Below are 61,705 nucleotides of genomic sequence, written 5' to 3'. Positions count from 1 at the left end.
AGGAGCATCAGGCACTGGGAATGGGAAGGATGTGGCTGCAGGGACACGGAAGTCACAGGGTTCCCACCCAGCCCCATCCAGCCAAGCTCTGCTTGGAGCTCCCTGCTCCAGCCCTTCTCTGCCACAGATGGGACACGTGGGACATGCAGGTGGCACCTCTGGGAATGCATCCAGCCCTGGAGGACCGTGCCTGCTGCATTACCTTGTAGAATCCCAAAATGGTTTGGGTTGGAAGGGGCCTTAAAGCTCATCCAGTCCTCCTGCCACGGGCAGGGACACCTTCCACTACCCCAGGGTGCTCCTAGCCTGGCCTTGGGCACTGCCAGGGATCCAGGGGCAGCCACAGCTTCTCTGGGCACCCTGTGCAGGGCCTCCCCACCCTCCCAGAAGGATTTTTTTCCCCACTATCCCTCCATTTTAGTCTCAGTCTGCCTGCACAGGATCAGGCAGAGAAGGAAAAAGAGAAACTTAAAATACCTGAAATAACAGATACAGCCCAAATCCAGACACAAACAGAAGGAATTTCCTTTGCCTGGGAAGGACAGCAGATCCTGCATGGCCAGGGCATAACAGGACCTGTCCTCTCTCTGAAGTACATTTTGGGAGGTCTGGTGCAATGCCATGAAAGGGAGTGGCCCCTGCTTTCCATCCATGGAATATCCAGGGTTGGGAGGGACCCACCAGGATCATGGATCCAACCCCTGTCCCTGCCCAGACACCCCACCAATCCCTCCCTGGGCATCCCTGGCAGCGCTGTCCAAACGCTCCTGGAGCTCTGGCAGCCTCGGGGCTGTGCCCATTCCCTGGGGAGCCTGGGCAGTGCCCAGCACCCTCTGGGGGCAGAGCCTTTCCCTGAGATCCAACCTCACCCTGCCCTGGCACAGCTCCAGTCGTCCCTCAGTGAAACTGGGTGAATCCAAGCAATAACTGCTTTTGTTTGAAATGCTGATTATGGACATAAATTCCTCCCTCCCTGACAGGCCAGAAGAGCCCAATCCAGGTGAGCGGGATACAAACCACAAGGACTTCTATGGATTTCATGGAAAAGGCGTATTTGAACAGAGCCCTTTTTGTTTCAGGGGACTGAGTGGCTCTAGAAGGAAAGGGATGGGAAGTGGGACAGGAGCTGCCCAGAGTCTCCTCATTCCTGGGCTGGCAGCCTGGCCACAGGGATTGCTTCCTGGCCAGCAGCTTTCCCTGGGATCAGCTTGGTGGCAAGAGGTGCTTCATTTCTCCTGTGCTTTCAGGTTTTCTCTGATTTCTGGAACAGCATCTGCTGCTGCTGGAGCCCAAGTGTCAGCTGAGCTCGGGAGGAGCTGGGGATCCACGTCTGGGAAGGAGAAGCTGTTTGGATAAGCAGCAGTCGCTCTGAGCTGGAGGTTCCAAGCTGCTCTGGCTTTAACCTCAGCAGCAAGAGAGGAAGTTTTCCTGTCCAATTCAAATAATCTCAGCTGCACTTCCAGTGCACGTTCGGGCTGGGAACTGCAGTGAGCCTGAGGTGGGGCCTGGGCCAGCATCAGGGGCTGGGGCACAGGAGGGGACAGTAATGACCACAAGTGATGCTGATGGAGTGAGAATGAGCAGCCAGAACACAGAGCTGGGCTTTCATGGAATCCCAGAGGGGTTTGGGCTGGATGGGACCTTAAAGTTCATCCCATTCCACCCCTGCCACAGGCAGGGACACCTCCCACTATCCCAGGTCACTCCAAGCTCCATCCAACCTGGCCTGGAACACTTCCAGGGATCCAGGGGCAGCCACAGCTTCTCTGGGCACCCTGTGCCAGCAGCTTTGTCTCATCATGTCCTGCTAAAGGCAGACAAACAGCCCTTAAGCATTTGCACAATGCTATTTTATTTTATTTTATTTTATTTTATTTTATTTTATTTTATTTTATTTTATTTTATTTTAATCTGGAGAGGTGGCAGTGGGAAGGTAAAGAGCCCGAGATGCTCCTCCCACAATACCCAAGTCACTCCCCTGACCATCTGTGGTGGGGTCCTTCAGGAACTGCTCCAGTGTGGGGCCCTTTATCCATGGGGTCAGTCCTGCAGGAGCTGCTCCAGTGTGGGTCCCTTTATCCATGGGGTCAGTCCTGCAGGAACTGCTCCAGTGTGGGTCCCTTTATCCATGGGGTCAGTCCTGCAGGAACTGCTCCAGTGTGGGTCCCTTTATCCATGGGGTCAGTCCTGCAGGAGCTGCTCCAGTGTGGGTCCCTTTATCCATGGGGTCAGTCCTGCAGGAACTGCTCCAGTGTGGGTCCCTTTATCCATGGGGTCAGTCCTGCAGGAACTGCTCCAGTGTGGGTCCCTTTATCCATGGGGTCAGTCCTGCAGGAACTGCTCCAGTGTGGGTCCCTTTATCCATGGGGTCAGTCCTGCAGGAACTGCTCCAGTGTGGGTCCCTTTATCCATGGGGTCAGTCCTGCAGGAGCTGCTCCAGTGTGGGTCCCTTTATCCATGGGGTCAGTCCTGCAGGAACTGCTCCAGTGTGGGTCCCTTTATCCATGGGGTCAGTCCTGCAGGAACTGCTCCAGTGTGGGTCCCTTTATCCATGGGGTCAGTCCTGCAGGAACTGCTCCAGTGTGGGTCCCTTTATCCATGGGGTCAGTCCTGCAGGAGCTGCTCCAGTGTGGGTCCCTTTATCCATGGGGTCAGTCCTGCAGGAACTGCTCCAGTGTGGGTCCCTTTATCCATGGGGTCAGTCCTGCAGGAACTGCTCCAGTGTGGGTCCCTTTATCCATGGGGTCAGTCCTGCAGGAACTGCTCCAGTGTGGGGCCCTTTATCCATGAGGTCAGTCCTGCAGGAACTGCTCCAGTGTGGGGCCCTTTATCCATGGGGTCAGTCCTGCAGGAACTGCTCCAGTGTGGGCTCCTCTCTCCATGGGGCCACACATCCTGCCAGGACCCTGCTCCAGCACAAGCTTCCCACGGGGCCAGAACTTCCTTTGGGCATCTCCCAGCTCTGGTGTGGGATCTTCTCTGACAGTTTCCCTTGGAGGAGAGGTCTTCAAGGAGAGGCAGCGTTATTTAAGTTGGAAAAGATGCAGAGCCCTTCCTGGGATGTGCAACTCGATGTACAGGAAGGTTTATTTGTTCTGGTCCCACTGAGAGCTTTATTCCTGCTTCTTGTTGCTCCTGGCAGGGCAGGAGCTGAGTAGAAGTCCCAACAGTCCCAAACACAAATGTCCTGACAGGGGAGCAAAGGGGGATCAGTTCTGGAGGGCGCTCCAAGAGACCTGGGTTTAAAGTGAGCACAGAACCCCAGAATGGTTTGGGTTGGAGGAGACCTTAAAGATAATCTTGTTCCAAACCTCTGCCATGGGCAGGGAGGGATATTTTCCACTAGCTCAGGTTGCTCCAAACCCCATCCAACCACGATCCTGAGCAGCCAGGAGAGTCAGTGGAGAATTTCCATCAGTGATGGGCTTTTGGTGTGAAAACTGTGCCTGTCCCCACACATGGGTGGAGTGGGATGGGGAGAGGAGAGCAAGAGATGGTCTCGGCATTCCTGACGGGATCCTGGAGCCAGGAGGAATTCCAGGCCACCCACCACAGCTTTGTGCTGCTCGGGTAGCCTGGGAGGAAGGGAAGGTGTTCTCCTCCAGTTTCAGCGCTCCCGAGCTCCCGGCATTCCAGGGAAGTGTCAAGAAAGGGCTGGTTTTATGTTTAACCCCACTGGGCTGCGAACTGGGAGCCCCCATTAATGGGATCCTTGTCCTTGGAGCGGGGTGGGAGCCCCGGGTCCCTCACACCCAAAGACTGTTCTATTGTGCTGCCTCCAAAGCTGCCGGTGCAGCCGCCGGGAGCCGCGTGGGAACGCGCCGAGAGCGCGGGAGTTTGTTCCAGTGTCACTTTCTCAGGTGTCAGGGCTGCGTTTGCTCTCCGTGTGTGACTGCCGAGAGCTCCGGGAGCACGGGACCACCCCAAGGCATCCAGCTGCTTCCAGAGGTGCCAAACGTGGGGGAGCTTCCACTGCCGCCCTCGGCATCTGCTGCCACCCGGGCTGGGCTTTGTGGGATGGCTCCTCGTGGGAGGAAGGTGTGCTTGGAGCCCCTCCAGAAGGGATGAGCCCTTCCCAAATTCATGGAGTGATGGCCATGCAGGGCCTGCAGCAGAGGAGCTGGTGGGCAGGAGGTTCTGTTGCACTTTTGGGGAAGGGTTGGGCTATCCAGGGCAGATTTCGGTGCCCAGTTAAGCCTGAAATGTGCCAAGGAGGGAGCGGGGTTTGTGTGAAGTGTCTGATGCCCACTGGGGTTCACTCCCAGCTCCTTCCCAGCACCTGGCCAGAAAATTTGTCCTTATTTTGTGCCCTTTGTTAAATCAAATAGGAAAGTGTGGGCCTGGCACACCTTTACCCGCCCTAGGTGACCTCCACACCTTCACATGCTCCCAGTGCTGCCAGCAGGGATTAATCAGCGTGCACACGTGTTTATATGTGGTCAGCTCCCACTCCTTTTGATTGGATATCAGGAAAAATATCCAGCCTGGGCTGAACCGTGCCTCAGCACTGCGAGAATCGCAGAATCCCAGACTCGTTTGGGTTGGAAGGGACTTTAAACTCATCCAGTCCCACCCTTCCACTGTTCCTGGGACACCTTCCACTATCCCAGGTTGCTCCAAACCCCGTCCAGCCTGGCTTGGACACTGCCAAGTTACGGATTTCCAAGCCAGAGCTCAGAGTGAAGACTTGTGCCACCAGGAATTAATCCATGGAGGCAATTAGTGGGACAGCTCTCCAGGGCAGGTGGAGGAAAATGCTGTTAGAGGCAGCCAGAGCCCTGTTTTGGGGTCAGGACTGTTCTGTTTGCCCTGTCTGGGGCTCCAAGGGGCTTGGGACAGCATGCTCCAGTGCCAGGAATGAGGACAGGCTCAAACAGGACAAGGGACGTGTTTGTCAATGCCAGGGAGAGCACAAACAGCTCAGGGAGGCTGAGGCATTATTTCTGGAGCAATGGAAAGCTTTTAAAAACAATTTCCTGGTTACTTTGACTGCTTGATCTTCTAGCCTGCTGTTATTTCTTTGCATTGGTGCCCTGAGGATCAGGGAGTGAAAAATCCAAGGAAAAGCTGGGATATATTTTCCAACCTGTGCCAGCTTCTCCCCCAGACCCCAGCAGCCCTTTGAACCTGTCCTGGTGGCTGAGAAAGGCTCCTCCTGACCCCAGGGCACTCTGAGCCCACCTGTAATTAGGGACGGACTTGCCAGCATGAGAAAAAACTCCATTTTTTATGGAAAAGCTCCATAAAGAGAGGCTGGGCAGGGCCTGGCCATGGGCTCTGGTGCCAGAGGAACCACAGGCTCTGTGCCACCCATGGCCCGAGAGCAAGGCAAGGAGAAGCACCTCATTTTCAAGTCTTTGGGGTGGATCAGGGTTCTCATGGCTGGGCTCCAATCCTTTTCCTGGAGTGTTTGTGGCAGCTCCCAAGCAGAATTTTTTTCCTTTGAGCTCCACAACAAGAAGTGTGGTGAGAATTTTCTTTTTTTGGGATAGGGAAAGTTTCTTGCCTGGGGCCAAGCGCAGTAATGTGGAACGGATTTGGATCAAACTTACTTTTTCTTTTGGAATTTTATTTGCAGGGAAAAAAAAAAGCCAACAAACCTCAGGCAAGAGCTGAAGCGTGGAAAATTTCAGCCCAAAAGGTGGGCGCTTCGTGAAAGTATGAGCGTGTGAAAACAGGTGGTTAAACCGAAATGGTTTTACAGATTGGAGTACGGAGGGTGCTACCAAGAACCTGTTATAAATCCTGGAGTGAACTCTTCCTGAAAGGCAGAGGTAGGAGAAAAGGCCATCAGCGAGTAACCTGAGCCACTCCCGAACCCACAGGCGGCTGCAGAACCACGGGAGAAGCCAAGGAAAACGGGGAGAGGTTTTCGGAGAGGTCAGCAAGGGAGCCAAGCCCAGGCACAGGCTTCAAACTGAGGCTCCCAAACGACACCCCCGTGATGGGATCTGGCTGGGACAGAATTTCACTGGCAGCACCTGAGCCAAGACCTGCTCGAGTCAGTGGGAAGCTCCTCAGAGGGTTGGATCGGGGCCTGAAAAGTGCAGCCAGCAGGAAAAATGTGTAAGGACAGGGCTGCAGCACGTTGCAGGGTGGAGGGAGGGAATGACTGGTGAGAGGACAAGGAGGAATGGCTTTAAACTGGAAGAGATGAGGTTTGGATTGGATATTGGGAAGGAATCATTCCCTAGGAGGGTGGGCAGGCCCTGGCACAGGGTGCCCAGAGCAGCTGTGGCTGCCCCTGGATCCCTGGCAGTGTCCAAGGCCAGGCTGGACACTGGGGCTTGGAGCAGCCTGGGACAGTGGGAGGCAAGGGGATGGGATTGGATGATCTTTATGATCCCTTCCCACCCAAACCATCCCAGGATTCCATGATCTGTGAGTGGAAGCCCAGTTTCCCAGTGAGATGAACGTGCCCACACGTGTGTGTTTGTGCTCTGAAGGATGCTTGACTCCATTTTCTGTGCTGGCAGGCTTTTGTCTTCACACAGGTTGTTCTCCTGTTTCCCTTCACACACAAATTGCTTTCCTGGGCACTCGTGACACAAAACCAATCTTGTTTTTCCCCTTTTGTCTTATCCCTCTGCACAGAAATGCAGTGCCCTCCACAAGGTGCCCCAGCTCATGCCACAGAGCCCTGCCAAGAAAACCTGCAGTGGGCAGCATCCAGCGGCCCTGCTGGAGCTCAGCAGGGAATGAGATGCTGCTCCCAATCCCCCTGGATCACCGGGAACGAGCTGATTTCTGTCGGGTTTCTCCCGTGTAAGTGTGATTATGAAGTGTTAGGACACACGGCCTGCGGAGTTTTACAGCTGGGTCTTAAAGGGATCAGCAAAAGGGGAAAAAAACTAAAGCGGGGCTTAAACTGGAAGCCAGGAGCGTGGTCAAATTAAGGAGTGCAATGGTAATTAAAACCCCCAGAGAGAAGGAAGGAGGAAATGACCTAAATCCCAGCGCTCTCACAGGGTGGGACAAGCCTGGGACATGGGACACAAAGCCTGAACACCCCCTCTGTCCCCTGCCACAGAGCAGGTGGGTGTCCTTGCCTCGCCAGGAGAGCCAGCAGGGAGGTACCGGCTGTGGAGAAAGTTGTTTGAACCCTTTGGTGCATGGAAGCCCGCAAAGAAGGGCTCGGCCATGGTGGAGAGCTGCAGCCTGCTGTGCATCCTAAGGATTTCCATGATTTCTCCTCACTTCAGGCACTAAATCTTTTCACTGTCTACAGAGGAAATTGGTTAAAAGCACAAACCTGAGGTGTCCCCTGGAGTCGGCGTGAATCTGCTGCAGAGGGATGGGATGTTCCAGCCTTGGGCTCCACATCCATCTGGAGACCTCCAGGCCTTGGCCCCAAGATTGGCTTTTTTCCTTCAGACCAGCTGGGAAGGGTTTAGGAAGTGCCAGCCTTGCTGTTCCATGTTTCCTCTGTTCAACACGGCACCTTCCACTCTCCCTGAGTTTTAGGAGTGGGTTTATTTCCGATATGGGGAAGGAATTGTTCCCTGGGAGGGTGGGCAGGCCCTGGCACAGGGTGCCCAGAGCAGCTGGGGCTGCCCCTGGATCCCTGGCAGTGTCCAAGGCCAGGTTGGACAGGGCTTGGAGCAGCCTGGGATAGTGGAAGGTGTGAGGGTGGAACTGGATGGGCTTTAAGGTCCCTTCCCACCCAAATCCCTCTGTGATTCCACAGTTCTCCTGCACTGTTGGCCTCCAGCACTTCCTGCACATTTCCCACGTGTGTCTGGCAGTGGAAATGTGGCAGCAGATTTTGTGGCACCGAAAGCCAGGCTTTCCCCAAATTCAAAATGGTCCTTACAGACTCATTTGTGGTACCACTAATGCACTGTCTGGCGGGAAAAGTGGAAACATTCTGTCACCACAAGGAGGAAGGAACCAGGATAGGGTTTTGTAGCTGGCAGAGCTGGCCCTCCTCGCTCTGCAGATGGAATTGCTGAATTCCTGGGATTTTCTTTTAAGTTTTTTGCCTTATGCTTAAAATGGGCTTTTATTCATGGACTTGAAAGCCGTGGGGATGTGGCACTTGGGGACGTGGTTACTGGTGGGCTTGGCAGTGCTGGGGAGCGGCTGAACTCGGTGGTCTCAGAGGGCTTTTCCAGCCTAAACAATTCCATGATTCCATGCACAAACCCAGGCTGGTTTTGCAGTCCTGCAGCCTGGGAAGGCCAGCTGGGTCACACGTGCTCCCTCACCAGCCAGGGCACACACTGGGCACCCTGGAGTGTCCAATTCCTTGTTGTTATCTAGAGGAAAAGCTCCTTTCACCTCCCTTTGGCTGCCTTGGAAGCCAGGCCCTTTTCCTCAGGTGAGGGAAGGCGCTCCTGGTGCAGCTCCCAGGGGATCAGGATGAAGCTGGAAGGTGGAACAACAGCAGCAAGCCCAGAAAGGAGGAGTTTGAGGGTGACAAAGGGGCTGTGGGCTGCAGTTCCCAGCTTTGTCGCTTCCTAAGGGAAAGAAATAAACACTGAAACCTGAGCAAAGCCCCTCCTGGAGGATACATTTCCTGGGAACTCTCACTTTGATGGCTGGGAAATCCATAAAGTTTTTCTCCTCAGAGCTGGGAGACTCCAACCAAGCCCTTGGTTAAAGAAATGACAGTAAAAATAACTCACAAACACAACACCCACACCTGGAGCAGCCCCGAGGGTGAGGTGCCTCCTTTGGGGGGGTGTCTGTGACCCCCCTGAGAGGGAAATCCAGTCAAGGGGGAGAAGGCCAGGTCCCATCAAGATATGGCTCACAAATCCATCAGGAATTTCATTTCAGAAGGAGATACCAGGATTTTACCGTGGCTGTCAGCAGCATTCTCCAGGTCACGCTGCTGCATAAAAGAGAGTGTTAGAACCTGGGACTTAAACTAAACAGATTTCCTAGAGGAAACACACACAAAATTACTTTGCTTCTAAAGTTACTTTTATAGACATTTTTCCCCGAGAAATATTTCTCCCTGGAAAAATAAATTCACAGGATGTAATTAAAACAGTTCTGTGCGTGCACGGGGCTGGCCCCCTTTAAGTGCTTCACCAAATGCACCAGCGAGGAAAGGAATGAAAGGCAGCTTTGTTGGAATCTATTAATGACAATCTGCATTAATTAGAAAATGAGACATTGTTCTCTTGGTTTATGGCTCTGAAAATGGCTGGTAATAAGGCTGAGGCTGCAGTGCTCAGCTTTTGGCTTCTCTGTGCTGTTGTAAGGCCTTGAAAAATTCAAAATAATCTTTGATTTGTCAAATCCTGAGCTGATGAAGGCAACGGGAGTCAGGTTCCATACCCTTGGATTCTGGCAATAACCAGGTGCTGGTGGCTGGGGGTTGGTTGCTTTTTTTTTTTTTTTTTTGCTTTTTTGCCATTTTCTTTAGGTTTAGCTTTTAATTAAGCCGAGGAAAGGAAGAGCGAACTGTGTTGTATTAGAGCTTAACTTCTACTCCTTGAGGGACAAAGCCTTAATAGGTTAGTATGGATCCCTAATTAGGGATAATAATTATCTCTGCTCCTCTGCCCCAGTGCAGTAAAACCACTCACCCCCGTTTGCAAACCTTTCTGAGTGCAGAACCAAGTGCAGAAATAAAGCATTCTGTGATTCTGAAAGCTAAAACCACACCCTTCTAGCAGTATTTAAAGGTTTTATTGCTATATTGCTGTCCCAATCACAAGTAAAACATTTTTATGTCCTTCAGGCACGTCTGGCTGTATTTCCTGTGTCTCTCAAGCACAGCAGGGTGACATTTCTAATGCGTCTCCACTGCACGACCTCTTTTCGAGTGGAGAAATAGGAACTTGGGGTCATTTGATAAAAGAAATGTTGCATCACTGGCAGGAGAGACGCTGTAAAAAGGATCATCAGAGCACTCAGTGTTATTTTTTCACAGAATTTGGGTTGGAAGGACCTTAAATACCATCTCGTTCCATGGGCAGGGACACCTTCAACTATCCCAGGTTGCTCCAAGCCCTTTCCAGGCTGCCTTTGAACACTTCCAGGGATGGGGAGTCCACAACCTCTCCGAGCAACAAGACTGGAAACTGTTTTTTGGTAACTGAAACATTTTAAGCAGCGTCCCTGGAGCCACTTCCAATTAAAAAGAGAGACAACATAAGCACAGAGAAGTTACCTGGAGTACCTTGAAAGAGAAACCCCTTCCCTGGGAGGCCACATGTGGAGCTGAGGGTTAATTTTAATTTCTCAATCAGCTCTGCCAGGCTGGGATGGGAGCGGGGCAAACGAGCGGGGAAATGTTTTCTGTTCACACCGCACCTCGGAGGAGGGCCAGCACACAGGGCCCAAACAGGCAGGAATGCCAATCCTTCCTTCCTTCCTTCCTTCCTTCCTGGAATCCTTCCTTCCTTCCTTCCTTCCTTCCTTCCTGGAATCCTTCCTTCCTTCCTGGAATCCTTCCTTCCTGGAATCCTTCCTGGAATCCTTCCTTCCTGGAATCCTTCCTTCCTGGAATCCTTCCTGGAATCCTTCCTTCCTTCCTTCCTTCCTGGAATCCTTCCTTCCTGGAATCCTTCCTTCCTGGAATCCTTCCTTCCTTCCTGGAATCCTTCCTTCCTTCCTTCCTGGAATCCTTCCTTCCTTCCTTCCTGGAATCCTTCCTTCCTCCCTCCCTCCCTTCCTCCCTTCCTCCCTCCTTTCCTCCCTTCCTTCCTCCCTCCCTTCCTCCTTCCTTCCCTCCTTCCCTCCTTCCTTCCTTCCTTCCTTCCTTCCTTCCTTCCTTCCTTCCTTCCTTCCTTCCTTCCTTCCTTCCTTCCTTCCTTCCTTCCTTCCTTCCTTCCTTCCTTCCTTCCATTCCTTCCTCGGGGAACAGTTTGGAGCCGCAGTGCACTCGTGTTTCCCCCACGGAAATCACGGCTAAAAATGACTTTGGGGGTTCTTTTTTTAGCGCTGGGCATTGAGTAGGGCAGAGGTGGCTCTTGCTTTGTTTGGTTTCATGAAATCCCCCCTCAGCAGAGCAGCCCAGGGGCTTCTTTTCCCCCTTTTTTGTTTCTCCTAGGGCTCCTTTCAATAAATACACATCTGCTGCAGCCTGGCTTAATGAAATTGTGCGAGGTACTTGCAAGAGGAGGATGTTTATTTTTCTCTGCTGATTCACCGAGGCTGCTCCAGGTCCTGTGTGCCCGCAGAGCTGCTCCATAAAGGGACCCTTGTGCCTGGGGCAGCCCTAAGCGCCTGCGCTCACTCAACACTGGGATCCTCTAGCTGTGGAGCAGGTGGGTGGGCAGCTGTAATTTTCAGGGAATTTTGGGGAAAAAAAGTGTGCTGAGAGCATGGTGTTAAGGTGGGAAAGTCAAGCACTTGCAAGGCCAGAGCTGCCTGGAGAGCTGGCTTAATTCATCTGTTTATGTCTCCTACTTTTGCATAGTCCCCTGCTTGCTGTATTTTCTCCTTTCTCACAGAATTGGTCCCCTCTGTGCTTCCTCCATGGAGGTCTGACACCATGGAGCTCCTGATGCCTGTTCCTGGCTGGATGCACCTCCCAAAGCACCTGCTCTGAGGGAATGTGCAGGGGTAGATGCTGCCATGGGGCTCTCGATGAGCCTTTTGTCACTAATGCAGGTTTCTGACGTGGTTACTCAGTGCTGATCACACCACATTTTGCAGCAGACCTCGTTTAAAACCTCACTCCCGAGGCACTGGGAGCTGCACCCCTGGGCTTGGATCTGGAATGCCTTGATAGATTAGACTGGATGATCTTTAAAGGTCCCTTCCAGCCCAAATTGTTCTATGATTTCTATGGAATATTCACTGGTTGATTGGTTGGACTGGATGATCTTTAAAGGTCCGTTCCAGTCAATGGTTTTGATGAAATATTCACTGTTTGACCTCTCAGTGTGTCAGAAACACTGGTTTGGGACACTGTGGAGCCTGGCAAGGTGCAGCATGGATGGACTGATATGGAAAATTTGGATGCATTCCAACGGGCCGGAGTTCCGGGGGACTCCTGTTCCCTCAGAGCCTGGCACTGAACATCCACAGAATGTTCCAGTTCTTTGTCTGAGACACCTTCAGCCAAAGCCACCAGGCAGAGGATGTGCCATGACAGCAGGAAGTGTTGGGAAATCAGGAGTCTGGGCTCTCCTGATCCATAATTCCTGATCTAATTGATCTAAATCAAATCTAGAACTGGTTTTGCAAAGCATCAGATTAAAAACAAGCCCCGTGTTTAGTCCTTTCATTTTAGCCTTCCCATTCACGATCCCAAAGTTTCTACCCTCAGGGTATTTTGCAGTGAAAGCTCAGTGCCTTTTCCAGCACCTTCCAAGCTCTGCCTTCCATGACATGAGGGGTAGGAAACCTCCATCTTCCCACTGAGGAAGGAGCACTGGAATTGCCTCGGATTTGACATTTTTTTGCCTAGGAATTGTTCAAGGTCTTTAGCAATGGTGCAATCAAGGAATCCCAGAGTGGTTTGGGTTGGAAGGGACCTCAAATCCCATCCAGTGCCACCCCCTGCCATAGGCAGGGATGCCTTCCACCATCCCAGGCTGCTCCAAGCCCTGTCCAGCGTGGCCTTGAAGGTGGCTTTGTTGAGGGCAGTGGGATGAAGTGGACAATGGCCACGCTCAGGGGGAGAGGGAGGGACATGGAATCACAGAGTCCCACAGGGATCATCGAGGTCCAACTCCTGTGCATGTTGGAAATGAGCTTTTCTCCTCCCTAGCTCTTTTTTCTCTCCCCTCTTGCTTTTCCTTGAGCTATTTCTTCTGACAATTCCACACAAGTGCCGAAAGAAGTTGTTCAAGTGGCAAAAACAAAGAGGGGGGATAAAAAAACCCTTTCCATTTTTATTTTCCCATCAAAATCTGAACATTTTCTGAAGAGGGGAAAAAAGAACCAACCAGCTGAAATTATAAATAAATCCCTTTTGTCTGCAAATCCCTTGGTGGGAGTGGGGGAGGTTGGGCTGAAACGTTCCTGAGTGACTCATTGCTGGGCAGCCCTTTGCCGTGGATGGAAACTCGTCCTCAGCAGATTTTGTGTTCTTTTCTAACCTGCCTGCAAGGAGGTGTTTCCCTTGTGGACTGAGGTGGAAGGAGGCGCCTGCTTCTCCTTTGATATTCCCACATCTGCCATCAAAGGATGGCTGTTTCTCCTGGAAAACAGGGATAAAAACTCTGTCGGTGTTTTCCTTCCCTGCCCCAAACTGTCGATGATGACGGCCCTGGGAGAGAAAATAGCTGCAACTGTGCTTGATCCATGAGCTGGGAACCTGTGGCTGGACCCTGGCTCCTGACGGAGACAGGGAGACACTGGGCTCATGGATTTGGGTTCTTCACACTCCTGAGGTGTTCCCACAGGACAGTGCAAAAGGATTTCCAGAGCCTTTCATGCCCTTAAGGGAAATAAGTGACAGGAAAAGAATGAGAGGAAAGCAGGGAATCCTGCTCTCTCTCCAGCGATCCCATAATTTAATTGGGAGTAGTGAAAGGGATGTGTAGGACAATCACTGCCCTGTTTCCTTATCAACAGGCCCCCTCTGGGCAAGGCTGAAAATCCTAACCAAAATTCCAAGGGTCAGAGGTGGTGTGACCCACACCCCTCTGGGCACAACCAGTAGGGAATACTCCCTTTTTTGGGCCATTTTGCCTTAATGGTGTTAATTCTGGTGGTTCTTGACTCAATTTTAGCCCTTTTCCCTCACTGTCAGGACGGATTGTCCCAGTTTCCTTGGGAGCAGCAGGGAGACTGTTCAGCTCTGTCTCATGATGATGATGGGTGGGATTTTCTAGTCCCTGCCTTTCTGTGGTGTTGCAGTTCAACCTTCACTCCACACCCTCTGCTTTCTCCTGGTCAGGATTGAAGGAGCAAAGTCCTGGACACCTGATGGAAGGTTAAAATTCAGCTGGCTGATACATCAGTGCTGCCTCTTTTCCCTCAGGACAGATGTATTCAGGCCCATTTGCAGCACAATTAACTTCCTGGACTCCAAGCAACCTTTCTGTTGTCATCTTTGTCCTAATGACATCCTGGATGCTGGAATTCAGTTCTCCTCCCATCTCTCACTCCTGTTTGCTGTTGTTAATGCACGGCTTCATGTCCCCTTCAGGAGCTACACCAATTCCCCAGAAAAACATCGGGCTCTGCTAAAAACAGGGGGATCAGGGGATTTCCCCCCCCCCCCTTTCCCCACAGATGCATTTATCACTAGGGCAACTTCACTTGAGAGTTCACTACAAATCCAAGCCGATGGCTTAGATCCAGGCAGGCAGAAGTTTTATGGACTGAGCTAAGCGTGAATTACACTTCTGGTCACGGCATTTTTTTCCCCCCCTTCCTTCCTTTCTTTCTTTTCCTTCACTGTGACCCTGGCACCGAAGCAGTTACGATTGCAAAGTATTCCATAATGCAGCTTTTCTTCTGCTGCTTGGAAGGTCTGGGAGGAACCTGGGTGGATTTAAAAGGTGTGGTGCCCCTGGAAAAGGGCGTTGGAGGTGGTGGTGGTGGTGGGACTAACCACTGGTTTTAGCACCAGGTATAAATCATCGTCCTTTTCAGGCAAGACTCCCAAGATGTCCATGTTTATCCAGGAATGAGAAGGGAGGGAGGTGCATTTTCTCCTCAGTCTGGCACAAAATGCAACCACTGGCTTCATTCCAGGGAGTAAAAGCTGTGGATTAAGAGGAGTTCACCCCTGCCCCCTCTTCTCCCCTCGTCCACGTTCAGGTGAGGCAGAGTTTCTCCAGTGGCGTGGGAGATGGGAAGGAAGGAAGGAAGGATGTGCAGCCAGGAGCAGGGTCCTGCGGGGAAGGGACTCTGGTGGGGCCCCAGTGGATGGGCTGATTCCTTTCTGGGGATCCTGTTTCCAGGAGCAGGATGGATGAACTCCTTGTTTTGTCTGGAGCACGAGCAGCATGGCTGGGAGAGGATGGCGAGGGGGAGGATGTGTCTGCCCAGAAGGGGCAGTGGGAAATGGTCATGAATGTGGAGGGGTGGTTGAGGGATCCTCTGGAGCAGCAGGAGGAGTTTTGTTTGCTTTGTTTATTTATTTATCTATTTATTTTTTTTTATTGAATTTTAGGGGGTTTTAATTTCATTGCTTCAGGGTTAGGAGCTGGAGAACAGGTCTTGCCCAATGGGTGAGGCAGTGTATGTTGGACAAGCAGCTATTTGGAAAAAGCATTTCCTGGCTGTTCACCAAACACCAGATTTTTGCAGATTTCCACTTTCCCATTGCAGCCACACAATAAATTGGCAGAGTTCAGTGCATTTGCCCAGGGGATTCCTCTCAAACACCTATGGATTCCCAGAGCTGGAGGCTGAGTCCGCACAGTCACTCCCTCTCAACACCACTGTACAAGAATTCATCACACAGCTTGGGATGGGCTGCTTTTCATGTGCATTTAAGGAAAAGCAAAAACAAGGAGAGAATAAAAGCCTGGTTCAGGAGATAAACTGCTGGAAAATATAGTGGGATATGGTACGTAAGAACTGAAGGAACCTCGAACCATGAGCAAGCAACTCCAGCTTTGTCTGTCCTTTTTATCCATCACTTTATTCCTCTCTAGGGCTCTGCTTTGCCCACAGGGATCTATTGCAAGTAAACAGTGCTGCATCCTCTACTCCACTTTCTTGCCTGTCCACACTTTCCCTGCAAAAGAAGAGAAGAATCAGCTCCAAATGAAAAAAAAGAAAGCCCATGGACCAACATGGTTTTTCCTCTGGATGCTCCACTGGAGCTGGAGGAGCTCATTGAATGTATTCCCATTAAATGTGTAAGGGATGTAGCAGGGAACTGGGATGTCTATGGCTGCTTCCCTGTCTGGGAGTGGACACAAAGAGGGGCACACAGAGATTCGGGATGCAGCTGTAAATTGGAGTTAGAAACCAAGGAAGGAATTCCTGGCCCTGGGTTTGCCTCATCCAGTGGCATGAGGGCTGCAGGCAGGGGAAGGTGGCAGCACTAGTGGAGCTGAGATTCCCATCAATCCCATCCCCTTTTGATCTTCCAGCAGGCATAGGGAACGAGTTCGATTTGCGGATTGTGCCTCTCCCCTCCGTGTTCCTCGAGGCCAAATTACAGCAGTCACAGGGTACCGTGTTTGCAGCCAGAGCCTGGCGCCTGTGGAGGGACAGCCTGCCACAGAGCAGCAGGAGTGGGGATGGATGGATGACCACCATTCCCTGCTGCCCAGAAAGTGTCCAAAGAAAGGCCACGAAGTTGGTGGAGGGAATAGAGAGAATGGAGATGGTGAAGGGATGAGGAACAGCTGAGGTCAATTGGCTTGTTCAGCTTGGAGAGGAGGAGAGAGAGGAAACCTGATCATGGCCTGCATTTTCCTCCCGAGGGACAGCTCCGATCTCTGTTCTCTGTGACAGGGACAGGACCCAGGGAACGGCTGGAGCTGTGCCAGGGCAGGGTTAGGTTGGATATCAGGGAAAGGCTCTGCCCCCAGAGGGTGCTGGGCACTGCCCAGGCTTCCCAGGGAATGGGCACGGCCCCGAGGCTGCCAGAGCTCCAGGAGCGTTTGGACAGCGCTGCCAGGGATGCCCAGGGTGGGATTGGTGGGGTGTCTGTGCGGGGTTGCACTCGATGGTGCCTGTGGATCTCTTCCAAGAAAAGATCGCGAAGCTGCGCTGCGGAAAAACCGATCAGGAAAATGACCAGGAACGGGGAGAATATGACCCCATAAAAGCTGCGGGACACTGTCCGATCCCTATCCCGGCTCCCAGCCCCTCAGTGTCCCGCTGTGGCAGCCCCGCTGTGCCCGCAGCGGGAGGAAGGAGCCGCAGCTCCCTGAGGGGAACAGGCGGCCGGGCCGGCTCTGCCCGGGGCGGGGCGGGCGGCTGAAGGAGGAGAGGCCGGGAACCGGCCGGGCCGCGGGGCCGGCGGGGAGAATCCACCTTAACGGGAGCAGGAAGCGAACGGGCACCAATCAGGCCGGGAAGGGAGGCCGGGAAGGAGGGACCGGGGGAGGGACGGAGGGAGGGCGAGCGGGGCCGGCGGGGCGCGATGGCGGAGGGCGGGGACCCGCCCGCCCCGGGCAGGTACCGTGGGCAGGGGGGTTCCCCCGGGGGTGGCCGTGCCGGGAGGGGCCGGGGGACAGTGGGATGACCCCCCTTTGCCACGCCGAGGGCTCATCCCGCTGTGTGCCTGTCTCCAGCGCAGGTCGCAACCTGAAGGAATGGCTGCGGGAGCAGTTCTGCGACCACCCCCTGGAGCACTGCGAGGACACCCGGCTGCACGACGCGGCCTTCGTGGGGGACCTGCCCACCCTGCGCAGCCTGCTGCAGGACGAGAGCTTCCAGAGGTGGGCACGCAGCCCTGGGGACACGGCCCCGCCACCTGCCAGCTCCCCCCGGGCTGCCCCGCATCCCACCCGCTTCCCACGGACCTTAAAGAGCATCCAGTCCCAGCCCTGCCATGGGCAGGAACACCTGCCACTATCCCAGGGTGCTCCAAGTCCCGTCCAACCTGGCCTGGAACACTTGCAGGGATGGGGGTTTTTATGGGAGAGGTGTCAGGGAGGATGCTTCACTCGCTGTCCTCACAGCTGCACCTTTTGGGGACTCCCATCTCACCCTTTTTCTTGTGAGAGGTGTCAGGTGCTCTGCTCGCTGTCTCCACAGCCTGCTCCTTCTGGTGACCCCCATCTCACCCCATTTTTTCATAGCATGGTTTGGGTTGGAGGGATCTTCAAGCTCATCTTATCCCACCCCCTGCTATGGGAAGGGACACCTTCCACTATCCCAGGTTGCCCCAAGCCCCGTCCAATCTGGCCTTGGACAATTCTAGGGATGGGGGTTTTTATGGAACAGGTGTCAGGGTGCGAGGATGCTCCCCTTTTCCCCAGATCATTCCCCTGGTTTCCCAGGAGGCAAATCTCACACCAGCTCATGAGGCTGTGGCAGCTGTGCATGAACTCTTTTCAGATCGGGATAGGAATGTGATACCAGGAAAATGGGAGCCTACGGATAATGGGAAAAACATACAAAAGGGATTACAATCAACTATAAACCTGAAACACCCCATGTTACAAAATCTGCCCAGTGCTAACCCTGTGACTGTGGGGATAGTTAATTAATTTTCCTGCACCGTGGAGAAATCTGCTTAGAGTGCTAAATGTCTCCCAGCCTCAAAAAAAAGGTGTTATTTCAGCAAAAAGTGAGAATGAGCCAGCCCTTCTTTCTGCTACCTGGGCAGCTGGGGCTCTTGGGACCCTTGGGCTAAGATTTTTTTTTAAAAAAAGCAGAGTTTGACAGGAAGAGGAGGGTGGGGCCCACAGCCCAATTCCACAGGTGATGGAGTGAGCAAAGAAGTGATGACTTTGAATTTGGAGGTAGATGTGGACCTCAAAGCCCATCCCATTCCACCCCTTGCCATGGGCAGGGACACCATCCACCGTCCCAGGCTGCTCCAAGCCCCGTCCAGCCTGGCCTTGGGCACTGCCAGGGATCCAGGGGCAGCCACAGCTTCTCTGGGTTACCAGTTTGGGACATTCCCCTGTAAAAAGGGACGAAAGGGAGAGGTTGGGGTTTTTTTAGGTGATTTTTGAGGCAGGGTTTGTGCAGGTGTGCAGCCCCTGGCACAACCGAAGCCCACCATCCGAGCACTGCTCTGCTTCGTGCCAGAATCTCTGGCCATCACCAGAGGTTATTGACAGGAGCTTGTTGGGGCTGCTAAAAGTGCCAGAAATCAGAGAATCATATCCTGAGCTGGGAGGGACCCACAAGGATCATTCAGTCCAACCCCTGGCCCTGCACAAACACCTCGACAACCCCACCCCGTGCATCCCTGAGAGCGGTGTCCAAACGTTCCTGTGGCAGCCTCGGGGCCGTGCCCATTCCCTGGGGAGCCTGGGCAGTGCCCAAGCTCGCAGGGGGCACCCCCTGGAGGGGACGGGGGCTTCCCTAACTCCGCGTTTGCCCCGCTGCAGCCGGATCAACGAGAAGTCGGTGTGGTGCTGCGGGTGGCTGCCCTGCACCCCCCTGCGCATCGCCGCCACCGCCGGCCACGGCCCCTGCGTCGACTTCCTGCTGCGCAAAGGGGCCGAGATCGACCTGGTGGACGTCAAGGGACAGACGGCCCTCTACGTAGCCGTGGTCAACGGGCACCTGGAGTGTGCCAAGATCCTGCTGGAGGCCGGCGCTGACCCCAACGGCAGCCGGCACCACCGCAGCACCCCGGTGTACCACGCGGCACGGGTGGGACGCGCCGACATCCTGCGGGAGCTCATCAGGTCACAGCTCGGGGCCGGGAGGGGCTGGGCACAGGGCTGGCTCTCCCTTCTCCTCTTCCCTTGGGGTCCCTTCCCTCCTCGCCTGGCCACAGCCTCGCTTGACCTGGAGAGGAGAGGGCGGAGAGGTGCCCAAAGGGACCATCCTTGGATTTCCCGTCACTTGGCCTTAGCAACAAGTCTGCTCCCACGTGTTCCAGTCTAAGCCCAAGAGAGGAGTCTCCAGTTCTGAGCCCACCGTCCAAGTCAGATCCAAATCTTGCAATCCCCCCTACAGCCACCATGCCCCTGACGGGAGTAATGAGGGAGGTGATTCCCCCAAAGAACTTCCCTGGGTGTTGGGTTTTCCCTCAGGAGACTCCCTTGGCAGCACTGGCCTGGGGAGCAGGCTCAAGGTGTAGCAGGAGGCTGTGGGAGCTTGAATTCCTCCTTCTGTGGCGTGCCCTGATTATTCCTCCTTTGAAATTGGAGGATTTTTGTCCCAAGGGAGCGTGCTGGACAACTGGCCATTGATGCCAAATAATAAGGGATCATAATGGGAAAATACAGGTTTTAGGGAGAAGCAGTGAAAGAGAAGAAAATGGAAGGAATCCCTTGGATGACCTCAAATGCTAGAAAATAACAAAAGGATTTGAATAGGAAAAGATTCAAAATCCTTGGGGATTTTCTTCCTTTTTTGAATTTTTATACGAGTGCAGCTTTGAGGAGGAAGGGGGGACAATCCCCCCGGCTTGCTCCTTTCCCAGCAAGCTGAGAGGAGGATGTTCCCATCAGCACAGGCTTGTTGGTACAGGGTTCAACTCGCTGCATTCCCAAAAACCTCCCCTGCTCTCTCCACCCAGGCAGGGTGAAATGTAGCGAATGGTATTTCAGCAGCACAGGGAGAGCTGATGCCTTGATTTATGTGTCTGCTCTTTGGGATACCTCGCCAGCAATATTAAAAGCAAGATTTTGGATAACTTTCAGGATTAAAAATTAACTGGAGGTTGTCCAATCTCTTTTTATTAGGCAATGTCTCTCCCAAGGCTGCTAAGCTAATACCAAATTGTCAGATTGCCCAAAATTTCAAATGTCTCGGAGTAGGGATTTCACAGGTCTGTGCAGAGTTACTTAGTGAGAAGTGCAGCCTTTATGTTACAGAGATTTTTGAAATGTTGGATCGGCAGGATCTGGCAAGGGCAAGTGCAACGAGGAAGACACTTTCCCTGAGACAGGAGGGAAGATTTTGAGAGAGCCTGAAACCCAGTCAGGTTTGCTGCTCATCTGCTTTGAAAATCCCATTGGTAGCACCATTGGGATCCCTGAGCATTCCTACAAGTGCTGAACCATGCAAGAGGTGAAATGCCATCCATGGGTTTCCGTGGCGTGGCTGTGGAATGGGGATGCATTTTATTGGGAGGCTGATGGACATATTTGGGGTTCTAATGCCAGGGTATAAATGACGTTCCTCATAATTTGGGATCATGCTCTGGTGGGATCCACTGCTGCCTGCAGTGGAACTGAGGGTGGCAGGGATGAGAGGATCCTTTTGCCAGGCTAAAACTGGGAAAAAGAGAGCTTCCAGATCACCCCTGTGCCTCAGGTGCATGCCTGACCCTGCTAAAAGTAGAATTTGGGGGGGTTTCTTTGAATTGAGGGTTTCCACTGAGAATTTTGATGGTAATAATGGGGATAAAAAGGACTGAAATGAAGGGAGATCTGCTGTCTGCTCAGGAGGCAGTGGCCTTACAACAGCCCTGTGGAAATCCCACAGCAGCATGGATAACTGTCCAAATGCTTGTTGGACAAAATAATCTGATTTTAAAGGGAAAAAAACCCACTTTGTGCCATTTGCAGCTCCGAGAGGAGTCTCTCAACCCTTTTTTTGGGTGTGCTTAATTTAAATGTGATTCTTCCCAGCCTCAGAACTGGAGGATTTGGTTAAATATTTGTTGGGTAGGGAGCAGTCCCCGCTGGTTTCAGCGAGCACTGTGCCTGTTTTGAGGCAGGATTTGTCCCCAAAGGTATTTTCCTTAGTTTTATGAACTCCTGGAAGGAATATAATGCTATCTAGGAAAAACCTAGATCTCTTGAGTGCTCAGTTTGCGTTTGGGGAGAGGGATTGGTGGGTGAAGGAACCTTTTTTTCCCCTCTGTGGGTAGAACGGACGGCTTTGCAATGAAAACCAGCTACTCCTTAGGGATTGTGTTGTCTTCCTTCTTCTTCCCATCCAAGCTGCATGGGAGGTAGATGGAATTACTGTCCCCACTGCCTGGGGGAATCCCCAGCAGATTCCAGCCCCTCAGGGAGCAGGGGTTTCTCAGGGATGTTTCACAGTGGAGTGCAGATTCCCGTTTCCATTTCCCTGCTGTTCGGGATCGAGTGCCTGGATTGCTGTTTTGGCCCGTTCTATCCTGGTGGGGAAGTTTATTGCAGCATCCCTCTTCAGTGGAGTCATCTGGAAACATCCCTGCTCCCCAGGCAGCTCGTTAGCATCCAGCATGACGTGGTGCTGGCTCAGGGCTGAGCCATCCCTCGTGCCAAGATGCAAGAGGAGAGAAAATAAACTAAAGGTTCCTGGGTTGAGATAAGGAATGGGAGAGATAAGGAAGGGGAGAGATCACTCACTAAATACCATCACGGGCAAAACAGACTTGGCTTGGGGCTATCAGTTTAATTTATTCCTAATAAAATCAGAGCAGGGTAATGAGAAGTGGAATAAATCTTGACACACGCCTTCCCCACCCCTCCCTCCTTCCCAAGCTCTACCTGTTTCCCCTCATCCAACATGGGGGAAGCTTTTCAAAGAAGCCCTTTAGGCCCCCACTACCAAAACCTGCTCATGCAAACGCAGTCCATCAGGGGGGCAAGGATGTTGCTGTTCCTCCTCTCTCCCAATCCTGGGCTGCTGTGGGCAGGGAAACACCTTGGCTTCTGGGAGATCAGACCGTGCTGGATGCGTTGTCCCCACTTGGAAGCTTTGCTGGACCCACCTGAGGGTAGGGGTGGGCGGGTTCCAGAGGTTCTCACTCTCCACATACCCTTCAGCCTCATCCCTTGCCACCATTCCCAACCCTCCTTCCCTCTTCCTCGAGCAGGTACGGTGCGGACGTGGACGTGAATCACCAGCTGGCGCCGCGCGGGCCCGGGCAGGCGCTGCGGCCGCTGACCACGCTGGTGGTGTGTCCCCTGTACATCAGCGCTGCCTACCACAACCTGCCCTGCTTCCGCCTGCTGCTCCAGGCGGGAGCCAACCCGGATTTTAACTGCTGCGGGCCCATCAACGTGCAGGGCTTCTCGCGGGGCTCGCCCGTGTGCGTGCTGGACGCCGTCCTGCGGCACGGCTGCGAGCCGGCCTTCGTCCGCCTCCTCATTGACTTTGGAGCGGATCTCAACCTCGTCAAGGTGGAGGCCTTGGGAGGTGAGGCCACGGGGAGGGTCAAGGTGAACCCCGAGGCACTGGAGGTGTTCAAGGAAGCGAGGGGTGAGTGGGTTTGAGGCCCCGGAGCGGCGCTGCGGATGCGGGAGAGCTCTTTGGAGGGGTTGTTTGGAAGTGAAGGTGCTGCGGGGGTGGTGGGGTGGGTGTCGCTGTCCTCACTGCAAGGACCTTCAGCAGTTTGATAAGTGGGGTCTAACAAGCTGAGAAACAAAGCATTCATGACTTCACCACTCCCTGTTTTTCCCCTGTTGCACTTTGTACCTGCATACGGTGTTTTCCCCTCTTGAGTCCTTCAGCAGCCCAACCTGTGTCTGTAACTCCACCTTTTTCATCTTTCTCAGCTCTTTTCCATTGCCTACCCATGTAGGCAAGGCTTAGGGGTCCTATCCGAGCTGAGCTTTGGATCTGTGGATAGCCAGTGGGATCCATTTCTCCAAAGCCACACAGATGTGTCCCAACCTTTTCTGTGTGACCCTGGGCTCTGGATCCAAGAGGGAGTTTAGTCTGGACAGGCCGCCTGGGAAGGAAAGCCACAAATGGTGGTAAAAAGGGGCAGGAGGAAGCTTGGATGAAGGTGAAAAAATGTGGTGAAAAGTGCAGCACCTCGGAAACCCACCTGGTGCAGGCCATGGCTTCGCACCAGGGGTGGAAGTGGGGTTTCCCTCTTGAACTCCAGAGGAATTTCAAAGGGATTCAGGCTGTGGGATGCAACTCACATCCCCAGGTTACTCAGCTTTGCATGGGCCTGTTCTTCAAACCTGCCTGGGCTTCTGCTGAGAGAGGCTCACATAAGCTGGAGTTCCCTTAGGCCTGGGTTTAGGAGGCAAAAGGGACTCCTCAGGTGGAGCATGTGGCATAATGGGGTGGTGCTGTGGAAGTCCAGTTCCTGAATCAACATGGGCACCACCATCCTCTTGTCCCTGTGCTGGAAGAGCTCTCCAGGGACTCAGAGGAAGCCCTGGAAAGATGGGACAAGGCCTGAGCTGTCTGTCAGTGCTGTTGTTTCACAGGGGATGGGTGAGAGAAAAAATAAGATCTACGTAATTTTAAAATGATCCAAATAGAACCATGGAATATCCTGAGTTGGGAGGGACCCACAAGGATCAAAGTCCAACCCCTGGCCCTGCACAGACACCCCATCAATCCCACCCTGTGCTTTCCTGGCAGCTCTGTCCAAACACTCCTGGAGCTCTGGCAGCCTCGGGGCCGTGCCCATTCCCTGGGGAGCCTGGGCAGTGCCCAGCACCCTCTGGGGGCAGAATTTTTTCCTGATACCCAACCTAACCCTGCCCTGACCCAGCTCCAGCTGTTCCCTCAGGTCCTGCTGTGGCTTGGGCAGTGATGGCCTCCATGGTCACGAGCCCATCCAGCCTCCAGCTGGCCCTTCCAACCTGCCCGTGTGGCAGCTGCTCCAAATCCAGAGGTTTGGCATCCTCACGAGGCAGGATCTGTGCACCCTCAGCTCTCCTGCACTGCCTTGGTGTTGCTGTTCTCCCCCTCTCTTTCCCCAGTAATTCTTTCTTCCCTGTGTTTTTCCTTGCAGGCCGCACCCGGAGCCTCTTGTCTCTGTGCCGCATAACTGTACGGAGAATACTTGGCAAATCCCGCCTGGATCTGATCCATAGCCTTCCAATCCCAGACCCCATTAAACAATTTTTACTCCACGAACACAGTTAAAGGGCGACTGGCTGCTTTTGGGGACAGTTTGACTTGGGAAATGAGTGCCCTGACAGAGCCAGGTGCCAGTCCTGCCCCTTTCCCCCTTACGGAGTGCACCTGATTCCCTGCTCCTGTGGATTTTTTTCCCCCCGCTCCAGATTTAGGGTGCAGTGATTCCGTGTGTCTTATCTCCCTGGGGAGAGGCTGCTAAACGTGTGTGGGTGTTGCTGGAGTAAATACAATATATCCTGTAGCTGTTGGCAAATGTGTAACCTCTGTTCCTGATCCGTGTCACACACACACACACCTGGGGTCTCTGTGCCATTTCTGTGTGGGGAAAGTGTCCCTACTTTCCTGCCTTTCCTTTCCCACCACAGCACATAAAACCAGAAGTCCCTACCTATGTTATACTCCATAACCCATGCTGAGACAGAGAAAACCCTCCTGGATCTGATGCCTTAAGAGGCCTCCTAGAAACAGACTCAATAGGAGTATGGGAATAAAAGAGGTATTCATTTGAAAGGCCTTCAGAGGTACCCCCTGGGGGCCAGAGGCTACTGCCAAGAGGGACCCCAAGATGGACAACAGGTCATGAATTTTCCACACCCTTATGGGTTTGGTTCATTTGCATATCAGCATAAATTCTCCAATTAAAGCTTCAGTTAATGATGTAATTCCCCTCAGCTTACCCCCCCTTTAGAGGCCTTTTGGTTTATACTTTTTGGGCCTAGGACAGTCTGGGTGTCCTTGGAGAGCAGGCCTGGAGAGGCTTTGTTATGTCTGCCTGGCATGAGAGAGCAGAAGTGAACAGGCTACAAGGAACTTCAGAGCTACACACCAGGCAGTACAGGATTTGAAAAATAGAAAAGTTAAAACCTAAGGCATCAGATCCACTTAACAGGTTGGTTTTGTTTCTGTGTGGAAAAGGGAGAAAGAAGGGGGTTTTTTTTGAGGAGTTGGGGGATTTTGGGTTCCAATCACAGTGTTGCATCCAGCAGCCTGGGCTCCTTTGATTTCCAGTGCCACGAACTCCCAGAAGAGTCATTCTGCAGGGAAGTCCACAGCTTTTTGTTGGGATCTCAGGGTCAGTGTAGAGGAATCATTGTCGAAACAGCAACTTTAGAAGGATAGAGATGATGGTGCCTTAGGATCTTGGGAAAAATCTCAGGTGGTAATTGGTACTTGCTTTTACTTTACTGATTCAAGTAAAGCCCCTGTGCTATAAGTTTATTTTCCTGGGTGATTTTTCTTTGCTAGCCCTTCTTCCCGTGCTCATCCAGCTGGCAAAGGTAATTCTCCTGATGTGACCTTAAAGATCAGAGAATCCCAGCCTGGTTTGGGTTGGAAGGGACCTTAAAGCTCACCTAGGTCCAAGCCCTTGCCATGGGCTTTCCACTATGCTGGGTTGCTCCAAGCCCCTACGGATTTACCCCATAGGCCTCAACACTGGTTCCAAAACGTTCTTTTCCCAGAGGCATAAATAAATGCTAAGCAACCCAAAGCAGAGGGTATTTCCAGAGCCTCTCCAGGTGAGATGCAACGCACGTGGAGCTGTGGGCAGGTGAGGAGGGGCAGCTCTGCACCGTTCCCTCTCCAGGCCTGCAGCTGGTTTCGGTTTTCCCGGCGCTGGCAGCGCGTTCCCTGCGAGTTGTGCGCCTGGCTTTATAGAGGTGTGAACATGCCTGGGAGATGCAAACAGGTTGTAAAGCCTCTTGGCACCTGGCTGGGGGATCCATAATGGTTTGCAGGAGCTCTCCGTGCTGCTGAGCTCCAGTATGGGGAGGCAGAAAATGAGAGGGGTTGTCTTGAGAAAATGCCACGGGAGAGCGGCATTTGGGGTTGGCTTTTCCCTGTGGGTTTTTACTTGGTTTGTAAGTGGGGCACCCAGCTGGGGTGAAGGTGGTAGGATGGATGTGGGGAGAGCTGGAAGGACCCCCAAGGATCATCCAGCCCAGCTCCTGGTCCCACACAGACACCCCAGAAATCCCACCCTGAGAGCGTTGTCCAAACGCTCCTTGGGCTCTGTCAGCCCTGAGGCCTCCCTGTTCCAGTGCCCAGCCACCCTCTGGATGGTGGTTCCACCTGGAATGAGCTACAGTGAAATGCCTCAGTGGGAACGATGGAGGGTGGCCCAAAGAAACTGAGGGAATCGACTCAACTCAGTGCTTGATGGAACTCCGGTCTATAATTAAAGCTGAGCCCATTACAATGTTAATTAGAGATCCCATCCAAAGCATTCCCTGACCATGGATCTCTCCAGGTCTGAGGATGGTTCTCCCAGCCTTGAGGTTCACCTGTGACTTGGAGATGTGTAGAACCAAAGCTTTGGAGTGCCTGGATCGTCCATCCAACTTCCATCTTCACAGAGGGACTTTGCCTCTGGAAAAGGCCAAACCTTTGGCTTGAGGGCCTGGAATGAGTCCAGCCTGGGGACAACTCACATAATATTAAGATGTGAGTGCACAGAATTCTGTTGGAATGAAATCCCTGTGGAGATTGATTGCTGAGGCTACTTAAATCCAGCTTTCCCGAGCTGGTTTAATGCACAGAGAATTTGGAATTTTCACTGTTCAGAGATAATAATGAATCTTAAAATAGATTCAGGATATTCATAGACTTCATTGTCCTATCCTATAGGGCCAAACCCTACATCCTCTGCTTGTCCCTGTCCTTTTAAACCCAGGAAACAACATCCAGTATAAACAGCATTTCTTTTTGCCTTAGCTTGCACTTCACCCTTCCCTCCTATGTAGCAAAGCATTCACTTTCATAAAGGTGATTTTTTTCCGTGTTGTCCGTGGGGCATGCTCAGATAATCTGAGTAAAAATTGAGTTTTGTGAAGTTGTGGCTGGGAAATGAAACATTCCTGCAGTGTCCATCCCACCCATGGAAAAATGCCTGTTATATTTGGTGCAGAATATGCAAAGTGTGCGTGGCGTGGCCTTGCTGGAAGCTTGGATGGGACAGGATAAAAAAGATGTGGAAAATGCTTGAAGAACCAAACCAGATCTGGAAACAGCCAAGCTGATCCAAAGCTGTCTTTTCACGTTGGCTTTCTTGTCTTTGTTGCTCGGGGGAGGTTTCTGGGGCATGGAATGCTGGTAGCTGGGATCCAGATATCATTTCCTGCTCATTTTGAAAAAGGTGGGGGAAAGGCATCTGTTGGGTTGAAGTGGTTTTTTGGTTGCTTTGGGAGTTTTTTTGTTTCTTCTTTTTCAATCCCCGAAGTTAAGTAAAGCCCTTTTTACCCCAAACCAGCCCTTGAATTACAGCAGTTTTTAGCCCTTCCTCTTCCAGTGAAAAAAACCATGGCAGGACACAACAGAAGGGACAAAATGCCGCTTCCAGAAGGGCCCATCAGTGGCTTGTTGGCTTTTCCCAGGGTCAAACGGCTTGGGACAGCAGCAGGATCAGAGCCGAGGGCAGGTGGGAGGTACCTGTGGCGAGCCTGGATCCACGTGCAGCCCGATAAAGATGCTCCAGTGCAAGAGCATGGAGAAGGAGGAGGATGGCTCTGGATTTGGGAATGCCTGGGTCCTGCTGGCCTCTCCCTGTTCTGTAGCCACTGGAGGGGGCCGGAGAACCGCGGTCCCTGCGCGGGGGTTACAGGGACAGCGCCGGTGCCACCTCCTGCCTTACCCCTCCTGGGCGGTTTTCAGGGCATCCTGGAATTTTTCCCCCTTCACACCAGGCTGAAAAGGGCTCTTTAAACCTCTCGTTTCTGCTCCTGCTCCCTTGGTAGCTCTGGAAATGCAGCTCCTCTGTTTGTCTTGGCATGCGAGTAGATGTAATTCCTCAAAATATTTTGATTCTTATAACCGAGCTTTTTTATTTTGTGGCATTTTCACTGGAAAGCTCCCTGCGAGCTTGAGCTGCAGGAGTTTCTGCTGGTTACTGTGTTCTTCCTGAGGCTTAGCAGGTGTACCTGAGGATTTAGTCCCTGCAGCTGCCTCCAGGCGAGGGCACAGTCCCTTTTTCAGGATTCCTGCCTTTTTCACTTGGGAGATGTTTGTCGGATCTGGTGCCAACGTTTCCTCTGAAGGCAAAACCAGAGTTTTTCCTAAATTGGAAGAAAATGATCAAATGGTCTGGAATTATGGTGATGAAAAACAAAGCCAAACAAGCCCTGATCTTAAATTTTAACGCCTCTAGCCTCAATATTCTTTTAGTTTGGAGTTTTTCCCTCCTGGCTCTCCATGCATCTCCCCTCAGGCCACCCCAAATTGGTGGCTTCCCACAACTTATCTGTGACAGCAACAACTTATCTGTGATGCAGCTTAAGCAGGAGATTTATCCTCAAATGGGAGATACCTGTGTGTCTGAGCTCCCAGTTCGGGGACAATAAATGTGGAATTGTTTAAAGGGGTTGCACGTTATTTACCTGCCCCCTCCAGGACAGACAAGCTGGGATTTCTGGTCTCCTCTCACTGAATTTCCTGTGTCAAAGACTCACCCGGGAGCCCGTCCTTGCTTTATGTAACAGCATTGCAACATGTTCCTCATTACTTACACCCGTTAATCTCGTTCTGAGGTCTGCAGCAGCAAGGAAAAGATTTCTTCTTGCACTGTGTGATGCCCAAATATTCACTCTGGGCTATGAGAACTGACCAAACCTCTGGCAGTCCCAAAGCATTTCCTCTGGGGTCTGTTGTTCCCTCTCCCCAGGCATTGCTGGGGAAGCCCCAAGTTATTTAACTTTTTGTTGTTGTTGTTCCCCATCAGCTCCTCCGGCCTTATCTTCCCTTCCCAAAGGAGCTCTTTGTGACCCCTGCAAGTTTCAACCGTGAAGAGCAAGAAAGAAAAGGGTTGTGGAACAAAAAGAAGGAAAAGGTTCTGGCTGCGCCTGGATCCCTGGAAGTGTTCCAGGCCAGGTTGGACATCGGGGCTTGGGGCAGCCTGGGACAGTGGGAAGTGTCCCTGCCCATGGCAGGGGGTGGGATGGGATGGACTTTCAGGTCCCTTCCAACCCAAACTTTCTGGGATTCCGTGGAGAGGGCAGTGGCTCCCCTGGTGCCCCAGTCCTGTGCGCCCCCAGCCCTGCCCAGTGACAGGAGGCCGCAGCCCCCACGGAGCTCATTCTCCCACCTGCATCCAGCACTTCTCCCACTCTTCCCTCTGCATCCAGCACTTTTCCCCCCCCAGCACACGTGTGCTGGTCTGTTTTCCACCTCTTTTCACTTGTCCTGTTGGTTCCCATTGTTCGTGCTTGGGAGAGGGCTGCAATGTGCTGTTGTTTACAGGAAAGCGCTCTTTGTTTCCCCAGCGTGGAGCATCTGGTGTTTGTGAGCTTTCCAACAGAAACGCGGCCAGCCCCAGCGTGCCTGGCCAGGAGTCCACGTGTGCCACCACGGCCTGCATCCTAAAAAGGGCCTAAAAACTCCAAACTGAGAAAAGCCAGGCTGGGCAGGCCTTGGAGCAGCCTCGTGGAAGGTGTCCCTGCTCACGGCGGGGCGCGGAACAGGATGGGTTTTAAGATCCTTTCCAACCCAAAGCGCTCGGCGATCCCATGATCCGGAGCAGGGAGATAAATAAAGGCAGGATGGGTAGGATGGAGCAGGACAGCACTGTTGATTTATGGCTGCAGCCATCCCCCCCCAAGGCAGCAGGATGATGGACGATCTGTACACGCTCCCCTCCCGTGGCACAGGCTGTCCGTGAGCTTTCCAAACGCACCAGGGTGAGGTGATGCTTGCAGACGCGGCATTCCCGCTGATGGCGCCTGTCCACAATCAGCTGAAAGCTGCTCAGGGAATTTGGGAAGCTGGGCTCCAGCCACGATCCGCTTGGCCAACCCTGCGCTCGCCTTTCATTTTAATAATTTGGCGACATCCATTTATTTTAACGTTTTGCAAAAGTGGGGCCTGCGTTTCCTCAGAGAAAATGAGAGTTGAAGGATGGTAAAATGCCTCCATAAATTGGGAGTTCAATTAAGAAACAGTTTTAAGAGCACTGAGCGCTGTTAGTTAGCCCCATGTTGTGGTGTCACTTACGGCATTGTGAGCCTGTGGTACCCGCTGGAGGCACGGGAGATTTAGGAGGCACAGGGAGTGGGCTGGGTTGTTTGGTGGGTGTTGCTGAGCCTGCTTTTGTTTGCAGTTGGGACATATTAATAGGTTCACCCCTTGTTTCGCTTCCCACAAAATGCAGCTTTTAGCAAAAAGTCTTTTTTTTGGGTGTAAAATTTCAGCTATTGAGCATTTTGAGAGCATTTGGGCATTTTGGGAGCAGCTTCTGGAAGTTTTATCCTTTTGATCTTATCTTTATACAAGGGTTTTTTACAGGGGCCTGGAGTGCCAGGACACGGGGAATGGCTTCCCACTGCCAGAGGGCAGGGTGAGATGGGATACTGGGGAGGAATTGTTCCTTGGGAGGGTGGGCAGGCCCTGGCACAGGGTGCCCAGAGCAGCTGTGGCTGCCCCTGGATCCCTGGCAGTGCCCAAGGCCAGGCTGGACATTGGGGCTTGGAGCAGCCTGGGACAGTGGGAGGTGTCCCTGCTATGGCCCTTGGACATTCGCCTGCAGGTCCATCTTACTGAGCTGGAAAGGAATTTGGCTTTATAATAAATACATTGTCAGACTGTTGGTTGGAGGTGTTCAAGGCTTTACCTTGATGAAAGCAACCAACAAATCCTTTAAGTACCATTAGGAAAGCAGAAATTCCCAGTTGTCCTACCTTCCATTCAATATCAGGTCCTTTAATTAGCAACTTCCATCAGTGCAAGCTTTCTCCAAGCTAAAGCACTTATGGAATCCCAGAGGGATTTGGGCTGGAAGGGACCTGCAAGCCCATCTTGCCTCACCCCTTGCCGTGGGCCATCACTCAGCAGAGCTGGGGGCCAGCTGTGAAATCTGACAACTGAGGAGTATTTTTAACCCAGGAGCCTGAGACAGTGTCTGGTCCCTCTTGCCGGGAGTTGTTCTTGCTGGGTGTTCAGCGAGCTTTGGGCTGGATCCATAAACTTTCAGCTCAGTGATAACCCGGAATATTTCATGCATCGTGGACCGTGAAGGATGCAGAGATGTCAGCAGAAGCTGTCGTGCCAACGCAAACAAGGCCAGGAAGTTTTACTGTTCCCATTGCTGGGAACCTTGTTCCTCTTTGCTCTGTGGATGTGTCTGTGCATCAACAGAGGCCAAAAGGTGCAGGTAAACATAAATCCCATATTTCTGTGCTATCCAAAGGCGAAAAATAGGAGAGTTGGAGGGTTTTTGTGTGTTCAGATTTCTGTAATTTTGAGCTCTGTGCTGCTGTGAAGTGCTGAAGGTTTGTGCTTTCTTCCCACCAGACAACATTCAAAATGCCACTGAGTCGTGGTGAAAATGCATCATTCCACTCTGAACCAGCACAGAATTCACTGGGAAGCCTCGGCTGGACTTTCACTTTGGTTCTCAGCTATGGTGTCCATCCAGCTGAAGGAAGAACTCTTCCCCCAGAGGGTGCTGGGGCACTGCCCAGGCTCCCCAGGGAATGGGCACGGCCTCAATCCTGCCAAAACTCTAGGAGCATTTGGACACTGCTCCCAGGAAAGCACGGGGGGGGTTGTTGGGGTGTCCTGTGCAGAGCCAGGAGCTGGACCTGGTGATCCTTGAGGATCCTTTCCAGCTCTGGAGATTCCATGACTCTTTTCTCTGGCATGAAAAACACTTCACCCGGCTTTGAAGTGCCCGATCTGGTTAGCAGGGGTCAGATGTTCAAACACAACTGAGGATATTTTATAGGCTGATTAAATCAAGGCATCTGGCATGGACGTCCTCCTGCAGATAGGTTTCCATGGAAAACAGTTCCCGTGCCATGAATGTCACTCGGAGATTAGATTACAAATCAGATGGATCTCGTGCGCTTCCCGAGACCACCTCCCTTTAAAACGAGCCGTGGGCTCCCAGATGGAGCTGGTTCCACAGCCCGGGCTGCTGCTCAGGGGTCAGGCCCACAGCTCCCTCCTCCTGATGGGATTCCCGATGTCCCTGTGCAGGGGGCTCCATCAGTGCATTTTGCCTTCTCAGTGTCTGAAGCTGCCCCTTGGCCTCCTCTGCATCCAGCAGCCACACAGGGGATGGAGCAATGAGCTCCCCAGCTTGACATGGCTCGGATCCCATGGGAACATCCAAGCCTGGGAGCAGCCAGACCCATTTTCTCCTTGAATTCAGGGTTTTTCCTCACAATTCCACGCCCAGACTCCCTGAATCCAAGCTGGTCCCTGTGGACGAGTGCCACGTCTGGTGGCTGTGATTCACCGCCGGCAGGAACGCGCGGTGCCGGCGTGCGGGAAGCCAAGCCAGCAATTCACTTCCCTGCAACTGCCGGGCAGTGACGTTGGTTCAGCCCCACTGGGGGCAGGAAGAGAGGATTTTTCACCAAATGGCCCCAAATGCTGAAGTCCCCATGTGTTTCAGCTCTTACTCACCCTCTCCCACAGCAGAAGTAGCCGCTCAAAGGACGGGTCAGAGCCTCCCTTCGTGCAAGGTGATGTCACCCACTGGAGAAGCAAAACCTGTTTGTACCAGAAGATTTTAATTAGTTCAGGACTTCCAAAGCCCAGCGAGAAACTGGACTTGGGCAAATTTTATTTTGCTGTCTGAGGCAGTGCTGCACCTTTCACTCTGGATTTTTGCCCCTCTATTCACCTGCACAGTTGATGAGGAGCCGTGGCTTGTGGGCACTTGAATTTCTGAGCGGCCTGGACACCACAGGTGCCCAAGCAGCGCTGAGAGCCCCACGCTGCAATGCAGAACCAGGGGATGGAGGGGCCCTGGGGTTTTTGGGTCTCCAGGCAGATGAGGGACAGGCAGAACTTGATTTTTGGGTATGTTGTGGCTCGTGGGACTTGCGTCAGGCTGCGATTCAGCGGGAGCCGCTCTCTTGCTGGTGCTGCCAAGATCCAGGAGTTAATTCTTATTCCATGAGAAGGCCAGAGCTTGCATCCAGCCAGTTCCCTGGGGTGCAGAGAAAGAAACGCTCTGAGAAATAAACACAGACACAAACAAACAGCAGACTTGGCGCGCGGCTTCGCAGGCAATGGGAATATCTTTTCGATTCCTGCCAAGGTAATTGGCCTGCAAGGAAGCTTCCCTGCTCTGCCCTTTGGCTCCCGGGGAGGCTCTGCTTGCCAAAATGCTTTGTGGTCCCTCGAGCTGTGCCTGGGCTGGACTCTGTTCTTCTGCCCAGCCCAGCCCAGCCCAGCCCAGCCCAGCCCAGCGCTCTCCCGCACGCTCGCCGTGTTCCCGGTCTAACCTATTCCCAGGGATGTGCGCTGAGCCTCCTTCCCAGGAGCCCCACCCTCTTCTTGTGCATTTTGTTCCAATTCTTGGTGCTCCTCACAAAAAAGCTTCCCCAAAATATCCCTTGCTTCTGCTGAAGTTGTCCTTTCTGTGGGGTCCTTCCCGTGTTGCTGGGGTAGGCTCTGATCCCACCTGCAAGCCTTGGTTTGCATCGCTCCGCACCTTCCTGGAAATCCAGGCCCAAATCCCTGATCTTACCTGCACTGAAGAATGCACCAGAGCCTGGATGCTTTCCCCCCCCTCTGCCAGCGTTTTCCAGGCTCTCAGGTTTCGTGGGAATGTGGAAAATCCCACACCTGACAAACCCCATCTTTTTGAGCTGCTTCATTTCCCCCCACCCTGCAGCATTGCAACGGCTTTTAGAGCTCTAAAATGCTGCCACATTTTTCTCCTGGATCAGGAGGGAGAGGATTTTTTCTCTGTAGCCCCCAAATCACAGCATGGCACCAGGTGGATCTCAGCACAGCTCTGGCATTCCATGCGTTGCCACAGGGAGCATCCCTGGTGTGTGGTGGGCCGGGTGCTATTGACGAAGCTCCTTTCAAAATCCAATTTCCAGTTTGAATGGAAGCTTGACCAAGAAAAACGGGTTTTTAAGTGGGAGTGAAAAGCATCGAGCTGTGCAGAGCCTCATAAGGACTCACTCTGGGAGACCAAGGGCTGGTTTGCAGCTTAGGCTGGAGATGCTCTTAAAAAACTCCATCATTCAGCCACAGTGAAAGGCACTTTAATTCTCAGGGATCCTCCTTCAGGCAGCCACAGTTTTCCTCAGGATCCTCTCTGCGTCCCCAAAGCTTGACCTTGCTTCATGCCAAGCAGGGAAAGTGACACCCTATGGTTTTTGAATTAGAAATGGAAAATCCATACTGTTTTGGAATAAACAGTGCTGGCCATTAGAGAGTCTATTTGGTTGCCATTTGGTTACAACTGCATCAGGAACAGCTCCAGTGGAAAAAAAAAAAAAAAAAAAGGCAGCAGTAACAGTCAATCGTCACTTTTTTTTTTCCCCCTGCCTGGAAAACTTGGAATTTTATGGCCTATGAGCCACAAATTAGAATTGCAGGCAACAGATAAAGCTTGGCTATAAATCCAGCTAATGCCAGTGCCTGTTGGCAGCTGCAAGGTGGCATTTGTTAAAGTGTCCCTGACAAAATGTGCCTGACTGGGATCTTTCCCACCAGCCAGCATCACCCGGTGGGGCCAGATCCCTTCGGAAAAACGGAGCATCCCTGGTGCAGCAGGCTGGCCCTGTCCCCTGGGTGGGGACAGAAGAGGAGGCTGCTGCTCCTGTGGTCAGCACCTGCCATCGCAGGAGGCTCCGTCAGCCTCTCCCCCAAAGCCGGCCTGTTCCGTCCTTCCCCAGGAAAGCAGATTTCTTGGCCGTGTCTCCAGAGAATTAATCCCTGTACCTGTTTGTCCTTCCTCTCAGGAAATTGTCCCTTCTTTGTGGCCGTGGCTGCACTTACAGCTCTCCCTCATGCCACGCTGTGGGAGCAGGACACAGCCCTCTCCTGGCGTTTCATCCACAGGGGCCGGGATGAGGTCTCTGCCTGGAAAAAACGCTTCAGACACCCCGGGCTGGAGCGAATTGCTCAAAGATGTCACCACTTTAGGACTGGTGAGCTGGGCTGCCAAGCCTCCAGCGCTGCTCCAGAAAGATCTGGGACCTCTGGGACGTCTGTCTGGAGTAACCCAGGGCAGCTCCACGCAGGGCGCTCCCATCTTTGGGAAGGAACCCAAAAAGTCTCAGCTTGGATGTTCCAGTGCCCACCCATGGTGTTTGTTCATGGCCAGGGCTGCTTCCAACAGGAAACAGGAACAGCCCCAGGCAGTGGCTGCTCTTCCAGGAGCCAAGAGAGGGCAGGCATGGCTGTGCCACCGTTCGGGATGTCTGGGACATGGCATCTGGGACCCTGTGAGGTCTCGGTCTGAGTCTGTGCAAGGCCACGATTTGAGGGGCAGAGAGAGTTTGGGCTTTTCCATTCCTGCTTAGGCACTTTCAGAGGTCCTTAAATGTCTGAGATGTCAGGAGAATGTGTGTTCCTAAATCACTGATGGACATTGGGAAGACCTGTCACCATCAGGACAATTGTCTGAGCTGGTATTTTGTTGTTGACCATGGAGGGGGTCTGGAGTATCAGGACAAGGGGAATGGCTTCCCACTGCCAGAGGGAAAGGTTGGATGGGATACTGTGGAGGAATTGTTCCCTGTGAGGGTGGGCAGGCCCTGGCACAGGGTGCCCAGAGCAGCTGGGGCTGCCCCTGGATCCCTGGCAGTATCCCGGGCCAGGTTGGACATTGGGGCTTGGAGCAGCCTGGGACAGTGGGAGGTGTCCCTGCCTATGGCAGGAGGTGGAGCAGGATGAGCTTTAAGGTCACTTCCAACCCAAACCATTCCACGATTCCATGAGACAAGGATGCCAGGGAGCATGAGGGGAGCCTTGAGTCCTCACATCCTGCCTTGGGCTTGTCAAGCCACCAATTCTGTTGCTCACCAGCACTCCTGGACTCCTGAGATCACTTTCAGAATGAAGGCAGAACTTCCAAGGGGCACAGAGCCATTTCAGAGCATCCCAGAATCATTCTGAAATGCATTTACTTACAAAAATGAGAACGAAATGGGCTTTCCCCCCCTTTTTTTTCCATGCCAGCATCATTGATGGAGTATGGTGTACAGGGAAATGTATTTCCTAAACCCCCAGGATATCTTTTAAATTTTTTTTATTAGAGTAATTCCTGGACAGCACCCAGGATCTGAAAGCCAGGTTTAGGAATAAGATCCACACAGGGCCCACAGCGATAAGACCAGTTCTGCTGGTTGACTTGGGAACTAATGCACTGCGTGTCAATTATACATATTTCTTCCCCTTTTTTTTAATTCCCATTAGCCATCACCATTAGCATTTGGACTCAAACAAACAAACAAATAAGCCCATTTAAATCCTGGATTTTTTTTCCTGTCCCTCCAACCATGAATAATTACAAAATAATCACCAAAATCTGGTTTCGTTCGGCGAACGTTTCCAGGTTTTGTTTTCTTTTTCAATAATCCCGAGTTCCAGCAGTCCCACCAGCCCCTTGCTTTTATTTTTTGGGAGGCAATTTCAGCTGGTCACATTCCCTGATGCCTGGCACAGCACGATCAGGGACCATGTGAGCTTCTTTTAATGCATTTCATCTTGACAGGGAACCTTTTCCCTGCCTTTCCTCATGGCCTGAGCACGCAACTTTTCTGAGACCGTGGCCCCAAACTCCAGCCCCGCTGCAAAAGTGGCAACATCTGCTGGCAAAGCAAGTTTGCTCCCACTTAAAATTCTGGCAGGACCTAACAGGGCCTTAAAAAAATTCCTTTAATTGGGCTAATTGCGTGTGGTTGAAGCTCAGCTCCAAATTCAGTGTTTGGTTTATGTGGTTTGGGGTCACGTGAGTTCAGGAAAAAACCCACCCTGGTTACCTGGTTTCCTTTTCCTTGCCCCCCAGGTTTTTCTTCATGCTTCAGTTTCACCCCAAATAGAACCTAAAATTTGCTTCGTTTCAAGCTCAAATGGGAAGAAACCCCTGAATTGCATCTCCTTTTTACTCAGTGGGATAAATCCCCGTGGATTTTTAAATTGATGTCCTAGGTAACAGCACTTGCTGCGCAATGCAAGCCTGTGGAGGGCAGGGAAAGCTTCTGGCAGAGCAGGCAGGAATATCAAATTCAAACAAATACAGGAATTTTCACCCCGTTGCACTGTGCTGCCTTTATATGGAGGCCTTGTGTCAGAGCCCAGGTGCCCAAAATGAAGCTTTTCCTTGTTTTATTATTGGAAAACCGAGTGGTGCCTGACAATATCATTGTGCTGCTCGATCCAGGAAAGGTGGGAGGGGGTCCCAGCACAGGCTGGGTTATTTCATCACTGAAAGCATTTCCCTACCCCTGGGAAGCCTGTTGGGAATAACATCACTTGGCTCCTGCTCCTTTGGCAAGGACCTTGTTTCCCCATTCATCCCTTTAAAACAGTTTTAGGGTTTTCCCCAAGGTGCTGCTTGCTGATTTTGTGTAAGGACACACACACAGGCAGGAGAAAAGGTGGAGGTGGGGAGTTCTGGGGAGCTGAGAGATGGATGTGGGTTGGGAATATTGCATGGTCTCAGGGCTGAAGGAGAGGAGGCAGGGTGCCAGTACCACAGAGGAAAAGGAATATTTGTCAGGCTCAGGAATAACTCTTGCTTCTTTCAGACTCTTTTTCCTGTTTCTTTCCCTTGCCCCTTCCTTTTGTTTCCTTGCTGGGACCTCAGGTCTTCCCTTGGTTCCTGGGGCTCCAAAAGGGAGCCCTTGGCTGGTCCCAAATGGAGGAGGATTGTTCAGGAGATCCTTTCTCCTCTAACATGGATATCCCACTGCAGGACGCTGCCAGATCCCAGCTTTTGAGGGAGAAAAAAAAAAGTATTTTAGGCCTTCTGAGGTTTTGGGGATCTCTCTGTGTTGTATCAGGTCCCTCCTCTTGTTTACTTGCTGGAACCTCGGGACCTCTCTTGGTTCCTGGAGCTCCAAAGGCGAACCCTTGGCTGGTCCCAAATGTGGGAGATCCCTTCTGCTCTAACATGGATATCCCACTGCAGGAGGCTGCCAGATCCCAACTTTTGAGGGAGAAAAATTGCATTTTAAGCCTTCTGAGGTGTTGGGGCTCTCCCCATGTCCTACCAAGCCTCATGGAAGAGGGAGAGGAAGCATTTATGGGGCAAAACATACACAGGGATGTATTTCAAGGTGCTTTCCATGAGTCCCAAGCCTTGGTTACCCAAGTTTTTATTTTCCATGGATTTACCTCATTAAGAGTGTTATGAGAAGGTGCTCCTGGAAAGAGAGGAAGGCTGAATTAAACGACGCTTGAAGCCTTGCAGCCAACATGGGAACGAGGCCAGTGTCTGGAAGGAAAAATATTATTAATAATTGTAGGAAGAAGATGGCCAAAGTCAGAAACATGCTCTGAACTCCTCCAAAAATAGTACAAAAGAGACGCCAAACCCAACAAGTGAAGTAAAGATTTGAGGGCAGGGCAATGTGCTGAGGGAAATAAAAAGGGTGAGGGGAGTCTCAGACGGGACCTCGCTGAGGGTGACACTGTGGCCTCACGAGCTGAGCAGCTTTCTGGGGTCAGGAGGATCAGAAGGTGACTCTGGCCTTCAGGAAGAGGAGCAGCCAGTGTGAGATGTTGGTCCTGAGATGGCAGCCCCAGCCCTGACTGCAAGAGGTGACAGCTGTGGGGACAAACCCTTCACTCCTGTGGAATGATGGCTCTTCTTTGCTGCTTTTGCTGCTCTGGAGTGGCCTGGGGACATCCGGGGTGCTCTGGTTGGCTTTTTCAGCTTTAGAAAGGATGATGACTTTTAGGACAGGCATTAAATACAGATGCATCCCTAATATTTGCTTTCAAAGTTAAAATAAACCGTACTGATTGGGGCTGGTGCTCCAGGCAGCCGCAGGGCCGAATTCCCAGCTCCCATTTCCCTTCCTTCTGGCGCATTTCGAGTTCCTCATCTGTGCTCTCTGTAATCCCTGGCTCCGGGAGGGAAGGCAGCTCCCTGACCACACACAGGCTCCGGGCTGCCCTGGAGAGCCCCGGCAGCATCCCAGGCATCCGTGAGCCACCAGCACCGAGCCCTCGGAGCAGCCGGGGGCAGGGACAGCTGTCCAAACAGAGGGACACCTGTGCAGGGAAGGCCAGGCCAACCAGAGACATCCTTGCCTCCAGAGGTGACTCCCTGAACCTGCCCTTCTCCTTTGATCTTCACCTGAGCAGCCTCTGCTCCTCTGCTTCACCCTGCGTTTGTTTTCCCCTCTTCTTTCCCGAGGTGGTTCTGATCTCTGTTCCACCTTGGAATTGCTGCTGGGAGCTTTCAAAGGCGTCTTTCCTCCAGACAATCAGCATTCCCAAGAGGGTGTCCTTTTCTCCACCCGCCAGGGGACCAAACTAGGAGGCAGAGGCAGAGCCAGCACTTTTCCTGTATTTTGCCTGTTTCCAGCTCTATTTTCTCCCCTATGGTTTGCTCTTCCCTACAGGAGTTGTTGTACTCCAAGAATCCCTCCTTTGTGTGGGTACTCCCATTTCCCATCTAAAAAGCAGCTCCCTCAAATAATAAAATGGGAGCCAGGGGCTCTTTCTTGCCTTAATCAGACATCCTGGGTCAGGGTATGCTCCACACAGTCGTTCATCCCATTTAATAAATTTGTTTCTGGTTTAGATCTGTCCAGAGTAAGACACACTGTGGACATCTGTCTTATTATATCCAACAAAGTAAACCCCCCTGGCTCCCTGGGAGAAGCATTGGAATCATGGGATCCTTCAGGCTGGAAAAGACCTCCAAGATCACCAAGTCCAGCCTGTTGACGTTGACATAATTTCTCTTTTTTTTCCTTTTCTCCCTCATTCGTTCAGCATAAAACAGATGTATTCCTGGAATCTCCCTTGGGTTTGGCACCTGGAATCTCCCTCCCTTGGATTTTGGGATGACCAAACCCAACAGCTTCTCCAGAGCTCCTCTAGGCATTGGCTGGGAAGAGCAATCCAGCATGGAATGTGGAATGAATCAGTTCCTCTTCATTCCCCTCAGATTTCTAAGGAGAATCCGTCACCCTCTGGTCGAGGTTTGTGTGTGCTCTGCTCCCCTGAGAGAGGGAGGCTGTGGGAGCCTGGGATGGAGGGAGGAGAGGACGGTGGGGATACAATCCAGCTTTTGATGTGCCGATGGAGCTGAGGGATTTCTTACCCTCCTCTCTTTTTCTCTCCTTTCATCCAGCGTTTCTGTCTGCTACACATGTTCCCCTTTACACCGTGCCAGAACTCTGACAGAAGGAAAGGGCAGGGAAGGGGTGGGGGAGGGGGAAAAAAAAAATTTCTCTGTAAAGTTTCTGTTCTGGAGAGAAAACAGGACTTTATCAAAATATTAGCAGAGCACCAGCTGGTGCCAATTAGCAAAGGCCTGGGTGAGAGTTTTCCATTTACCTTGCGCTGTTTTTCTTTCTCTGAGCTGCACATGCTCTCTCCCAAAGTGCGAAGGTTTTGGCCACCAAAGTTCATCCAGCCCGGGCGCCGTTTCATTTTTCAGAAACGCGGCGTCCGCTCAAGCTGCACTCAAAAATCACAGCATCCACCCAAAAGCCTGGTTGGCCTGGGGGACCAAGCCCCGTCCTTACAGGCTGGGTAACGAGGGGTGAAGGGTCACAAGGACTAACAGTGTTCTCATACAACTCCTAAAAACCTTGTACAGGTGCTCATTAACCAAACATCACAGCTGGGTGGTTTTCCCCGTGCCCAGTTTGCAAAGGTGCCAGTGACAGGCTGGATCTGACTCCCAAACCGCGTCTGGACACCAACACTCAGCACCTTTTTGTGGGAGATGCTGCTGCTGCATCCTGGACTCCAGCCCGGTGCCGGGCTTTTGCGGAGGTGAGGGAAGTATTGCTCATTCATAAATGCGTGTTTTAAGGGATATTATTCCCGAATATTAAAGTAGAACCAGCTTTTAGAAGCGGAGGATAAAGATTTGGCTGGGAAGCCCTGAGCTGGAGGACCAATAACTTGGGAATTGCTCTGAAGTGTTTGATCTGTCTCAGGCCAGCAAACGCTGAGCCAGCGCCTGCCGTTAAGTGGAAGTTATTTTCTGCATCCACCAGAGTCCCATAAAACCATTTCCTCCGGGATCTACAGGGACAGCCAGGGCTGCTTTTTTTGTTGGTGGTTTTTTTTTTTTCCCCCAACAATATCAATATGTGAGTGCTGAGGGAAGGAGCACGTGCTGTGTGACAGATTTAGGAGTAGCCTCAGGGCTCTATCACCTCTCTCCAAGTGGCTTTGCCAGAGTGCTGGAATTGCCTCCTATTCATCTGGAGGGAAGGCTGGTTTGGGGATTAACAGGCAGAGCTGGTCCTGCTGGAGTCTGGGTCTTACACCCACCTCTGCTGCAGGCTCCTGTGTCAGCTCAAGGGAACGATGTACTCCTGAAAGGTGGGGAAAAGGGCTTCTTCCTGGGCTGGGGGGGAGCAAAGTCTCCATCCATGCAGGAATGGATGGGAGATGCCCCAATAATCCTGCATGGATGGGAGATGCCAAATCCCACAGGGCAGGGCCACTTTTGTGTTGATACACCTGGCACGGAGGAGGTCGAGTCCCAGGTCTCCAGATGGAACCTCCCCATGAAAAAAACCTGCACCAGGCCAGGCTGGGGAGCTCCTTCCTGCCAGGGACATGCTCCATGCAAACCTCTTCCAGAGGCCTCCAGAGGCTTTCTGTTCCAAGTGTCCCAATAAAACTCTGCATCCTCTGTAGCTGCACTGCCCGTTGTGTTAATCCCTCAGGGACATTGCACAGACCAAGCTTCCTTCAAGGATCTCCGCAGAGGCCTTGGATTTTCTGAGCTGAGCTGCCTGTGCCCCTCCCCAGCCTCGGGTCATCCCTCCCACCTCCTCACAGGTGATTTTGGGAAACCTCCAGCCGCATTTTGAAGCATAACTGCACCTACTCAGCGTCCTCTGGTGCCTCTGGGCTTCCCAGGCCTGTCTGGAGTGCATTCAACCCCAGAACACGCAGGATGGGTTGTGCCACCATCTTTCAGATAATAATCCTGGAGGCCAGGAGCACATAGAGTCATTAAATCATGGAATGGTTTGGGTCAGAAGAGACCTTAAATCTAATCTCAGTCCCACCTCCTGCCATGACAGGGACACCTTCCACTGTCCCAGGCTGCTCCAAGCCCCAATGTCCAGCCTGGCCTTGGGCACTGCCAGGGATCCAGGGGCAGCCACAGCTGCTCTGGGCATCCTGTGCCAGGGCCTGCCCACCCTCCCAGGGAACAATTCCTTCCCAATATCCCATCCAGCCCTGCCCTCTGGCAGTGGGAAGCCATTCCCTGTGTCCTGTCCCTCCATGCCTTGTCCCCAGTCCCTCTCTAGCTTCCATTCAACATTTCAACATTCCCTTCAGCAGGGGGTTTCTTTGGCAACAAAAAAGCAAAGGAGTGATGGGAGAAGCGACACCTCCACCTGCCAAGTGATGCCTTTCAGCTCTCGCATTCGCCTGAGCCAATTATTACGTTTTTTTGGGGGTCTGGAAGTCCATTTGCAAAGGCTGAAGGGAAGAAAAACAACCTTCTCCCCCTGCTGCCCCACCACCTAAGTGCTAAAGCAGATCCCAGAGGTGGAGCATGGGGAGGTGTAAGCAGGAGAAGACCTGGCAGGAGATCTTGTTCTCCGGTTGTGCCTGGGGGCTTTTCCCGTCGGAGCCCCTGGAAGGCCAGTGGGGAAATGATTCCAATCCCAGGCTTTCCAGCTTCCACGCTAATTTAACCCAAGCCGTTTCCTAGTCTCTGAGAGGGGAGCAGGGATGAGGTTTGCAGATTGGAAGTGGGGGGGTTGGGGGGGAGGAACTGCAAATGATCTCAGCAGTTTTACAGCCATCTCTTTTCCTGGCAGGACATGAGGGAGAGCGGCTCCCTCCCCGCCTCTGGGATGGAAGGTGGAGGAATGCAAATGCTGGAACACTCCTCAGTTTGCCCTGATTGTCTTTCCTCCTCCAACAGTTTTATTGGTGTCCGTAAATTCACAGCAAACATTCCCACGTGCGTTTTCACCCTCGATGGCCTTGGAGGTTGCTCATCCCGAGGGATTGCTGGGTGTCCCAGAGAAGCCTTCCCCATCCATGCCAAGGCTGTGGCAGGCAACCACTGGGTGTCACCTCCACCTAGGGAGAAGAGAAATCTCTGGGAAAAAGCAGGTTTGAGGTGAGTGTTTACACACAGCATCTTCTTTTGGGCATCTGTGCCTCACCTGCCGTGCTCCCGTGCAAACGCCTTGAGCAGAGGCAGCTGGGAGGGAGCCCGGGGGCTGCAGGGGGTGGTCAGCAATCCCTTCCCGTGCTGGAGACTTCCATCCCATCCACCAGTAGCAGGGATCCTGCCTTTCAGGCTCAGATCTTCCCTCACAACAAAAATGCCTTCATTTCCCACTTCTCCCAAACCTGTTGTCCACAGCTCATCCTTTACTTTGAAACCTCCGTGTGACATGTCACATCCTCAGGTCACAAGTGCCACCAGCTGGAGCCAGTTTCCCACAAAAAGAAAGGGAAAAATCCCAGGAGAAATTGATGCCCTGCTGCTGCCCTTGCTGGGATGTCTCTGTTTACATCCTCAGCACTTGGGGAGAGCCCCTGAGGGAATAACAACCTTTTGGGCAAGAGCTTTTTCTTTGTGGCAAATAAAAATATATCCCATAATACAGGAGGGTGCCATGAAGGGCAGCGTGGTGGGAACCTGTTAATTAATTAAATTTATGCACATTTGTGAAGTGTTTTGTGGCTGGTCTGGTCCCACCATCTCCATTTGCATTTCCATGGCAAAATTTTAGGGTTTTTTTGGGCGGATGTGATGTCTTTGATTAAATTCCCGCTCCAGAGCTGTGTCTCCCCGTGGAGGGGACCATCAGCTTCTCCCTGATGAGGACTCAGAGAATCTCTCCATCTCCTCACCTGCTGAGCCATTTGCAGTGTGGGGTCACCGGCCTGGCTGTCCCTCCACGTGTCCTCGGTGGTCCTCAAGAGGATGGCCCAGATGGACACCAGTCCTGAGCTGGCTGATTCTGGAAGAGGAACCATCCCATCCCTCATGGTCAGAGTATCAGCCTGGAAATGGGGGGATTTGAGGCCAGTTCTTGCATCTAGAACCCTTTCCCTGGCAATCAGCTTGGGCAGAGATTCTTCTTCCCCAAGGCAATATGAATTGGTGATGCAGTTGAGAAATCAGCTGATGATTGAGACTGAAAGAGGGGAAATTTAGTTGAGGTATCAGGAAAAAATTATTCCCTGTGAGGGTGCTGAGGCCCTGGCACAGGGTGCCCAGAGCAGCTGTGGCTGCCCCTGGATCCCTGGAAGTGTTCCAGGCCAGGCTGGACACTGGGGCTTGGAGCAGCCTGGCACAGTGGGAGGTGTCCCTGCCATGGCAGGGGGTGGGACTGAGGGAGCTCTAAGGTCTTGAAACCCTTCTGGGACTCTGTGATTTGAAAAGAATAAAAAAATCCTGTGTGGGAGGGACCTGCTCCCAGTTAGGCTCCTCCAAAGGGACAGAATGAGCTTGGACATGGAGGCAGCAGAAGCTTTGGGTGTTTTTTCCTTGCTGTTTGCTGCAGGGGAGTCAGAAAAGCACGGTGGCAAACCGCATCGCTTCGGAACCAAATCCTGACGTTTTCCCCCACGTTTCCCAGAAGGGGTTTGCACTTTTCCAAATGGGGCACAGGAGAAGCAAATGCTCAGTGGTCTGTGGATCTCATGTTTGCTTAAGTGCCGTGACATATGTGCCTTTGTGTCTCCACACACACACACACGAGATATTTTAGTTCTCCCATTTAAACGAGGGGTGGGATACCCTTCAGCGCTGCCTTTCTCAGCATATGTGTTCTTAGACTCACTCACTCTTTGTTTCTGCCAATGCCTAAATTGGGAATACTGAACAGCCACAGCTATGCAGCTCGTGGGGATGCAGGAATTCGTTTGGAGGCAGCGAGTTCTGATCCGTTTACAAGGGACAGAGGCGCTGCAGCTGCAGGAGAGGAGATTTCTGGAGGGGGGGCGGGGGGATCTGCCTGTAATGTGCATCATGGCCTTGTTTTTGCGAGTGCCTGGGGGCAAAAGTGAAGCTTTTCCACAGAAAGCAGCCAGCAGGTTCAGTGCCACGCCGGGGATCCGCATTTGTGTGCATGCACATAGAGAGGAAACACCTGTCTGTGTGCTGTTGACACCGGGTTTAGGCTTTTAGGCCCCAAAATGCCTGGGAGAAGGTAGGTGGTGGCTGGCAGCGTTCCCAAGGTGGGGTGCTTGGCTCTCCAGGTGAAGGCAAGCTCCTCTGGGGGTGAGGAGGTGGCTGAGGGGGCTCTGTCCAAACTCTGCTGTCGTCGCCCCGGGCGGTGCCACAATGAGCAGCGAGGTGACGGTGGCGGGGAGCGGGGCAGGAGGAGCAGGGAAGGGGTGGGGAATAACGAGGAACCAGGTGGGGTTGTTGGTCAGCCCAGGAGATGCTGGGGTGCCTCCAGCCATAGGTTCCCTGCAGAGTTTTGGGGTCAGGCTCACCCACCCGCATGCCCCCATCTCAGGTGAGGGCTGGGTTGGTGTGGGAGGATCACTTTCCTGCTCCAGCACATCTCCCGAGCTCTGGCATGCCAGGATCTCTGCTGGCTTGGATTGAGAGGCTGAGACAGAGTTGGTGGAGAGAGGTTTTGGGGAGGTGTCTGGTGAGCTGGTGCTGCTGAGACCCTTTGAAGCCAGGGGACATTGCATTGGGGTGTCCATCACAAGCTTGGCAGAGAGGCAGCATTATCCCAAGGCACTGTTTTATAAAACCCCGGAATCACTGAGGTTGGAAAAGACCTCCAAGGCCATCGAGTCCAACCTGTGCCCCATCCCCACCTTGTCACCAGCCCAGAGCACTGAGTGCCACCTCCAGGCATTCCTTGGAATACAGGCAGTTCCTCACCCCAAGCTCTCACCCAGGAGCACGTGGGGTGCAGAATTTTTGCAAATACCTGATGGGATTTGGTTTGTTTCTGTCACAAACATTAATTTCCACCTCATGTCCCCATAGGTTTTTAAACCCATCAATTTTCCCTTCGGGTGTTTGTGTGCATTTGAGGGTTTTGGTTTTTTTTTTGGCAATAAAAGCATTGAGCCACGTGGTCCTCTGGGCAATATTTTGCCAGCCTGCAGCTGCTGAGTGAGTCTGTCAAGGCGAGCTGAGCTGTGCTGTGAGAGCTCCCTGATATTACCCCCCATAACAATAAAACATTGGCAGGGAAGCAAAAAGAATATATTCACAATTCTCCAACAGGACATTGACTCTCCAGCTGTAGGATTGCTTCCTTTGCTCCAGGGATGAGCCCCACTGACAGCATAATTTCATTGTTCTGGTGTGTTATGGCAAGGAAAAGATTTATTTGTTCATTTTTATGGGAGAGAGGGTGGGTTGCAAGGTGTTGGTGGGGCTAAGACAGCATGGGGTGATGCAGCCCATTGATCAGGCAGTGAATTACAACAGAGACAGTGCTCTGGGCATGACTCAGCTGCCTTTGGAAGGGAATTCCATATTTTTTAGGGATGCCTGGAAAGCCCTGAAGCAGGTGAGATTGATTTGGGGTGGCCAGTGACTAAGGGCTGTTGCCTTCTGCACCTCCAGCTCCCCCGTGGCTCAAGGCAAGGTTGCCACCAAGTCCTGCATCCCATTTTGGCCTAAAATAATGAATCAAACTCCTTCCCACCCCGCACAGGACCCATCCCCACTCAGGCCTCAGTGCTGAGCCCTCAGGCAGGTGCCCTCCAGCCCCACTTCTGCCCAGCCATGCCCACCCACATCCTTCCCTGCCCATCACTCTTCCCTCTTCCCATCCTCCCAGCCCTGCCGTTCCCTCTATTTTTTTCCACCCCGCTCTTTTTTTTGGGTGCATCTCCCTCTGGAAGGGAAAGGGAAGTGAGGGGGCGAAGCCTTGGAGGGGGCACAGCAGCACCCCCAGCCCCCAAACCCCCTGTGCCTCCCCCCTCTTGCTGGGGGCGGCCGCTGCTCAAGATCAAAGCGCGCGGCAAAAATAGCAAAAGGGGAAGAGCTCGTGGGTTTGACATCTGGAGGCCAGAAGCAGCTCCTGCTTCGGAGTAGGCAAGAGGTGAAGGAGGAAGGGGAAAAGTGGGCTTGCAGGCTCTTGGTTTTTGGTTTTTTTTTTAAGGGGATGAAAACTTTTTATACATTTGTATGGGTTGCTGTTGCTTGAGAGAGCGGTGCCTGTCTTAGTCGGCTGCAAGGGCCTGATTTCAGAGTTTGGGGTGTTAAGAGCACTTAAAAATAAGGAGGTGGGTATTTTCTGACAGGCAGAATACTGATTTTCCTGTAATGCATCACCTGACAGCCTTATTTTTATTCCAAAGAGTGCCAGGATCCACCTGGGAAATGTCTGTGCTGCTTGGCTGGATGAAACAGGTGCTGTTTCCTTTGGGGCTGGAGCTTTTCAACGATACGGGTTCAAAAGCCATCCCAAATCCAAGGGGACATCCAAATCAGAGCCCTGTTTTTCAAAGGTTTTCACTTCCACACAGTCTGTCTCCAATCCTTTTAGAAATCCAACCTCTGGACAGCACTGCCAATGGTTTTGGGATCAAAAATCACAGCACAGAATTAAAAAATGAAGTTTCACAGTGCATTGTAAGGTTGGACTTGCCCTATAAGGAAGGTTGAGAGGGTGGATTAGATGGGATATTGGGAAGGAATTGCTCCCTGGCAGGGTGGGCAGGCCCTGGCACAGGGTGCCCAGAGCAGCTGGGGCTGCCCCTGGATCCCTGGCAGTGCCCAAGGCCAGGTTGGATGGGGCTTGGAGCAGCCTGGGATAGTGGAAGGTGTCCCTGCCCATGGCAGGGGTGGGAATGGGATGGGCTTTAAGGATTCCATGATTCTGTAGGGATGTGTGTGTATCTGAGTGGGATGAGAACCACCGTAGGCAGCACAAGGTGATATTTCCCAGAGCAAAATGCAATTTACAGTGGAGGAGTCGCATGCAGCACGATGAGTGCTTCTGGTCATGGGACACAAAAAAGGTGGTGGAGGAGAAGGTGAGAATGGAAAATGGCAGTTGTGATTGTCTTCCTTTTGAGCAGGAAAAGCTCATGGAAGGAATAGAAAAGGTCATTTTTGATGAGACAAACTGTGCTGTCTGATCCCAATAAGTGTCCTTTTATTTTATTTTTTAATTTGATTTTTTCTTAGCCGTTCTCTCTGTTGAAGAGCTGGAACTGTTGGGAAGTGTTTGGTGGAGTGGCATGCAGAGTGCTGGACCCTCTGTGGTCCTTTCTGAGCTGCACCACCACAGAACAGGAAAATCCCTGAATGTTTTGGGTGCGAAGGCACCTTAAAGCTCGTTTCATTCCAACCCCTCTGCCGTGGGCAGGGACACCTTCCACCAGTCCAGGTGCTGAAATGATCCCTTGCCTGGGCTGATTGCCTTCCTGTGGGGTCAGTGACCATCTCCTACTCCTTGATCTGGTGCTAAAAGAGCTTTTTCCCTCTTCCCTTCACAGCTCCCAGTCAGGATCTCCCATTTGCAGTGGCCTGAGGTGGTTTCCCATGGTTTTCCCCACCTGGGAGGTTGATGCTCCCAGCCCCAGTGCCAGGGCCATGGCTAGTGGTGATGCCAAACCCTCCCAGGCACAGGGATCAACCCTTTCCTCATGGACTCGTGAATTCCACTTGCTCATTTAGCAGCAAATCACAGAATTGGGGGGAAAACTTGAGAAAAGGAAGAGAAAAAAAAAAAGAGTGTGCAAATGCTGGATTGTTGGATTGGGCAGGAATGAGAAGGAAGAAATGCAAAAGGGGGTTCATTACTTTTTTTCCTCTGGTTGGGGCTGCCTTCGTGTGAAACTGGAGCTACATCCAGCAAGGGCATTTACATGCACGGATGTAGCCTTCAATCAGGGTGATGTAAACACTGCTGCAGCATTTTTGGAGCAGGCTGTTTGGGAAATGTGATGGATTAAATATGACAAACAAGATTCCTGGGCGTTTATTTATCCGCCTTTCGGCTGGTGCCAGCTTCATGTTAGGCAAGGCTCTGGCTACCAGACCAATCCGAGGCCTCGGGGGCAGGCAAGGCAAGGGGGGAGGCAGCCACGGGGAGAGCGTTTTCCAAGCCCCATCTAATTTAAAGCATCTTTTGCTGAGTGGTGCAGCGAAGAGGATGTGGCTAACACAAATAAAAAAATCATAAAGGGATCAAAGTGTGTGTGCAAATTCATTCCTTGTGGCAGGAGCTCTGCCAGCTCGCTTGCTCGCCTGCTTTCCTAAGGAGGAAAAAAACGCAATCTCCCCGCCCCCAGCCCCCCGTGACGGAGCGGGAAAATCGCATGTCAGGATCTCTTCTGGATTTCATAAGGGCCCGAGCAGTGATGGATGGCTGGGATGACACCAGGGCCTGTCCTCTGTGCCGGGATCTGAGGCGCTTCCCGTCGGTGCCAGGCTTGCACATGGAGCACGAGCTATTTATAAGCAGTTCAAAGGCACCACGAGTGTGGGTGGGGGCTGGCTGGGAGCTCCAGGCCACCAGGAAGCTCTCAGGAACCTGACGTTACCCCGGAGCCCAAGCGCTTCCTGGCAGGGGGAAAGATGAGGAGAACTTGCCTTAAAAATGGCAAAACTCCAAGATAATGAAGAGAAAAGTCCACATTAGTTGGTACCAGCTGGAATACTTGGGTTGACCTCACTCCACGCACGGAGGAGAGGACAGTTGCCTTCAAGGCAGCCACTGCAGCCCTTGAGTTGTCTGCTGCCTCATCCCAAGCCAGTTATCCCAGCTCCACCACCTCATCCCGCTGTGGAAACCACATGACACGGCAAGGCCGTGGCCGTGTTTCCGACGGGAGCGCTGGAATAACATCGGCGGAGAACAAAAGCTGAGAGCCCCGGCAAACCCAACGCCGGGAAAAGAGCTGGCCCGAAAAGCGAGGGGAACATGCCTTCAAAAACCCTGCAGCAACGCTAATGCAAACTAAACATCCATTTCTGCATCTGCAGAGAAAGGGAAAAAGAAAATCCAACCGAAGCGCGAGGCCTTGTTCTTATATTCCAGGAATTTGCCCCATTGAAGGTTGTCAAATACTGCATGCCAACACTTGGGAGAATGACAACAGCGTCTTTAAGTGCAATGAATCAAAGCACGAGAGCAAATTTGTGCAGAACCCCAAGTGCTATTCTTAGAAACCATCCAGAATCAGAAAATAAGCAATTCATCAGGAGGAGAAATGCTGGAAGTCACAGGGGAGATTAACTCCGGTCTGAGTGGAAACAAAACCTCAAATGAGCCACATCGTCGTTCCCACACTCGGTTAATTGCAGCATTGTTCAAGGGCAGGACCAGGGGCTGGGAGGCTGCGGAGCTGGATGGAGTAGATGGTGGCTGAAGAGGGAAAAAAAGGCAGAAAATCACAGTTTTTCCCTCATGGCCGCTCCCAGAGAGGTTGCTTTGTCAGGGTCTGGGATGGGAGTGTAGAGGAGGCATGAAGGGCTCTGGGAAAGGCAGACACTAGGAAAAGTGCCAAGAAGGGATGGGCATGACCTGACACCAGGATCTGAAGGTGAGGGAGAGTTTTCCACAGTGTCCGAGGTCGGGGACCCTTCTGACCGCACTGGGCTTTGACTGAGGCATGGAGGGTTTGAAGCAAACTAATCAAGCTGCAGGTGAGATTCCCAGACACGGGGAAGCTCTCTGCCACCCTGGATACAGCTCCAGTGCGTTCCTGAACACGGGACATCCACCAACGGAGAGCTGACAATTTCTCCCCTGAAATTCCCATTTCGCGAGATAAGATTTGAACGCCAGCGCTACTGAGTGGAAACACACTACCTGCACCAAGTCAGAGCAGTGCTTTTAATGAAGAGCAGCTGCCTGTGAGCTTCCCCAGCCTGGGAAAACACAAAGCAGATTGTCCCGAGCCTCGGAGCGCTCTGGATCCCAGTTTCCAGCCCCGCTGTGGGGCCGAGCGTGTCGGAGAGGGGCAGGCGGCTCCTGGGAGCGGCGGGACTCACGTTGCACGCACACCTTGCTTGGCTTGCTCTTTTCTTTGGGAATTAAGGCATGCTGGGATGATCCCACCACCCAAGCGTGGCCTGGAGGGCCTCACAATGATCTTTTCCATGTCAGTTTTGGTGTGAGAAAAAAGGATATTCCTGGGCTGAAAGATGGAAACGCTCGTTAGCATCATGGTGCGTTACCTGGAGCGGCTTCAAAACCTGAGTGTTCATGGAACAGATTTTCCTGCAGAGATTTGCTGTGAAAAATCTTCATTTCACACAGGGTATCCCCAGAGAAAAGAAAGCAGGAGTCAAATAAATTTGTATTCCTTGAGAACAAAACCAAGCAAAGCTCCTCGGATGACTCCAAAAAAAAACTCTAAGGAAAAAAAAATGGGGAGAAAAAAGTGTGGAAAAAGTATTCACACAAAATAAGCACTAAGGGGCCTCTGGTACTTGCAGGTATATTCCCAGTGATTCCTTTTTGGATCGCACAAACACCAACAAAGTCATTATAAGTCAGTTCTTTCCTTTTATTAGCAATAGCCAGGGCTTGGTGATTCAAACCACATTCAGTGCTCAGAAGGGAGATTTTGATCAAAGCATTTTTAAAAATCAGATGAAAGAAGCATTATAAAAAATGTTCATTCAATATGAGCCAGGAAGGGGAAACGGCTGCCCGGGAGAAGAGCTGGGAACATACCAGGAACAGAAAATTACCCCAAAACCTGACGCTGATGCTGTAAATAACTATAAAGTGTTACAAGTCAAAGAATGATTTATAGAGCCTGTGGTCCTTAATTCCTAGCATGAAATAAAACCTTTAAAAGATGGCTGATTCAGTCAACTCATTATCCTTCCAAGCGAGGATCCTCTTCCTCCTCTTCCTCTTCTTCCTCTTCTTCCTCTTCTTCCTCCTCTTCCTCCTCTTCCTCCTCTTCCTCCTCTTCCTCCTCTTCCTCCTCTTCCTCCTCTTCCTCCTCTTCCTCCTCTTCCTCTTCCTCCTTCTCCTTCTCCTTCTCCTTCTCCTTCTCCTTCTCCTTCTCCTTCTCCTTCTCCTTCTCCTTCTCCTTCTCCTTCTCCTTCTCCTTCTCCTTCTCCTCCTCCTCCTCCTTCTACTTTGAAGGAGAAGGAGGAGGAGGAAGAGGAGAAAGAGGAGGAAATAAAGTGACAAGGAGAGAGAGAATCATGGAATTATTAAGGTTGGAAAAGGTCTCCAAGATCATCAAGTCCAACCCTTAACCCAGCACTGCCAAGGCCACCACTAACCCATGTCCCTGGGTGTCACAGCCACACATTTTTTGGATACTTCCAGGGATGGTGACTCCACCACTGCCCTGGGCAGCCTGTTGCAAAGCCTGACCAACTTTTCTGTGGAGAAACCTTTCCTAACATCCAACATAAATCTCAGGGGAGCAGGGATGTGCAGAAATGACTCCAAGGAAGTCCATGTTTCCCAGAGAAAATCCCAGTGCTGCTGGGACTCTGTGCTGTGGTCACGGCTGGGAAATCCTAACTTGGATTTAAATCTGTTAATCACATTCTGGGTGTTACTTCTTTAAATGTTAATGTATTGCAGCCTAATTAAACTTTTAAAAATCTATTCAGGATACCTGAGGATGAGGGAACTTGGTTTATAAGTCCTGTACTGGAAATATAAGAGGGATCTGAATGGGAGGTTTTGACTTGTCCAGGAGAAGTTTAATTTAAAATCAAGGGGTTTTCTGTCGTTTTTTTTTTTTTTTCTCTTCATTTTAGGTGATTTTCATCAACAGTACAATAATACCCAAAAAATAACACTGCAGCCTGCGCAGCCATGAGCTGGTTTAGGGATGAAAACTACTCTGAAAACATCCAGGATTTCTTACTGAAATGAAAGGATTTCATTGTTATTACTGTTATTAATTATTATTAATTATTATTATTTCATTGAGAATTTTTTTTCAGAGCCCTCAAACCCTGTTTTAATGCACTTCCAATTAGTTTTTTTTTTCCAGTCAGGTCCAGATTTCAGTGAGTTTAAGACAAACCAGCTCCTCCTCAATTCTCCAAGCATTATCCAGGCCAGGAACTTTTCCAGGGAAGTTGCTCCCCTTTTTTTTGAAGCAATAGAGGTACTCAGCAGATGTGCTCATCTGTTCCCCAATGCCCTGTCCCCTGCCCTGCACCTCGGCAGCTTCCAGTTCTCCAAATTAATGATTCCTGATCCATTAACGATCCCAAAAGTGATGAATTCAAGTCGTATGGAATTGATTTTAATTGTTTTTCCATCAAACCAACCAAAATGATAGCAATTCCAGGGAGAGGGAACTATTTTGGATAAGCTCAGGAGAGAAGCAGTGCCTTGCAGTTCTGAGCAAGTGGAAATGGTGCTCCAAACCCAAAGCACAGCAAAGTAAGGATTAAAACAGCAAAGGTGGTTTTGTGTGGAGAACCTACAATGTTTCATTTCAGAGCATGGATGGGGAGAAATCCACGCCCTCAGACTTTTCAGAAACATTTTTCAACTGAGCTGCTCAGGGAAAATTTTGCAAAACTTTTGCAAAATGCTCCCGAGTTTCCAGAACTGAGTGTTTTCATTGCAAAGGAAAAAATCAAACCAACCTTCCATTGGACACAAAATCCTTGGCAAAACTTCTGGGGCCTGGATCTGATGCAGAGGGAGATGGACCATGCTGGAGACCCGGCCCAAAGGACACATTTTAATCCTCTGGAGAGGCTTCCCCCCAGCTAAATATTCCTCCCAAGAGGGAAGGGCTGTCATCCAACAGGGATCTGGGAACTCAGGGAACTGGTGTGAGAACAGGATGTGACCTGTTGATGTTCCTGGCTCTGCACAGAAACCCATCCTTTCTTTTTCACTAATCTTCCCAAACCTGAAAAACATCCTTGATAAAATAAAATAAAAATTTTCATAGCTCAGATTCTTTTGCCACTTCCATTTCCTTTTTCCGTGCTCTTGCAAGGCAAGTCTAAAAAGAGAAGTGCTGTGAGGTACACAAGGACTGATGTCTCCTTTCCTTTCCTTTCCTTTCCTTTCCTTTCCTTTCCTTTCCTTTCCTTTCCTTTCCTTTCCTTTCCTTTCCTTTCCTTTCCTTTCCTTTCCTTTCCTTTCCTTTCCTTTCCTTTCCTTTCCTTTCCTTTCCTTTCCTTTCCTTTCCTTTCCTTTCCTTTCCTTTCCTTTCCTTTCCTTTCCTTATTGGAGTTTATTTTATTGCCAGGAAGGGCTGCCAGCCTTTATGATGACACAACTGCTGATTTTACTGGGAAGTTTATTTGTGTAGGCCTTGGAAGACAGAGCCAGCAGTGACAGACCCCGGGGAAGACCTGGCTCCCCTATTTGCCTTGATGAAGTAATCCTTTACTCCAACAGGATCCTAAAAAAAAGGGGGTAGGAGCAAATATGTGTACAAAATAGTCCGTTTTCCCTGGAAAATGGGTGCTCAGGAGGGTTTCAGCTGGAGATCCAGGCTTAAATGAACAAGTAGGTGGGTATTTATGGACCAAGTCCACACATCCTCTACAAGGACAGTGGGCACATCCCCCCTTTATGGGTCACATCTCTGGGCCAGCTGGTGCCAGGACAATCCTCCTCTCCTCTCCTCTCCTCTCCTCTCCTCTCCTCTCCTCTCCTCTCCTCTCCTCTCCTCTCCTCTCCTCTCCTCTCCTCTCCTCTCCTCTCCTCTCCTCTCCTCTCCTCTCCTCTCCTCTCCTCTCCTCTCCTCTCCTCTCCTCTCCTCTCCTCTCCTCTCCTCTCCTCTCCTCTCCTCTCCTCTCCTCTCCTCTCCTCTCCTCTCCTCTCCTCTCCTCTCCTCTCCTCTCCTCTCCTCTCCTCTCCTCTCCTCTCCTCTCCTCTCCTCTCCTCTCCTCTCCTCTCCTCTCCTCTCCTCTCCTCTCCTCTCCTCTCCTCTCCTCTCCTCTCCTCTCCTCTCCTCTCCTCTCCTCTCCTCTCCTCTCCTCTCCTCTCCTCTCCTCTCCTCTCCTCTCCTCTCCTCTCCTCTCCTCTCCTCTCCTCTCCTCTCCTCTCCTCTCCTCTCCTCTCCTCTCCTCTCCTCTCCTCTCCTCTCTCCCTGCAGGACCAGCCCTGTCAGAGCAGTTACAACCCCCCAAAAATGCATTTGGGGGAGGGCAGAACCACGTGCTGAATCAAGGGCTTGGCAAGACAGTGTGTTTTGAGGAGAAAAATATCTGTTTAAATTTTCTTAGGTGTCAAAATGCTGCGCTCTGACATATTAAAAACGAAAAGGTTTCGCTTGGAGAGCTTTCAAACGTTTTATTTCGTCGTTAATATCCATTCATCGGTGTTATTTTTCTTTTTAAAAGCGGCCTGGCTCGGGAAGGCCTCCAAAGCGGGCCAGAATTAATTAAACCCCAAGTTTTGTTTCACCTGAATTCGTTGTGTTGGTTTGCTCTGGTTTGGCTTGGTTTTGTTTGGTTTTGGAGGGAAAAATGCCGGGATTAAAGTGCAGCCCTCTTCCCATCATCACCAGCACCTCGGGCTTACTGCTGGCCTTGGAGGAATCCTCTCGCCCCGCCGTGGGGATGGCAGGCAGCTATCCTGCACGGATAAAAGCCTGCAAAAGACCCTAAACATCATTTACAAGCGTGTTACATCCACGCAAGGGCCCCGAGTTCCCCCCAGCCCTCGCAGCAGCATCACATCTGCAGTCGTGAGGCGCGTTCCTCCCTTCCTGTTAACACCAGGTTGGAGCTCCCAATACCAGCTCCGAACATTTTGAACTTGTAGGCAGCTTTCAAGCAGCTGCCATGTTTTAAAGAGAACCAGACCCAAACCTCTGCTGCTCCTTTTTTTTTTTTTTTTAATTTTTTTTTTATTTTCCCCCCCTCCAAATGTGGAATTCTACCCCCGTAAAAATTTTACTGACATGTGTGCTCAGATGGGTGACATCCAGATCTCTGCCTGGCATTTGCTGGATGCTTCACAAACCACCTGAGCTTGAAAGGCAGCAGAAAATTTGGGATATTCAGTACGTGCCCTTCTCCAGGATGGCTGGGAAGCCTCAAAAGCAGGGGTGTGTTTTGAAGTGCTCTCTGCAGCCCCTTTTCCCCTCCAGACCCTTGCAAAGTTGCATCCCTGATTCCCAAGTGCCTGGGATTTGGCAGGATGGTTGGGAAGGTTGGTTGGGAAGCCTCAAAAGCAGGGGTGTGTTTTGAAGACCTCTCTGCAGCCCCTTTTCCCTTCCAGACCCTTGCAAAGTTGCATCCCTGATTCCCGAGTGCCTGGGATTTGTGAGGAAAGGAATGCATGTGTGTCTGTAGATGTACTGATGTGTGTGTGAACCCACGTGTGCACAAGCACATCCATCACTTCTTTAAAAACGTTCACCATCCATTTTCTCTACGTGCTGGCTTCATAAAAAACTTGTACAGGTTTTGTCATTGTCTTTTGACTGGGTAGAAAATCTGGGACTTTTGAGATACTGACCAACTTTGGCTCTTTGAGTAAGTTTGGCCACTTAAAGCTCAAGCAGAGGGCTGCTGATGTTTCCAAAAAAGTGAAATACCAGCAAAAAGAGAGAAAGAGAAGGTGAAAAACAGTGAGGGAGCTTTTTTTTACATTGTTTTACCAGCTCTGAATGGCATTTGTCCACTTTGCTCACTTCGGGCTTCACAGGTTAAGTCTTTATACCACGTTACACCTGAAATGTCAGCAAATCCCGCAGGTTAACAGCTTTCCTGGATCCTGGCATCTCCCCTGGAGGAGCTGAGCCCTCGGAGGTGCTGAGGGCCCTGGCTCCCATCCAGCAGAGCACTCAAACACCAGCTTACATTTCAGCAGCGCTCAAGAACCAATTTCAAATTAAGCGTGTGCTTAAGTGCTTTGCCAAAGAGGAGCGGGGGATTACTCACATTCCAGGAGTTAAGCTGTGCTTAAGGTGCTTTCCTGGATTCGGGTAGGAACAATGGGGAAGTAACGATGTCCTCTTTGGGCAGCTTTTTTGGGGGGGTGGGGGAGAAGAAAATAATATTAAAAGAATAATATTCTTCTGCTGGTGGCAGAGCTGTCCACCTGAGAGCAGTTTTTTCCAGCTCTGTCCAGACCCCAGAAAGGGAAGGAAGGATGATGCAGGAGGGAGGAAGGATTTCTTTGCTCCTTCCTAATTGTTGTGTCTGACTCCCCTCTCATAGGAGCCCCTCGGCTCTGGAGCCAGGCTGGGAGAGCTGGGGGTGCTCACCTGGAGGAGAGAAGGCTCCAGGGAGAGCTCAGAGCCCCTTGCAGGGCCTAAAGGGGCTCCAGGAGAGCTGCAGAGGGACTGGGGATGGAGGGACAGGACCCAGGGAATGGCTTCCCAGTGCCAGAGGGCAGGGCTGGATGGGAGATTGGGAAGGAATTCCTCTCTGGGAGGGTGGGCAGGCCCTGGCACAGGGTGCCCAGAGCAGCTGTGGCTGCCCCTGGATCCCTGGCAGTGTCCAAGGCCAGGCTGGACATTGGGGCTTGGAGCAGCCTGGGATAGTGGGAGGTGTCCCTGCCCATGGCAGGGGTGGGACTGGATCATCTCTAATGTCCCTTCCAACCCAAACCATTCTGGGATCCTTTGACTCCCTGTCCCCATGGTTGGACTCTTCTCCAGACCTCCAGACCAGCGGCATCCGTGGGTTCCCCCGGGGGAGAACCAACACCCGCATCCCAACCCGTCCTCCTGCACACCACTGGGGCTTTCCTGGGGAAATCAAAGCAGATGCCTTTGCTGTTGGCAGAGAAGCCTGGCCTGTGACACCAAACCACAGTGATCCCAGGGAATAAAATGTTCTCTCTTCGGAGGAAGATGTCAAAGATTCAGTCGATGTCAAATCCAGCCCAAGCTCCCCGGTGGCCGGGGTGGAGACAAGGCTCAGCTGTAGAGTCCTAGGCCTGCTAACCCTCCTGGCTTTTGGGGGCGGCTGTGGTGGCCCCTCTCCCTCATTCCTACCATCCCTGAGCAGTCACAGCTCTCAGCCACATTTCCCCAAAATGTTTGTCGGTGCCACTTAGAAATGAAGTCCTGAATTGTCCTTTTCTCCCCTGGTGTAGCAACTCTTCCATCCACAGAGGAATCTAGATGGAAGGAGTTGCTGATACATGGAAAGAACTCTTTTGAAGAGTTAAAACGTCCAGGGGGAATCCTCCAAGCCCGTGTCTTCATTGTGCCATCGTTTGGGAATCTGGCTCCATATCTGCTCCTTCACTCAAACACTCACAGAGCTTTGGAGCAGGTAAAACTAAGCCAAATTCCCCCAATCCTCTGTAAGTGTTACTAAAAAAATACCCCTAAATTAGGTCCCACATTCCTGTGATCCTCATAGTGCTGAGCAGGGAGAAACAGCTTTTGATAACAGCCCTGGATTGGGTGGTGTGGCGAGATTTATTTCCTGATCTTTTGCCCATCAAATCTTTTTCTGATCTTAATTGTCAATCACATCATATGATTTCTCCAGAGGAATGAAAATAGCAGCTATTTGTCTTGAAAATCCCCCCTTTGATGTCAGAATTCCAGGAAATAAAACACCTTTATAGTTATGGGATCCAGACCTGTCCGACCGGGATGCATTTCCATCAAGACCTGTGTGTGTTTGTTGACTCAGGTTTTTAAGGTGCCTTTTATGGGGATTCATGACGGGATTTTCTCGGTGCATTCCCTTTTTCCAAGAACTAAACCAGCCCTTCGGCTTCAGGGACCTCATGTCTGAAAGGTGTCAGCTGTCCCCGACCTGGCTGAGATTCCAGGGTGCTGGGATCCAGCCTGAATGGATCCAGCCCCCTCTGCGATCCCGAAATTACGGCTTGGACACCCAGCCCCGCTCACACGTTGGCTGTAGAAGGGAATTGTCCCTGACCCACCATCCCAGGTCACCCTAGGATCAAGGCTTGGCAGTAAACAGCCCCTTCTCCAGTCCCCTGCATGGCAGCATCAATGAATCCCTTCCAGCTGAGCACAGGAGAAGGGAAGAGCTCCCTTTTTCCAGCTCCATCCTTCGGATTGACTCTTCGTGCTGCCAGGTCAGCCAAACATCCTTGCACAGCACATGCACCTCCATCTGGAGAAGTTCTTTCTAAGAAGAGCCAACTACCCAATTTTTTTTGGTAAACACCAGGAAAATGAGGGAAAGGCTAATGAAGAAAAATTTGGTTACTCCAGCCTCATTGTTTTCCCATTGGTTTGAAGGAATTTTGTCGATTTTGGCTGCAGATTGGGGATTAAATGGGTGCCATGACCTGGGGGGAGGATCCTTGTGGGTGTTTCTCCTAAAAACTGCTTCCCAAGCATGTTGGCTGGGTGGGAGTGTGCCTGTGCCACAGTCAGGGCATATATGTGTATATATATATATGTATGTATATATATTTATAATCCATAACACCCACTGCTACCTGCTGACCTTTTCCTTCCTGCAGCCAAGCCTGAGAGCTCCCGTGATCCTTTCCAGGGTGTCACTCACAGTTTCCAAACTGCTGTCCTCTCTGATTTCCAGTCTTTCCGGCCATCTTTTCCTTAGACATCTCTCCTTCCACCTGGAACTTTGGGGCTTGTCCTTGGTTCTCCCCCACAGCTCACTCCAGTGCCGTGTTGTGGCTGACTTGGCTGTGAATCCAATTTTCCCTGTCTTTCCCTCAAGCTCTCACAGCTCCAGCACCTACCATTAAAAAAACCCCATTATTATTTGCAGGGCAAACTCCCCTCCTTGGCTTTGCAGCATGGATCACCTTTCCTCCCTTCCCTCCCCAAATCCTCCTGTGCCTTCTCAAATTTGCAGGATTCCTTCTTTTTTTTTTTTTTTCCATCCCACCAGCAATTAATCAATCAGCCAGGCAATCTGGGACCAATCTAAAACCAATTATAATTAGAAAAAGAAGTAGCTGGAGGAAGGAGTTGCTGGTGAGCTCTCTTGCTCCCAGGATGTGTCTGCTTGAGATTCAGACCTCTCTAAAATCAAAGGACCCTGGGACCAACTTCCTTTAATGCCTTTTGGGATGTCTCCTGGTGTCCAGAGCCTGGCAGGTAGCTGCAGGAGGCAACAGCATCATTCTCCAAGTCGGCATTCCCAGGGTGGCTGCTTTAGTGAGGAGGAAGCTGATTTATTGCTGGGATAACGCTGCTCCCTCAGTTAAAGCCAACGAGGGTCGTTAGCGCTTCGTTTGTGAGGTGAGCGTGTCAGCACCGGGGATGAGCAGATGCCGGGGGTCAGCCGTGCATCCCATATCCCCCCTGGGATGTCCCTCCCCGATGGAAAACCCAGTGCATCCCATATCCCCCCTGGGATGTCCCTCCCCGATGGAAAACCCAGTGCATCCCATATCACCCCTGGGATATCCCTCCCCGATGGAAAACCATGTCCATGCTCAAACCAGTTTAGCAAAAGCCACGGGATGGTTTGGCTTGGAAGGGCCCTTGGAAATCATCTCAATTCCAACCCCCCCGCCGTGGGACACCTTCCAGGAAAGTGATGGGTAGGAGAATTGGCTCCACTTTCCCAAATTTTAGGCTTCCAAGCCTAAAGGGGCTGCTCACCTGCTCTAGCAGGGGCAGGCAAGAGAGGACCACCCATCACCTGCTCTGCATCAGGCACCTCATGGGGTTGCAAAGCCTCCAGCCACACAGGGCAGCTTCCCCAGCCAGAGCCAGGAGCAGCTTCCAAATCCCACCCCAAAATCCCACAGCAGGTGCCTCTGCTGCTTCCAGGATGTGCTGGTTCCTCTCTACCAGCCTCGGGCAGGAGCTACCAAGACATCTGGAAGTGTTCCAGGCCAGGTTGGACATTGGGGCTTGGAGCACCCTGGGATAGTGGGAGGTGTCCCTGCCCATGGCAGGGGGTGGAATGGATGGGCTTTAAGGTCCCTCCCGACCTAAGCAGTTCCAACCTAAACCATTCCATGATTCCCTGATCCTGGCTTGCCCAAGGCTGGCTCTGTGGAACAGCACAGCATCCCATGGCACTGCAGGAGCTCAGGAAAGCAGGGATTTCTTTCCCTAAAGCATCAGCACTTTATTTTCACCCAGGGCTCTGCTGATTTACACCTCCTGCCAGAAGGGCCTTGTTCTTTCCCTCCAGCCAAGCTGGAGGTTTGAATGCCTGGGAAGGTGATTAATTATTAGTTGAAAGGAACAAGAAAACCCACAGCTGGTGTTTTCCTGTGGTGTCTCAGCCTGGGAAAACACTTTTGAGCATGGAAGGAGTGTTTGGGTGTCTCCTTCCTTGAGCCAACACTGGAAAATCCCTCAGCACCTCACTTTGATACAATTCACACAAATTCAAAGGCACCTTTCCCAGGTGAGCCCTTGGCCATTTGAGGACCTACCAGATCAGGTAAATCCTGGATAAGATCCCTTTCTGGACAGGGATAGTGGTTCAGGACTCGGCTCTCCCATGGGTGTGCAGAGAGCTCAGCTTTTTGGACTCCCATTTTTCACAAAAATGTGAAGCTTTGATCCTCAAGCTGGGCAACCACTTTTTTTTCACTCTCAGGAACCAGTTTTTACTCTGAAGAGAATTTCCCACTAGCTTGAAACCAGAGGGGGAAAATAACCTCCACAGATTTGGAAGGTTTGGGTAGAGTACTGAACTTTGAGTATGTTGTGCCCCCAGAGTTTTGGG

General features: G+C 51.8%; 1 protein-coding gene across 1 annotated transcript; it reads left to right on the top strand.

Moving 5' to 3' along the window:
• The first annotated feature begins 16,939 nt into the window (after positions 1 to 16,939).
• ASB1 (ankyrin repeat and SOCS box containing 1) lies at positions 16,940 to 25,478 on the top strand. Its single transcript, XM_069021658.1, has 5 exons — positions 16,940 to 17,001; positions 17,118 to 17,264; positions 18,891 to 19,193; positions 22,268 to 22,653; positions 24,152 to 25,478. The coding sequence occupies exons 1-5, from the start codon at positions 16,967 to 16,969 to the stop codon at positions 24,283 to 24,285; spliced, it is 1,005 nt and encodes a 334-aa protein (XP_068877759.1). The 5' UTR covers positions 16,940 to 16,966; the 3' UTR covers positions 24,286 to 25,478.
• The last annotated feature ends 36,227 nt before the right edge of the window (positions 25,479 to 61,705 follow it).

Source organism: Aphelocoma coerulescens, chromosome 7 (assembly GCF_041296385.1).
Source record: "Aphelocoma coerulescens isolate FSJ_1873_10779 chromosome 7, UR_Acoe_1.0, whole genome shotgun sequence".
Classification (NCBI taxonomy): domain Eukaryota; kingdom Metazoa; phylum Chordata; class Aves; order Passeriformes; family Corvidae; genus Aphelocoma; species Aphelocoma coerulescens.
This window is presented reverse-complemented; position numbering and strand designations above follow the sequence as displayed.

What these genes read in the sequence shown, in the direction of transcription:
- ASB1 (XM_069021658.1), top strand. Translation starts at nt 16,967, where the DNA reads ATGGCGGAGGGCGGGGACCCGCCCGCCCCGGGCAG. An exon ending in CAGGACGAGAGCTTCCAGAG is followed by an intron (nt 17,265 to 18,890) that starts GTGGGCACGCAG and finishes GCCCCGCTGCAG; the next exon opens with CCGGATCAACGAGAAGTCGG. An exon ending in ATCCTGCGGGAGCTCATCAG is followed by an intron (nt 19,194 to 22,267) that starts GTCACAGCTCGG and finishes TTCCTCGAGCAG; the next exon opens with GTACGGTGCGGACGTGGACG.